We start from the raw sequence: 53,156 nt of genomic DNA on the forward strand, positions 1-53,156 counted from the left end.
CGGTGCATAGTATTAGGCCGCAAAGCTATAATCCTTTTCCACCCCCCACTTACCTTGAGAGATTCATTTATAATCACTAGGACTTACTTCGAAATAAAAAATATTATTAATCAGTCCATTAAATTCATTGACCTGAAAGGAAAGATTCTGAGCAGGCTTCAAACCAAACTGGAATTACTCCATTCAAATCATACTGCTAGCTTCATAATAGAATTAATGTTATTTATAAAGACAAAGATAAACTGCAAAATACAAAAATAGGTTATTGGTCTCAATCTCGTCTCTGTTCATTTACTTGCTGGGAGAGGGTTTTTGGCAGAAATTATGTAATATGAATTAGCTATTAATTTCTTTTCCAGTAAAAAAAAATATTCTAAATGGTTATTGTGTCACTATTTTATTCAAAGGCGTAAGATTGGTTGCTGCTGCCAGTCAGAGGCTTAATTATTTCATCGCATTTCAATTTTCAGGAACAGTTTAGTTCATGACTGCTTCTTATCTATGAATAGAAATATAAAACCAGGGTTGTTAAAGCAGTCAGGTTCTTCTTGACATCAGTATATTGGCTGATACAGAGTGCCTTTGAAAGCAAGTTGACCCAGAAGATTAAGCACAAAAAGAAGTATATACTGTTATTCTGGCTGTCAGTTTGCAAAGTCATAGCATGCATTTCCATATTTGGTCAAATAAATTGTCTTGTGGATCAATTCAAGTAAAGCTACACATTTACGGCTTCTCTAGCTGCTGAAACTTGTGTTGGTTGAGGTTCAGGCCCAATTAGCTAAACGGATAAAACCTCTTTTCAAGCAGGCCCACAATTCCCTACAAATCGACCTTTTGTCATGCTGTATTGTGTTAGTGCTCAAACACAAGTTAAGAGAATAACCATGTCCGAATCCAGGTGGTTATGAAAAAAAACACAGGGCCTACTATTATATGTGACCCAACAGCAATATTTTGGGAATAGGTTCCACCTCGATTCATGTACACATAATTGTCGCACTATGGAAGTGGGATCCATATATTTTAATTTAAAAACATATTATTTTTTTGATAATGTTCTTATTTAAATAATTACCTTTTATCTAAGGTTATTGATAGCCTTTATCAATTTGTTGTTTTATTCTATTGTTGTACACCAGGGGTGTCCAACCTTGGCAACTTTAAGACTTGTGGACTTCAACTTTGCTGGCTGAGGAATTCTGGGAGTTGAAGTCCACAAGTCTTAAAGTTGCCAAGGTTGGACACCCCTGTTGTACACCATCACCCACAGTTGCTTTGTGTGAGATGGGTGGCTATATAAATCTGAATAATAAATAAATAGAATGTTCCCGTGATGGCATGTCCAAGGATACCAAGAGCAACATATAGAATACCACAATGACAGCTTTTTCTGTATCCTGTGTCAGGGGTATCAAACTAATGGCCACAGGCTGGATGCATCACGTGCAGGCCATGCCCACCCCAGCTCCATGAAGGGGGGGAAAGTTGCAAAACATCACATGATGGCAACGTGAAGCCGTGAGTTTGGCACCTGTGCTATAGATATTGACTACATGTCCTTTAAAAACATCTGAAGATCTTCACTATAATAAAAATGAGTTAAAAGAACAAATTGAGTTTATTATTAGTGAGTTTACTGTAGTTAATGATGGAAATATTTCAAAAGTTAAAAGGAGGTTAAAGTTTTAAAAAGATAATTTCTACACATCTTACATCTGTGCATATAAAGCTTAATTTTTTCAAAACTATCTATAATATCCTTCAAGGGTTTACATTCAACAGCATCCATAGAATTCACCACTTTCTTCACAATGACAAAAGTAACATTATGAACCTACATTGAAAATCGTACCCTCTAGAGCAGTGATGGGGAACCTTTTGAGCTTGGCATGTCAAAAAATTGGAAAATTGACTCTGCTGGTGGGTCACTTCTTCCTCCCTCCTCCAACAAAATAAAAACAATTCTCTACCTTCCCTCATCTAGATCTTGCTGGCTGGGGAATTCTGGGAGTTGAAGTGCACAGATCTTAAAGGTGCCAAGATAGGACACCCCTTATCTAGAGACATAGAGAGACAGCTATTTCCATGTCCATCTGGTTATTCCTTATTTCACCTGTCACCTGAGATCGGGCAGGTGCCAATGGAAGAAAAAGCTCCCCCCTTTTTATGGCAAAGGCTTCAAAACTGAGCTTAATCCAGGTCATTTTATTAACAGTATTATGGGAAATGGTTGCCCTTCCTTTTTTTACTGGGATGTTTTTCCAACTGCCCTAAACTGGGATTTCATGCGGGAACAGTATTCCAACCTGGCCTATCCTTCTCTAAGAACCCTACTTAATTTGGAGGAATCACTCAAAGCTAAGAGCTGCTTGTTTTCATCAAGGGCACTACAAAGATTCTTGTGGCAGCTGCTCCCCTCTTCATTTTGCTCAGGTAAGAACCTTTTAAAAAACCCTTTCAGCTTTCAAAGTTTAATTGTTTTAAACGGCTGCTTTTCACTGCTGTTTTATGGCCTGTTTTTTATGTTACTAGTCTGTTTTTATGGTAGCTGATGTTGTTCATTGCCCCAGGAACTAATTACTTGAATGGCAGTATTTAAATATGCCACATAAAGGCATATCTTCTTAAGAAAGGAAATGCAGCCTTGGAGAGGGAAGCTTAAGCTCAGCTCTATAATTGTGGTTTATTTCTCTCTTCCCCCAGCTCTGATTTTTTCAATTCTTTGGGATGGCTAAATATATATATTTTTATAGTGCAACTTTCACTCCTTTGCAAACGTATAGAATAGAAGAATAACGAATTGTTTTCTGCTTTGAAAATACCTCAGATTTTCAGAAAGCAATAAGCTCAGATCGGGGAACCACAACAATCTGCAGCATAGCGGTATTAAACACCGATCTGTTCTCAAAAAGGGAATGCTTGGCAGTCATTGTCACTGTTATTCATATGTGAAATTGATGTTTTGTTTTTTGTTTTGTTTTCCTAAACAGATAAGAAACAGATGACTTTTTGCCACAAGATGAGGAACTCAAAATGCTTACAAGGCTCCAGGGCCATTATCTAACCCTAATTACCCCAACTGGATCCTGCTGTGAAAAGAGTATCAAAATCACGCTCCTGGAAAATGGTAGGCCTTGAAAAAAAATTGAGCAATCAACTATAAAAGCCTGATTTCCCAAGTGGGTGTTATAATAAATTTAAAAGCTAACTCATTAATTGGTCTCAGACTGACATGGGAAACTGATTTCCGCAAAGCCATAAATGGAAACAGAACGGACTAAAACAAGAGGTTAGAAAGTAAGTTTTTCCTTCCTCAGCTAAAATTAAGAACAGTTTGTCCCTTGAACCCTCCAAGTTAGTACATATGAAGACAATCAATCCCTTAGATTGAAATTGGTTAAAGTAAATTTATTTCAACTTTTAGTTGATTTGTCTCCAAATTTCTTCCATATGACTGGAAATATATTTTTAGAAATGAGTAAGTAACAGGAAAAACAAGTCTGAGCTCACCATTACAAAGGTTAACATGTTCTTTCAGAGTCACATTGGGATGTAATATCTAACAATTTGTTGTTATCTAACTGCTGCTGGAATGTCTCTACATACATTGTAAAAAATAAAATTACAACCTTTGGTTTTTGATATTGACATGTGTGGGTATGGTGCAGGGGTGGGATTCAAATTTTTAACAACCGGTTCTATGGGCATGGCTTAGTTGGTGGGCGTGGCTTGGTGGTCATGTGACTGGGTGGACATGGCTTGGTGGTCATGTTATTGGCTGGGTGTGGCCAACTCAATATCACTCACATTGAGGCATGCATCTCCTCGCCTGGCATTTCATGACTATGGGGATGCTGCAACAGTCGTAAGTGTGAAAAATGGTCATAAGTCACTTTTTTCAGTGCCATTGTAACTTTGAATGGTCACTCCACACAAGCAAAGTACCAGCAAAGGAGGGAAAAAAAACTCCAGAGAAGTTCCTGAGACAGGAAGTCTAGTCGTGCCAAGAATGTAATAAGGGTTAATTTTAGAAGCAATTTCTGAAAGCAACACCAGAATGTTTCCTTCCTGCCTTCCTTACAGGATTAGTCCAGTAATTTCTTCTAACAACAGGTTCTCTGAACTGCTTAGAATGTTAACAACCGGTTCTAGCGAATAAGTGCGAACTGGTAGAATCCCACCCTTGGTATAGTGCCATTGCAGAAAAAAAAATAGTACTTAGCCATGACAAGGAAGAACTAAAATATTTACTTTTTTAAAGTCAGGACACATAGCTTTATGTTGGGAAATCTTTAAAAAATCAAATGAGATTTCTTTTTAATAGCATGGTAAGAGAGCCAATATTTTAATGGTGTCTTTTCTGTGACATTTTTATACTTCAGGTTTGGATATAGTGTGTAAAATGTTAAAGGTTAATAAAAAAATGTATTTAAAAAGAAAAGAGCAAGCAAGAACAGTCCTTTCTAATTTGAAGCAGAATATTCCTAGGGAGGGAAGGAGAAAGGGAGGGAGGAAAGAAATAATAATCGTGCAAATATTATATACATCGTTAATTTGTTTGATAATCTAAGTTTACTGATTACACAGAGAAAAATATTTTTTAGTTAGAGATCTTATTAACATCTTATTCCAAGTTTACTTTTAAGGTAATTCTACAGTTGACTATAATTCATTCAGTTTGCCACTGTCTATATTGATTGATTGACAAGGGTTCTGTAGTGCAGTGGTGTCAATACTACCCAATTCACACTGTTAGTAATCTTGACATGTCAGAAATAATCCACCTGATATTGGCCCATAGCTATCAATCTAATTCAGCCCTTAGTTTGAAAAGGTTGTTTGGTTAAAAAAAAACACGATGGTGATGGTGGCCAGATTTCCCTGTAGAGAGATATTTTATTTAATTTCTTCAAGTGTGTGTGTGTGTGTGTGTGTGTGTGTGTGTGTGTGTGTGTCTTCAATTCTTCCCTTTATTCTTTAAATGGGAAAGTGGCCAGGGTTAGAAACTCCCATGCCATTTTTGATATCCTTCCTTCCTTCTAGATAGTTAACTCTCCAGTTTTTCTCCAGAGGAGTGCTCTACAAAAAGGTTCAAAACCAAGACTACACAAATGCTTCCACATACAATTTTGCAGACTTCCCGGCTCCATGTCTTCAGAGAGAGGGGAAGCAGGCTAGCTACTTGTTTAAGAACAAGAGAAGCGTGAATCTCTCAAACTGGATTGTTGCTGTTGTTTTTTTACTGTATGCTGTCTCAAATCAGGGTTCTTCAGGGTTCTGACAAAACTTTTCAAGCACAGTCCCTTTTATAGAAAACTCATCACTGCTATTTTTTTTAAAAAAAAGTCTGAAAATTTGGACAATATCCTTTTACCTGAATGTTGTACATAAGATTTCTCTATCTGATTTTGGAGAAGGAAACACATACTGTTCTTCCAAAATCATATTCTGTTATTTGCAAATAGGGCATAAAATTACCCAGAACAAAGTTTCTAATAAAAAAGTTTTGCCAAAATGAAAAGGATGCTGAAATGTCAATATACAATGAATTCCGCTTATATTTTGACAACTTGGAAGCTTGTCACACAGAATCAATAGACTTTTTTGTCTCCTGTGTTGTCATTGATGCTCAGCAAAATTGGCTGAAGACACATTCCCTGCTCTTTTCATTGGAATAACTGAACTGTCTGCCTGTACCTGCCAAAGTAGGAAAATGCCAAAGAAGACTCAAGAGCTGTTCTGCTACTGGAGCCAAAGGTAAATAAAGCCAAAGGAAATTATGATGAGGTTTATTATAATTGATCAGATTACAAATTCAAAAGATATGCTGAAAATGAGACTTAATGAATGATTTAAGAGCGAGTATTAAGCAAAAATATCATAAAATATTCTGCTTACACATTGCCAAAATTCTTAACCACATGGGGGAAGATAGTTAAATGTCATATTTAATCTATATATTTTCTGTGATTGCTATATTTGTCTGGTTGTGCCTTGCCCTTATTTTACTATTTAATTCAGCTACACTCTATACCACAATGTTTTTTTCAATAAATATGATGAATGCTGTGTTTATGAAGATGATCCCCTTACAAAAAACTAGGTCACCAGAGCCTCTTCTTCTTTCCACATTCTCCTCTCTGTCATTCCCCACAGGGCTGTGCTGCTGATAAGAAAAAATAATAAATACAATAGGTGTTGAACATGAGGAACACATCTTTTTTCTTTTAAAACTTTTAAACCACGCAGAATTCTATTCATGAAAGTTGCATCTGAAAAAGTATAACATTGGGAAAGTAGAGTACCTCCCTACCTCCCTATATATAGTCTTCAATGGTTGCATGGATATTATAGAGAATATTGCATTAAAAATTGTGAGAAATCTCTCTCTCTCTCTCTCTCTCTCTCTCTCTCTCTCTCTCTTCTGTCACACACACACACACACACACACACACACACACACACTAACAAACAAAAGCTTTTAGCATTTCAGGGTGTGAACTATACAAGTTCAAAAGAAGTATTTTTTCCTTCTTTACCTGCATTCATATAAGGAAGACATTTATTTAAAACTGCCAGATGGTAGTCCTTGACTGATATTCTTTGAGCTTGGAAGTTTGGTAACCAGTTGAGGATAGTCACTACTTGGATGAAAGTTCACTTCAAATCTTCAGGGTTAAATGCTGGGGTGGGGGAGGGGAGGTGAATTCCAAAAAAGAAGGCAATGATAAAACACACCGATTATTATGAAAAATTCTGCATTGATTTGTATGTCCATGAAATCACCAGGAGTTGTTTTTAGGTAGGATTTTTTTTTTCTGATTTGGAATTATATTGATTTCATGTAGCTTTCTGTGTATTTTTGAAATGGGTGATGGTCATGCTTTTTCCATCTTGATTTCTTAAGCTCTTGATCTGCTTATTTACATAGGTCACATTACCAATATCATAGTTTTCACATGACACCTTTTCATCATGAAAGAGATGACACATTGTCTTTTGCAGATATAATACATTAGGAGAGAGCCAATTTATATAGTGGTTGAGGCATCAGGCTAGAAACCAGGAGACTCTGAGTTGTAGTGCCCCCTAAGCCACAAAGACAGCTGGGTGACCTTGGTCTAATCACTTTCTTCAGCCCTAGGAAGGAGACAGTGACAAACACTTCTGAAAAACACTTTTCTAAGAAAACAGCAAGGATTTGTCCAGGCAGTTTCTGAGAGTCAACACGATTGAACAGAAGGGGAAAAAACAAATATTAGGAGATGGCAAGCATATCACCATTTTTGTGTGTCGCCACAAGCAGTTTTGTCTTCTTGAATCCTGATTGGTGCATTGCAACCATATAATTGGCATAAGCATTTTGGATTTTTACATGTGCATGGAAGCCATTTGGTTTGTAGGTGCAAGAAACATGAAATGTGAGAAAGTACTTTTAGAATGTTACCTTTAAGCTCACATGTCCCATCTAGTGTTTTATAAAGAAGATATCTCTGTTTGTGTGTCCATGTGTGTGTGAAACTGAACAACAGAAACATTGTATAGCACCTTTTCAGACTTGTATACAAAATAAATCTTGTTTTCCATTCTTGGCTTTTTCAAGAAGCTTAAGAATTAAAATTCTGGGAAGTTGCTTTGTTTCTTGGAACAAGAAACTGAAAGAATTTATAGTACACTCAAAACTTTCCAGGATGGGTGGTGGAATAGTGCTGCTCTGTCACTATCTAAAATCCAAATATTTTTCCATGTTTTCACAGCAGTGAATTTTTCCACCTTTCAACATCTCGCTGCAAAAATTCAGCAAATATATAGTGTGCTGTTTGGAGATACATTCTAGAGAAGACAATATGAATTGCATTTTTTAAATAATAATCATTTTCATTAAATTAACAGCTAAAATGATTCTTTTATTGAGAGATTATGAGCACTGATTTAAAGAGGAGGGTGTCTCAAGACCATTCTTTGGCTTGTGAGCTGATTTTCTGCATGCTAATGACTAAGGACATGCTCAAGAGAAGAGGATTTACACAGCCTTGGTTAGGAAGTTCATAATAGTTACTATGAGATAATGCAATTGGGACTTGCAACAAGACACTACAATGCAAAATGGTCCAGTTAAAGGTACCAGCTAGTCAGCCAGCCATGCCTTCCTCAGGATGTCCAGTGTATCGGTTTTCACCATCCTATCAGCCACCATCCCACTTCCCTTGAGAACACTCACTCTTCCTTGGACTACCTAGGGAAGGTGTGGGGGGGCAGGTTTGTGCTTGACAGTCTCCTGAATATATTTCATTTTTTCCTATAAATGTTGTTGTACTCCTCTCCTCCCTCCTACTATACTTTTTCTGGGATGGAGCTTAAATGGCATGTAGATGGTGTCATTTATCTCCCAAAGATTCAGGCTTGCAGAACTTTGAATTTCTGCAATAAACCTGTAAAGTTTCTTTTGTTGTTGTTGATAGCATGGATGGGCAAGCTTTGGATGGTGTACTGTCCCACTCACTCACACATACACATAACAATAGTTTAGCAGGTTTATTAATATTCCCCAGCATTCCCTTCACTGAAAACTCAGAGCAGTCCCAATTAAGTCCAGCCAAAAGCAGACCAACATTAATCCACTGAGCAATGGCCAATGAGTTCACAAGGCACTTGAAAGTTTCCCAAACAAGACAAATCCACCAGGCAAAATTAAATCCACAATATAAGAGGATTCACAAGGCATGATCAAGTCAGGCATGGTATTAATCCAAAGCAAGGCAGAAATCACAACAATCAGGAAACACACTGATAGGAAATGAACACATTGTTCCCAGCATCATCTCAATTTGTCTGTTGAGCTAAATCGCCAGCTACTCAAGAGGGATGAGGCTGCCTCCTCAGGAGTAATTTGGCTGACCTTCACTGTTCCTGCCATTTCTCTGCCTTATGTGTTCTCGGATCAGGTGCAGAAAGCAGTTCTTCCTCCTCCTCACTGACTGGCTGCAGCTGCATACTTTCCCCACCTGAAGCCTCAGGGCTGTCCTGCTGCAACTGTGCTTCTATCAATCCTTCTCAAACAACTGCTTGGAGCCATTGACCAAATCCCTCCAGACATGCCTAGAACTGGTTTATCCTCCTTTGAACTGACATCTGCAACCATATCTGGGGACACATCTGGGGGAATCATCACAGATGGCCAAAAATAACATTTAGCATTTTAATGGACAGGGCAATAGCACAGCATGGACTCAAGATGTGTTGTACATAAGGATTTTTGCAGATGTGGGAATTTGAGGAGCAATGGCTATTCTTAAGAGGGCTCAGCTAACTTAGCCCTCAAAAGCTAGAAACATTATAATGGATTCAGAGTACAGATTGTATGTCTCTGGTCTATAGGATGGAAGATCTTAACCTTCACTTTGAGGACATTTTCATGAATATGCATAGAAATGTTTGTTTTTAGCATTGAAAAGACACCAAATCCCTGGCATACGAGAACTGTAAAAATTTTCAGTGACATACACACACACACATCCTGAACATTTTACTGAGACATTCCATGATTAGTACCTTTTTTTCTCTAAGCAAGATGCAATATATATTCATATGAATGAACATAAACATGAAAAAGTGGATAAAATTAGGCACCTTTTAAAAATGTATAAACTAGGATCTCTCAAACACAGAGAGAATTTAAAGGCAAAGACTGCTGGAATGCATTAGAACAGGGGTCCCCATTCCCTGGTCCACAGCCCAATACTGGTTGGCGGTCCACTGGGAACCAGGCCACAAAAGCTGCAGGTGAGCTCCATTTGCACAACACCATCTCCTCCCCCCAGCCCAGCTGCTGCAGGCTGTGAAATATATCTTCCATTTATTCATCCAATTAGGAGAACCATAGTAACATAATAGATATCAGCAGAGCTTGGGCCAGTCCACCTAATGAGATTCTCTTAAGTGCATAGTGAGAAAAATAAAAGTATTTTGGATGATGGACTAGAAATGAAATGTCCAGCAGGATTAGTGGCCCTAGTTCAGATATTAGTTCAGATATCCCTGATTACCAAATGTTTAAGGTGGTTATTTCATCATTCCCTTTTTGGTGTTTTCTGAGGTTTCCTTTCTCAATCAATGGTTGAAAGGTAAGATGCATAACTGCTGATGGAACAGCTCAGGAGTTTTAGGTTCTGTCATCATTTGAGGGGGGGGATGGGGGACAAAAGGATGTTTTTTTTCTTTGCAGACCATAGGAATGAGCCCTGCCTTGCCAAGGCAGGTGATGTCTGTTACGAACTAAGCAAACGCACTAGTTTAAATCCTAATAGTTTTACTTCCACAGCAGGCTCGTAATCCTGCACTTCTCATTGGCCTGCAGTTAGCAGATCGTGATTGGTCGTTTCCGACTAGTCTGATTGGCTGATAGCGGGTCGCTGCTGATTGGACGCTTCCAGCGCGGCAAACTTAAATCATTGGACACTGTGACAGCAGCCAGCTCTATAAAAGGAGCTGCTGTTGCCCTAGCGAATTGTTCTCTTTCTGAAGTCACTAATAAAGAGTTGAGTCACTATTCAATGCCTCGTCTCCGTTCTTTGCGCCCACTCCTCCAGATCTAACAATGTCTAATGCATAGAGGCATCTTTTCAGCAATGAAATTTCTTGTACAAGTATTCTTGTAAAATCTTCATAAATTTCATTAATAATATAGGGATCAGGCTCAGACAGAAGCCAACATGCACACAGCACTGCATTAGAACTCTCCTTCAGATCACTTCCACCCTTTGTGGAACCCTCCAGATTCTCAGAAAAACTTAAGAGATGATCCAACAATCTTTTTTTTTACCTCTGTTACTTGAAATATCAACAATGAAAGGTGGAAATCATGGGCCTCCCTGCTTCTTAGGTTGTCATGGGTTCTGCTACAACAAAAACCCTCTCTCATCCAGGAAGGATGGCAAACTGAAGGACAAGAAATAAAAGAAAACTGAGTAGCTTGATATTTGAATGGCTCTTTCCAGTCTGAAGAAAAGGTGAAAACTGACAAAATTATTGTGATTGCAATTTTATTTGAGCAATGGAGGAGAAGTTGCAATCAAGGTAGTATTTTCTGATCCTTCGGAGTTGGAAGGAAGCTGGAAAGACAAACAAAGTAAGAATTGCACCCAATGGGGTGGGGGAGGAGGAGAAGGCAGCTTCATAGCATTTCATCAGAAAATAAATCAATTTAATTCTCCAGTACTAATGATATTATGGGAACACAGCACCCAAAGCTGCTTTCAGAGTAGCATGGCATCCTTAGGTGAAAGTACTCTCAGTGTAGATATTCTCACAGAATGTGTGAATGTAGGTATAGATAAGATATCAACAATATGACTTCAAAGGGATGGGGCTCATCTTCACTTCTTGGGTAGTTAAAAAAGTATTTTTTGTAATGCTTACACAGAGCTTATCTTTGGTTTGTTTACATAGTCTTCAGCCATTCTACCATCTCTTAGTTCAGGGTTAGAACTCTGGATTCCTTAAATTGAATTCCATTCAGATTTGTCCAAGGCACTAATATTGTTCCAAAGTTATGTTTTTCTTTGTATTCACTCATTCAAAATATATGTTTTTCCTCACTTATAATTTATTTCAGTTGGAATTACTCCATACTAGCTTATAAAACACTTATCTGAAAATAATTCCAAAAATAATAATAATAAAAAACCCTGAACAGAACGCTCAAGAAGATTTTAACACATCTCCAGAAGATGTGTAGGCTTGATCTTGGCAAACCAACAAGGAAAGAATGTTCCAAAGTTCTAATTTATTTAATCTGAACTAGCTCCATTTTTTAGCCACCTTTCATTGCCAAAGTGTTCCCGAGGTGGCTTCCAAGCCTAACAAAAATGATGCAATAAAAATTTCCATAGTTATTTCACTGAAAACTAACGTGACAAAATAATTAGGAAAAGGATCTAAATGAGAGACATTCAAGTTATACAGTCATGAAATCTCCACCCACCTCCTGGAAAATAGAAATAATACCAGACTTAGCTCACAATGTTGTTAGATACAATTCCAAGAAATTCCCAAGAAATTCCAGAGAACAGATTTATTAAGGGAAAGAATCTTTGGTCCAGGTGCTTTATGATTGCATCCCAGATATAAATTACCATTTTGCTTAAAAACTCAGCAGAACAAAGGCAATTTATTTATCCAAAGTTTAGGTGAGATTACAGTAGGAATACCTACCTCTTAAATCAAGAGTTATTCATTCCTTTTGCCAGGAAAATTTTAGAACCTAGTTAAATAGAAAGTTTACTGAGGGACTTGAGAAAAATGGTTAGCAACACTAAAATTTACATGACATTTTGTAGGGAAGGAAGTCTTATCGAAATGTGAAGAATAAATATAGGCTAATCTGTTTGCAGCTTTATCAGCTTGGTGCATACATAGGCAAGCATCAGGTAAATGTTGTTCTCTTTTAAAACTGCCTACAGTTCCAGCTCATAGTCAGCTGGCCACAACGAGAGGTTTTGGTGGGGGAAGGTGAAGTTGGGCTATTTTTAAACTCAAGGATAGGGCACACTGGCATGTGTTGGATTTACCCTGCTGGGTTTTTTTTTCAGTTAAACTCAGTGAGCTTAGCTTCTTGTGCCAACTGTCTGTTGCAGAACACAAATGCTTGGATTTCATCTGCTGTGCTGCCTGACAAGTCTCATTGCTTGTGTGAGTGAGGCTGCTGTCTGCCAAGAAAAGTTTGGACATCGTGCTCCTAAAACACTATGTCTCTCTTTATTTAGCTCCATATGAAAGCATTCAAATGGTTTGATAGTCACATGATGGAAGCTTTATGAAGTGTATGCAGGGACATATTGAATTGGTGTGGCAGAGGGCATTGTTCAGGCGATTCACGTTTCATTGACTGTGGGTAAAAGCTAACTTTGATTGGCAACTTGAGTAGGAAAGGAACATTCCTGCCTTGTAATAGTCAAGCCACCATAACCGTTGTTAAAATTTTATGTTAAAAATCACAGTACAGACAAGGCACAACAGGGAAAGATTCATTTTCTACATTGCAGATACAGATAATCAGATAATCAGAGTTGGAAGGGACCTTGTAGGTCATCTAGTCCAAGTGGGAGACCCTACACCATTTCTGACAAATGGCAGTCCAATCTCTTCTTGAAAGTCTCAAGTGATGGCGCTCCCACAACTTCCGAGGGCAAGCTGTTCCATTGGTTGATTGTTCTCACTGTCAGAAAGTTTCTCCTTATTTCCAGGTTAAATCTCTCCTTGTTCAGTTTGCATCCATTATTCCTTGTCTGGCCTACAGGCGCTTTAGAAAATAGCTTGACCCCTTCCTCAAATATTGGAAGACCGCTATCATGTCTCCCCTGGTCTTTCTCTTTACTAGACTAGCCAAGCCCAGTTACATTTCAGTTCTCAAAAATATAAATACTGCATATTAGAAGAACTGCATATTAATTTGAGAATGCAAATTTGCAAAGCTAGGGTCAATGTGTGAACGTAATAAAATTCACAAGCTTGGAGTATTGAGTAGTAAATGTGAATGGCATTTCTACTCCCTGGAACACTTTTTACCCTCTCAAATATGTTGATACCCTCTCAGTCCAGTGTATATTAGTTTCCAAAGTTCAGCTGAGGAACAGAATGCCTCAAAGAAAACTCTTTGTGCAAGTAAACTATGAGTGAGTGAACAACTTAAAATTGCTTCTTTGTACCTTCTTTTGGCGCATACTGATTCCCCTCCCTTCTTCTTCTTCTTTTCTTCAGCGTTTGTCTCGCGCTCTGGCGAGGTCCGCTAATGTCCTTGAGTACTGCTTCCACGCCTCTCTGTCTGCCACGTATGTCGGGTCTGCCTTCGCGATCTCTAGATCGGCCTTGATCGTGTCCATCCAGCGTTGCTTAGGTCTACCACGCGGTCTCGTTCCTCCGACAATCACCTTCATCGCAGATTTGATGATGGATTCTTCCTTGGCGCGACTCACATGGCCGAACCATCGAGCCGGGACTGCCTTATGACCGTGGGGATGGGCACGACGTTGAACCGTCTGCGCACTTCTTCATTCCTGACGCGATCGATCACTGATTCCCCTCCCATCTGTTTGAATTTGATTGGTAGATGGCTGAGTGTAAATAAACAATCCTGTACAGTTTTAAATGGAAGTAAGTTTTGAAGTAGCATTTCTGAGTGAGATTGGATTAATGCTTTTATAAAAATTGTCTCCAGCATTTAATTCCTGTTGCTGAATTATTTTAGTTTTTTCCCCACAAACATTTTACTAACCCACCCATAATTTAATAGCTAAGAGCAGAATAATTAACAATGACCTAACCTTAAAGGAAACAATGAAAAGCTTTCATGGTATGATACATTTTTTAACCCATACTTCTTTATGTCCTGTTATGCCTTCTCTGATTTGGTGTTTCCTGCTTTGAAAGTAAAACTGTTTTTTGTTGGAATTTTCAGTCAACTAGCCCAGTGGATTGGTAATTCTGGGAATTGTCTCAATGCAACTAGGAGGCATTGTGGTGGGAAACTTTCTTAAAATGCAGATTTGGTTCTTCAGCAAATATTTAGCTGCACCAGCTATGTTGCCAAACCTCCAGATTACACAACACACACACACACACACACACACACACACACACACACACACATATATATATATATATATATATATATATATATATATATAGAGAGAGAGAGAGAGAGAGAGAGAGAGAGAGAGAGAGAGAGAGAGAGAGAGAGAGAGATGGTTTTCATGCTAAGACAGGACTAGAACTCACACCCTGCTGGTTTCTAGGACAGCACCTTCAACACTACACCAACGTGGCTAAAAATGACAAAAATCACTAAAAGAGAACACATCATACTCCAGTGTTGATCAACTTTCATTAACCTCTCCTTCAAACAAGTTGGCCGTGGTGGGTGGGGTTTATGACAGTTAATTACAGCTGGAGGATACATGCTTCAGGAAGTGTTGTAAAAGGAGTCAGGAAAAACAAATGCTGATTATATATCAAAAACTCATCAATCATGATGCAGTTGTTGTTCCTGTCATCAAATATTGCTGTTGAACTCATGTCTTCTTTGTGATTCTATAATATTCCAAAATTTATGCCTCCAAATCATAGATTGAGGTAGAAGAACCAAATACTTCAGAGGTTTTTTTTGTGTGTGTGTGATTTCCTTAGTTAATTTTTATTCATGTAATATAAAACCATTGCATCTTTCCATCTGTAATTTAGTAGGCTCCTTATCACAAGTCGGTACCTGCAGTCCTCAAAGAAATTGCCCAATAAACAGTAAAGACATTTGTAAAACTACTTTTTACCACCAGAGCTGTAAATCACTCCTTTTTATAACTATTCAGTCATTGTCTTAGGAAAATAAATACATTAAAGATATGGGATCTTCAGGAGCTATCAGGATCGGCATCTATTCCCACTGTTTGCTTTTTGGTAAATAGGAGATGTATGACTGCCACCCATGATAGCAGCCAGTCTGTGATTAGCCAAGCTCTTTTTGTGGCCATTGGCTCAAATTGCTTGCTTTCTTTTTTTCTGAAAGAAAAGTTAGGATGTCAGCACTGTAATGCAAATACAAATAAAAAAAACGATGCACCATTTTCTTCTCTGATATCAAATTTTGCTTTTCTTATCAATCTCTGACTTCTGTGGATGATAAAAAGTCAGATCTATTCTCATTTCAGGAAACATTCTGATCTTACTGCATATACCACCACCATTTTGAACCATATGCATTGTCTCCAGATTTTAAGAGAAATAAACATCAACAAACATGGGTTGAATATAATGATCATTTTCCTTCCTAAAACCTGGTCAAAGATCAATCTGACAAGTTTCCTTACTAAGTCTGTGTTTATTCCTCAATTGGATGAAGCTTTCAATGACTACTTATTCCTTTGTTTTTTTAGCCTGCCCTTCTTATTTTTTGTGAATCACTCAAGGCAACTAACATACTTAATACCCCTTCCTCCTCTTATTCCCCCCACCCCAACTTCAACAGAAACCCTGTGAAGTGCTTGGGCTAAGAGATAGTGACTTGTCCAAAGTTACCCAGCTGGCTTTAATGGCTAAAGTGGGACTAGAACTCACAATCTCCTGGTTCCTAGGTTAGCACCTTAACCACTGGACCAAAATGGCTTTCTAGATATTATTTTGTATCTATGTACTTATTTCAGCTGATAGCATGAATGTAACTAGAGACTGTAAAAAGCTAGAAGGTAAATGTGGGGTTTTCATTATTATTATTCCCAGGAAGAGTGATGGAAAATTCAAACACTTTTAGAAGAGAGTACCATAGAGGAATAGAACAGAATAGGATGGGATGGGATGGGATGGGATGGGATGGGATGGAATGGAATGGAATAGAATAGAATAGAATAGAATAGAATAGAATAGAATAGAATAGAATAGAATAGAATAGAATAGAATAGAATAGAATAGAACAGAAGAGTTGGAAGGGATCTTGGAGGTCTTCTAATCCAATCCCATTCTCAGGCAGAAAACACTACACCATTTCAGACAAATGGCTATCCAATCTCCTCTCAAAAATCTCCAGTATTGGAGCATTCACAACTTCTGGAGGCAAGTTGTTCCATTGATTGATTGTTTACTTGTTGGGCAATAAAAACAAGTCAAACTTCCTCAGCAAATCTCCTTGTCCTCAAAATGTACCCTTAGTTACTTGCAATGTTTAGATACAAGTGTTTACGGAAAGCAAAAAAAGACTTAAGCATGCTTCTAGTAATCCAATTGCCCCCAATTAATATAATGTTTCCACTTAACTTGCAGCTGATCTCTTTGTTTGGCACATCCAGTTCTGGCTCATACAAGGTGAAGGAAAAGGAGATGGAAGGGTCAACAGGGAGTTGTGGGCCTTGCAAAAGACTCATAATTAATCCTATCTCAATCGTGGAATTTTTCAGGAGTCCAAACAATGATGTCTTCCACTTGTAATGCTCGATAATATTTCCTCTGGCAATTTGTCAATGGATTTTTGTTGGATAAGTCCAAGATGCTGCTTGGATTGACCTATAATTTTCAGTTCAAAACCTGAGATTGATATCTGAATGATAGTATTTTGACTTCTGTAGCTATTTTGCTATTGGTGTGGAAACAGATGTACTGCTGCCTTCTTTGGATATTTTTCCCCAGACTTCCCATTGCAGCCTGTAACCCTGGGATATTTTGGGGTGATCTCCCATCCAAATGTTAACACATTCTGACTCTGCTTTGCTTTTTCAAGACAGAGATTGGCTGGTTACCAACTGAGTGGGGAGGCAACATTTTTGGACTGATAGGCAGACTGGGAGTTTTGAATGCCAGGCATTGGTGTTCACACAAAATGCGGAGATGCTTATTTACAAAATGACTTGCCACCTTGGCATGGCCAAGTTAGAGATCTCCTTTTGCTAAAACATTAAACTGGGGAAGAGCCATGGTGGCTCAGTGGTTAGAATACAGTATTGCAAGCTAATTCTGCTCACTGCCAGAAGTTCGATCCTGACCGACTCAATGTTGACTCATCCTTCCATCATCCAAGGTCGGTAGAATAAGGACCCAGATTATTGGAGGCAATATGCTGACTCTGTAAATTGCTTAGAGAGGGCTGTAAAGCACTATGAAGTAGTATATAAGTCTAAGTGCTATTGCTCTCCAACTCCATTTCTAGAGCATGCACACACTTACTTTCCCTTGAACCATAGAGCTAGAAAGAGAAATTTAGGCCAGCTTCAGTAGAGAAATCCAAATTAAAACATCCCTGGGAAATGACTGTTCAGATTGCACATGATAACATTTAGCAAAATTGACCCCTGCTTCTGTGGGTGAGTGGGTTCTATGTCAAATTGCCATTATATTACCCACACATGCAGTCTTTATTTTCCTGAGTATAATGGAGCCATTGAGAGGAATTATGGTTATATTCTACAATCAAGAGTGAAAATTGTCTGCCAACTAAGGCTATCTGCCAACTAAGTAGTATTGTCCATAACAAACCACAGTGATGCCAGGATGACATATGTAACTATCACATAAATGTTGTTACATACATGTATCACAATGTCTAAGCTAGTGCATAAGTAATTGCATTTGTGTGATGGCATCAACCTTTGCCCACCTACTGCATGAATATTCACACAATTGAGTGGCTTTTAAATGAAACTAAGAAGAGGAAGACAAAAAAGGATGGCTTTATATTAAGAGATTAAATGGGGGATTAGATAGTAAATTAAATTTTGCTTGCTGTACTAAAGGGCCAAATAACTGAGAGATTTCAGAAAACCCAGCAAGACAAAACAAGAAAGATTATTAGAAATATATATCTGTATATCTATATATCTATATATCTATATATCTATATCTATATCTATATCTATATCTATATCTATATCTATATCTATATCTATATCTATATCTATATCTATATCTATATCTATCTATCTATCTATCTATCTATCTATCTATCTATCTATCTATCTATCTATCTATCTGGTATTCAGCTTTGTTCGGGTATATATATATATATACACACACCACTTAGAGTTTTTCCACCCATATTGACATTTGGGCTGTAATTAAGTACTTCTCTCAAAGAAACAAAATCAGCTCAAGATAATCTTTTATCACAATACTGCACCCCAATGCGAGAACCCTCATAAAATGCAACACCAAGGAAAAAATTTACACATCTAAGATCAACACATCCTGCAGGGTAAAAAAACAACCTTCCTCTCTGGACATTTTATACATCCCTAGGGCAGGAACACCTCAATTTATACAGACAACATGCTTCATGATCAACGTCCATTGTTACTATAAATATTACTACTCTTAGTATTCTGACTTTGTAGCCTACCTTTCAATTCAATAATTTATTTTATATAGCTACCAATTTCATTGAGATTACCCTAGATGGTGTACAAAAATTAAAACCAGAACTCTCTTAATACAAATAATAAAATCAAGTCTTTTTATCAAATCAGGACTTTTTTTTAGTATCCAGTGGGGTATGCCAAGGCTCTATCTTAGTACCAGTACTCTTCAATATCTTCATCAAAGATTTAGACGAGAGGGTACAAGGGAAACTCATTAAATTTGCAGATGACACCAAGCTGGTAGGAATAGTTAACACTTCAGAAGTTAGGCTCAAGAAACAGAAGGGTCTTGGCAAACCTGAACAGTGGTCCTATCTAACAACATGAAATTCAATGGTGAGAAAAGTAAAGTTCTATATTTAGGCAAGAAAAAACAAATGCACAGGTACAGAATAGGTGGTTCCTAGCTCAATAATAGAAACTGTGAAAGGGATCTTGGAGTCCTAGTGAACAACACTTAAATAGGAGCCAGCCGTGTGTTGCAGCTGTCAAAAAAGCCAACACAGTCCTAGGCTGCATTAACAGAGGTATAGAATCAAGATCATATGAAGTGTCAATACCACTTTATAATGGCTTGGTAAGACCACTCTTGGAATATTACATCCAGTTTTGGTTGCCATGGTATAAAAAAGATGTTGAGACTCTAGAAAGAATGCAGAGAAGAGCAACAAAGATGACTAGGGGGCTGGAGGCTAAAATACAGTATATGAAGAACAATTGCAGGAATTGGGCATGTCTAGTTTAATGGAGGGGAGGGGAAGGCCTAGGAGTGACATGATAGTGTTCCAATATTTGAGGGGCTGGCACAAAATGGGGGGGGGGGTCAACCTATTTTCCAAAGTACCTGAAGGGAGGACAAGACACAATGGATGGAAACTAATTAATGAAAACACCAACCAACCTAGAACTAAGGAGAAATTTCTTGACAGGACAATTAATCATTGGAACAACTTGCCTCCAGAAGCTGTGAATGCTCCAACACTGGAGATTTTAAAGAAGAGATTGAACAACCATTTGTCTGAAATGGTGTAATTTTCTACGTGAGCAGAGGACTGGGCTACAAGACCTTCAAAATCCCTTCCAGCTTTGTTATTCTGTTGTTGTTGTTGTTGTTGTTGTTGTTGTTGTTATTATTATTATTATTATTATTGTTGTTGTTGTTGTTGTTGTTGTTGTTGTTGTTGTTGTTGTTATTAAAAAGCATTTTATATGACATTCCATGATTGAACCATCATCCCACCTCAATATCTATGGCAGGGCTTGCTTAACCTCTCAGCTAAAAATGCTTGTGGAATATGATTATATGCTCTGAGACATCCAACATCAGTTGAGACTATTTTGTTTATTATGTAGAAGAGCTTCTGGTGATTAATTGCTTATTTTGAAAATCAGATACATCCAACTAATTTCCAAAATAAGCACAGTTTCCACTCCATTCTTAAGATAGCCCAATGTTATGATTGGGTATTAGCAGTAATTGCATGTTACATTCGTTATCTTTACTAGCTAAAATTATGGTGCCCTGGGATGCTTGAATGAAGGCTTTCTCCTGTCTGTCCTTCTTGATCTTTTCTGCAGGGTTTTGAAGGAAAATCTAGGAAGTGAGGCAGGCAGATATGAATCATGAAAGGCACAATGGAAAATGCCAGCAACATCAGAGGAAATAATTGAAGTGGAACACTTGTGAACAAATGAGCTGCAGTTTATAACTTTATATTACGTTGTTGCTTAGAAACGCTGGAGGAGGGACCACACTTACTGGACATAAGTCAGTTCAGTGTTGACTGCTGAAATCTGGTATGCAACTCCCTAGATCTTTTCAAATGAATGAGAAGTAGAATGGTGCCAAAAAAAAAACCTCTGCTTAAAGAATATATTTGCTTCTATTTTCCCTTTCATGTGAGAACAGTATTCCTATACAATGTATTTTTATAGCTCTGGGTGCAAGTGATTCCAAAAGGTTAAATGTATTTAATCCTATATATGATGGTTTATATAGAGCTTGTTTTTATGTCCTTTTATAGGCTTCATGCAGTGGCTCAGTGGCTTAGATGCTGAGCTTGTCGTTCAGAAAGGTTGGCAGTTTGGTGGTTCGAATCCCTAGTGCCACATAATGGGGTGAGCTCCCATTACTTGTCCCAGCTTCTGCCAACCTAGCAGTTTGAAAGCAGGTAAAAATTTAAGTAGAAAAATAGGGACCACTTTGGTGGGAAGATAACAGTGTTCTGTGAGCCTTCAGTGTTTAGTCATGCCGGCCACATGACCATGGAGATGTCTTCAGGCAGTGCTGACTCTTCAGCTTTGTAACGGGGATGAGCATTGCCCACTAGAGCCGGAAATGACTAGCACGGATATGCAAGGGGAACTTTTACCTTTACCTATAGGCTTCATGAATGTCCATGCTCTGCATTTACCTCCTACCTGCTGCGATGCGGACAATAGTATATTGGCCTGCAAGGTAATGAGAGCCTAGTTTGCATAAATAATGTGAGTTTGCTGACAGCAAAATTGTACTTTGGCATAATGGCCATAATGTACTCAACCTGTTCAGTTCTTATCAGTAGTAGAGAATTATGTAAGAATTACGTAAGTATGACTAGCCACACCTTTTGTATAATACTAAAAAGGATGATGTAAATGATTTGATTGATTCAAGCCATGATAAGCAGCGGAAATCAATGTATTTGGGTGTGTTTGGTAATGAACATACCATACGAAAGATTGAGATTTATAATGCAAACATAGTGATCTGACTTTGGGGTTTCTTAGTTAATACCTCATTGGAAGAAAAGGTGTTGTGAGTGAAATTCCTAAAGGTGCTTTTTCAAAAAGCAGCTGGACTTTTCCCCCCCTTGAAGATGTTTTGCTTTTCATCCAAGAAGCTTCTTCGGTTCTGACTGAATGGTGGATCTTCTTGGATGAGAAGTGAAACATCTTCAAGGAAAAATGAAGTCCAGTTGCCTTTTTGAAAAAAAGCACCTTTGGAACAACCATGACTAAAAATCTCCATAGACATATGAGTGAAAGTATTAAATTTATTATTTTTATTTATTTGTCAATTGCTTACAAGATAATAGGTATAAGTAAAAACATAGTTATGAATACATGGATGCATAAGTGTTATTAGACTGTTGTCAGTACATAGAAATCTATTAGTTGATGATAGATACATGTTATGTTCTTATATGATGATAATGGAAAGACCAGAAATAAGTCTGAGGAAACATTGTGTAATATTAAGAATCAATCCAATCTAGGAGGAAAAATATTTGTTAGATGAGATTACGAACAGATGGGAAGAATGCAGGTGGTTATTTTATAAATACTTCAGCCATAAGGATGATTGATTCTGTTAGAAGGACTGTCTTCTTGAATTTTTTTTTAGCAGAAAACTTGGGAACTGTTGCCCTTGTTTGCTGAGATTAGTGGGTACTCTCATTAAATAAGAGTGTTGTAAGTACTAGGCCTGGTAACCCAAGAGGGAGACTTTCTGATCCATAGAAGTACTAACTGATGCCAGCCATTCTGTGTCAGAACCATTGTTAAACTAATAAAACCTGGGCTTGTTTTATAGTCATCTTCTGCCCTTTGAAACCTCTTTCTTGAAAGTGAAGAAAATATGTCAAAATTCCTCAGAAATGAACATCTTATTTATTTTGCTAGGCATATGAATTGTGCTTACATTTTCAGAGTTGTGGAACTACATAATTGATTTGCCTCTGTATCTCTATGTCCACTAAATCAAGAAGACATGAAGATTCCATAAATCCTTAACACCTGCCCAACCCAATAGAACAAGTCAAAAGTCTTATGGACTTTACTGATACATGAGACCGAAATCAACTGAACCAGTCTTCATAAATTTAGTAAACTAACACCAGAAAGAATATTTATACTAAGAGCTTCAAACAGACATGTCTTTTGATGACTCTTTTGTGCTTTTTCATGGAAACAAGGATAAACTAGAAAACCAAATCTTAATTGCATTCACTGGAGCCGTGGTGGCGCAGTGGTCAGAATATAGTACTGCAGGCCAATTCTGCTGAGTACCAGTTGCCAGCAATTTGGCAGTTTGACTCTCACTGGCTCAAGGTTGACTCAGCTTTCCATCTTTCCGAGGTTGATAAAATGAGGGCCCACATTGTTGGGGGCAATATGCTGACTCTGTAAACTGCTTAAGAGGGCTGTAAAGCACTGTAAAGTGGTATATAAGCCTATATAAGTGCTATTGCTATTCTAGAAAGAGAGAGAGAGAGAGGCAGAGAGAAATCAAACAGTGACCAATTTCTGGATGAATAGGAATGGATTTAAATAGCTCTCAAAATATATCCAGCATTGCCCTCTCAGAAGGGGACAGAGACTTGGATTTCCTCTTGTTTCTAACCCACATAGTGTGTCCATTAATGATGGGTGTTTGCTTGTTTTTGTCTTCCACATTCCTGCTTGTTTGCTCAGAAAAGTCTCCCAAGTTAGGCTGAAATTGTCAAGCCATAAATTGAGTTTGACATCCTTGGCTTGTTATCCAGTGCTCTAAGTCTTCCTTTCTGCCCTGAGGTGAGGGTTTTGTTTTGTTTTTTCCTGGGAAGCAAATTCCATAAAATAAAATAAAAAACTCATGACAACCACACAATTAAATTTGTTAAGACTGGAATTTTAAAGGAATTCCTTTCTAGTGAGGTTTTTTTTTAAATTTTTGTGGGGATCATTGAACCCTGACCTTTTTAAAAAAGGATGTGGGATTTTGAATCTAATTTGTTTACATCCCTGCAATGCAGTTAAGTCAACACAAAATAAAATGATAATAAAACTACAAGTACAAAGGCTGCTATATACAGCAGTGCATAAAAGTTTATGAATTCTTTTGACTTTTCAATATTTCTGCATAAATATGACTTAAAACATAATCTGTTCTCTATTAAAGTCCTAAAACTAGATAAACAACACCCCAATTAAACAGCAGGTCCAAACCGCGATGGTGACAATTGTGGTAGCAATATCACATGATCAGGAGGAAAAGCTACAAATATCTTCTAAGTGGCTTCATTGGACTTAGGATTTAGCAAGTTACATAAATCACAGAAGGAAGGAGGTGCCTTTTATTCAGCCATATAAACATCTTAGTTTATAGCTAAGCTTTCTCAGAAGAAATCTGGACACTGTAATAATCTAAAATCTTTGGGGTTTATTTGGGAAAAAGACCAGAAAACTCCCTAATACATCAGTGTGGGAGTATTTGCAAGTTGATATCCACCTCATATACTTGTTGATCTCCATGTTGGTGAAGAATGAATATTTTTTTATGTCTCCTATTCCTTACAGACCTACACAGCATTTCCCACAAGTGCTATGTTGCCAAATCCTTCCACGATTTATGCTCAAAAGGAAAAGGAGTGTTTTTATCTTAAATTTGGATGGAGAAGGGAAAACATTCCTCAGTAGCCAAGGAAGTACAATAAATAAAGCTGATATCCCCAAACAAAGAAAACAAAAGGCTGTTCTTTGAAGCCCTAATTAAAAATTAGTTTTTAGGCATAAGCAACCAGTGTGCTCCAGCAGTGCTGGGTTGGCTGAGTCTTCCAGCCAACATGACTGCTGGTGTAAAAAAAAATTATTAACCCTAAAAATGTTTTCCAATCATGTTGAAGTTTAATTCCCAAAAATTCTAGCCATAAGGTGTTGTTGATAAGATTATAAGAGTAGAAATCCAACATATCTGAAGAATGCTAGGTTGGGGATACAGCACCTCTTCAGTCATAAGCCAGCCTCGGGTATGGGGGGGTGGGTGGGCGCCTGCCTCGGAGGGGCAAAAAGGAGGCCGCGTGCCTTCCCGAGGGGGGGGGGGGGGGGGGGGGGGGGGGGGGGGGCAACGGATGGAGCGGGGGGGGGGGGGTGGAAAGAACCCGCATCCTTTGTAAACTAGGGATTTCAAACAGCTTATGTTATCTACATAGATTTCAGCACCTGCCACGTCTGAGTTTATCTCAGAGATGAATGGTTGAACAAGCCCCAGATTCCACACCCCGAATGCAGAAGGATTCTCTTTGTCCGAAATGCAAGTTAGAATCTGCCATAAAATCTCACAGACCTGTTTTTGGGAAAGCAGTATAGACAAGACAGATGATATATTAGCAACTGAATTCTCAAAGTTTTCATTTATGTCCCAGTATGCCTGTGAAATGTCAGCCAGTAACAATATCCTTATATGTTGGCTGGAATTAGATCCCAATGACATCTGAAGAACCACAGATTTCTCCATTTTGCTATAAGGGAGAAGAACTAAGCAACCTTGATATGCCAACAAAAGAAGGTTTTCTCTAGGATCTGTCTCTCTCTGTTTTATTTTTCCCTTCCTGGAGTCAGGTGGGGAGGGAGTTGAATAAGGAAGGAGGGATGAGCAAGACTTCGCTGATTCTGTGGTGGCTTCAGATACCCCCTTTCCCCCCCAAAAAAAACCCAATGGCTTCAATAATATTTAATCTGGGTTCTCCAGCATAATGGAGTGAATGTTTCCCGATGGTGCCATCATCCAATCAACTTCATAACCAGTGAGATTTGAATTTAGGCTTCACCTAGGCTTCTGCCTCAAGAAATAACAGCAGTCACCTAATTTCAACTGATCTCAGAAGTTAAGCAAAGTTGGCCTGGTCAATTCCTGGATGGTAGACCACCAGAAAATCCATACATTTCATGTGAGAACAGTATTCCCATAAAATGTAATTCTACAGCTTTTCCTGCAGGCGATTTCAAAAGATTAAGTGTCTTTAATTCTAATTAATTAATTAATTCTATAGAGAGGAATGGTGGCCTAGAGGTAAAGATGTTTGCTTCCCATTCAGAAGATTGAGAATCCTAGACAGTGACAGATGTTTCTCTATAGAGTGCAAAGAGAAATATCTGCTGCAAACTCTGCATAGGCATTGGGAAGGATATCTGGATAGTAAACACTCAGCTCCATTCAGTCAGCTTGACTCCACCCCAATAAAAGGGATTACACGGTCATAAAAAGAAAAAAAAAGTATGCTTAAAAATGTACACATGCTTATAGATGCCAATCATCTTAAATAACAGGGACAGTTACTGATCTTTGGAAATACTAAATGAAGCTAGTCATTCTGAGTCAGAATCAACCTTCGATAAAACCTGGGTTTGTTTTGTAATCATTTCCTGCCTTTTGAAACCTCTTTCTTGAGAGTGAAGAAATCCTGTCAAAGTTATAATAAATAGTAACAGCCCTATTTTTATTATAAGGTTATACTAAATAGAATCTTATGAGTCTGGAAATATTTCTCCCCTCCTATCTTTTTTGGTATCCAGAAAACTAGGAGTGTCTCATTTGAAACACTTGCCTTGCTTCCCGCCCCCCACCCCCCACTTATACTTAACCTGGGTCATATGAGACAATTACTTAGATTGTGGAGCTTCCTCCTGTCTTCCAAAGTCATTCCAATGTACTATCACAGAGAGCCTTGAAATATCAACAGCAACTCCATCTTACTTAGGTTGAAGTTTCTTCTGATGTCTCCCATCCAGACCCTGATAGACACTAAACACTTGGAAAGGACATCAGTGGCATCTCCTTCATGGCCCAGGGTAGTGATGCTCATTTGGTATCTCTCCCAGTGTCTTCACATATGTTTTAAGAAATAGGAGAGATAAGCATCCCATACAGGTATGGTGGTGCAATGGTTAAAATGCAGTACTGCAGGCTACTTCTGTTGACTGCCGACTGTCAGCAGTTTGGCAGTTCAGATTTCACCAGCTCAAGGTTGACTCAGCCTTCCATCCTTCCGAGGTTGGTAAAATGACACCCCAAGTGTCAGGGTTCCAAGTAATACAACAAAATTCTGAGACAGGTAGATTCCTCAAAGAATAGTCTTATTGGATATATCATATTGGCACAGTTCTGGTGAAAACCAACTCAGAAGGTTCCCGCAGTTTTCAACTAATTAAATGTTTTTCCCCTTACATGGTCCAATGAAGGTGCCGTCTGGTTGCCTGGTAATGGTCAAGTCAGCTGCAAGTTGACACCAGGTTGTTGGGAGCAATATGCTGACTCTGTAAAACATTTAGAGCAGGATGTAAACCACTGTGAAGCTGTATATAAGTCTAAGTGCTATTGCTACATCAAAGGCTGAGCTTTCCTTCCCCCATGACAGATTGAAACTGCCCACCGAGGAAGGAGTAGAACCACTGTAAAACAATTCCTCCTGTTCCTATCTTCCTCAGACAACCCAATAAGGTACCATGGTTGATAGTATCAAAAGAAACTGAGAAGTAAGGCTATAGGGGGATCCACCACTGCTATCTAAGTCTTGAGTTAGGGCATCCAAGACAATAATCAATGCTGTCATTATTCTATATCTAACTCTGAATTTAGACCTCAAAGGATCTCAATGAAAACCCAATACCCAGCTGGATAGATCTTTGTCACATTCACTAAGCCACTAAGGTTACTGAAATGTAATACACAGAAGATCTCCTTCTCATCTAGTACCAAATCAGGGTGGTCTTATTGCAAAGAGATCTGGCTCTTGTGGCAATGGCATCAGCAGTCTAACTACCTGGTCTCCAGGATGAAGAAGAATAGCCTACTAGATGCCCTGCATGCACAACTAACCAATTTCTCAGCTCAAGTGGCATTCAAAATGGCAAAATGTTGTCAGTTATTGTATTATTATGAGTCATGGTGATGCAGTGGTTAGAATGCAGTATTGCAGGCTAACTCACAGCTCATTGCCAGGAGTTTGATCCTGACTAACTCGAGGTTGACTCAGCTTTCCATCTTTCCAAGGTCGGTAAAATGAAGACCCAGATTGTTGGGGGCAATATGTTGACCCTGTAAACTGCTTAAAGAGGGCTGTAAAGCACTATGAAGTGGTATATAAGTCTAGTGCTATTAATATTATGATTATCTTTGTACCGTTACCTATAATTCAGAATATAAGGAACATCAAATGGCTCAGTAGGTAATTGTACTTCATCTATCATCAGATTAGGGAAGGCTACTCTAATGGACTGTACTTTTACAGATCTCAGCAGATATATCCATTTTTAACATCTCAGAAGTTTCTATTTTTTACTTATTCTAGTCTTCACTCCTCCTATGTTCAACTTTCAATAGGTTGCTGCAAAAAATAAACTTAGTATACCTATCCTTTTTATGGCTCATCAGATTGTTAATAAAACCATTAGGGGGTGCATAAAAAGCTATTGTAGGAAATGATCTTGCTGCCCATGGTTTGATTGTATCCTATTTAGATCCATTTTAAATATGAAAATGGCACTTCAAGTCCAGAAGGATCTGATAAGCATTAATGGATTCAGGAGATCTGCTGCTGTTTATGCCAGAAAAGCTACTCTTATGCTTGTAGAATCCAACCACTTCAGTCACTAGGAGTTAAAGCTATGGTATAAGAGAACTTTATTATGCACTCAAAGATTGTGCCTAAACATTAATGTATCATTGGATGAACAGAAATGCAATAAAGTTTTGCCCCTGAGAGGTACAGTATTGGGGTAGATTTTTAACCTTGTTACTCCACAAAAATATAGCTAAATCTAATACCATCCAGCAACTAAACTAATATGGGGAAATTCCTTTCATTTCTGGGCAAGATCAGGCAGTTGTGGACAAATTCACTGCTGGAATCATTTTCTTTTTGCCTTCTCCATAATCTTTTATATGCAAGCATTAACTGTTATCTGAATACACTATTGATATGTGAGATGTTAAGTTGGGGCTGAGTGAAGAGGCAGGACTCTCAGCTTGTGACAAGCAGCTCTTTATTTGGTAAACTGGTACAAAGAAGTGAGTTGACTGTTCTGGCAGCTCCCTCTTTTAAAGGGAGCTATCAGGTAGCCCAACCAATGAGGTTCCTCTAATTTCCCACTGGCAGGGTGGACAAATCATTTTAAATTATTATTTTTCCCACCAGAAAGATGGACTGGAGGGAAACCTTTGTTCCTTGGTTTCCCTCTTCATTAGCACGTTCAACATGAGGGGTGGGAACCACTGCTTTCTGGCAGCTTCCAAAATCGTTTGCTTCCCTCTCTCTTGTTTTGGAAGGCAAAGGTTTTAGGGGGTGGGTGGGGAAGGAACCTTAAGGGAGACCACTGAAGGCTGAGTAAACAAACCTGGTAAACACTTTGGAAGGCTGTCTGAAGATTGACATCTAGGAATTTAATCACATAACAACACTAATTATACAACTGTTCAGGCATAACTTGCCAATTGCATACTGTCATTGGATAGACTTATTTGTGACTGCTGATAACCACTGACAGAGCAATTATGATTTTGAGATATACCTTTCAAGGACTAATGTCCTTCAACTTAAGCACAGGTTGAATGACTACAGAGTAAATAACAAATGTCAAAAGGGAAATTTAGAGCATTCCAACCATATCTTGGTGATATGAATCCTACTCATTTCATTGGAACTTTCTTCCAAGCTGTGAGTAGGAGATTTAAAAGTGTGGCTCTATTTTTGTGAAGAACAGAAAGTTAAAATAGAAGGCATGTGTAACAGAAATTGGTGGAAATTTGAGCAGCTATCTTTCAGTTCCAGTTCTATGGACTGAAATGGGAGAGGTACATAGATGAAAAGTCTACACTTTGCAAGGAGTCCAAGCAGTCAGAGGAAATTGTCCTTGTTTGAATATAAAGCTAAATCATAATAAAATGCAGGGAAAGCACCATGTAGAAATAGGGAAATAGAAATGAATATCGATATAAATGAGCCCCAAAATACATAGCCATTCTCCCTGTTGTTTTTCTTATCTCACCTGTCCCATCAAGATGCATCCACCCCCCATTTCAGTGCATCTAACTTCTCAGTGGATTAAGATCCCTCCTACTTCTCTTTATCTCAACTCAGCTTGACAGGATACAAGAGATTTACTTCTAAGTGAGAACCAGTGTGGGTGATGGTGAAGGTATTGAACTAGATTTGGGAGACCCTAGTCCACCCTTAATCAAGTTGACTTGATCGTCACTCTCACCTCCGCCCACTTTATCTTGTTAGGTTGTTGATGGGCAGGTGGGCAGACAAAGTTGGTGGAAGTTTACATACAATAAATTCCTGAAATAGAGGGGTGGGTATAAGTCTAATACAGTATATGTAGGATGTACAATATAAATTTAGTAAGCAAGCAAACAACTGGTGATGAGTCTTCCCATGTACTTCTCCATTTCAATGGTGCTCTTGAGAACCCACTTAACAGCTGGTTGGCAAGCTGCCTGGTTCAAATCTGTACTCAGGAAGATGGAAAAAGCACAGGCAATGGCATTATTATCTCCTGACTGAAACTGTATACCAAACAGCTCACCAAAGAGCTATTTGACAGGCTTGCCAGGAAATACATTGTGCTTTGAGGCTCTTCTTGTATATATGGCCTTCTGCTGCAACATTTTTGTTTTGTGGAAAGCAGAGATGGGGTAAGGGGCTTGCAAGGAGCACTGGGATATTAGCAGCTAAGGAGGCTGCACAAGTGCTCTAAAGATGATTCTATTTTTAATTTTAATTTATAATGAATGCTTAAATCAGACACCTGTCAAAGCTTTGGTTTTAATCTTGCTGGGTCTTTTTGCTTACGCGCATCTAGTTTGCTTGGTAAGCTTATGGTTTGGTGTATTTTAGTGTAAAGAGCCAGGGTGGTGCAGTGGTTAGAATGCAGTATTGCAGACTGACTCTGCTCACTGACAGGAGTTCAATTCTGAGTGACTCAAGATTAACTCAGCCTTCCATCCTTCCAAGATCGGTAAAATGAGGAGCCAGATTGTTGGGAGCAATATGCTGACTCTGTAAACCACTTAGAGAGGGCTGTAAAGTACTATGAAGTGGTATATAAATTTAAGTGCTGCTGCTGTTGTTATTTTGAATGCCTAGAATTCAATAGCCAAGTTAAGGATATTATATGAATGTAGCTTTCTTGAAGACTTGGCAGAGAAAATTCTGGGAAGGAATTCAAGAAGAAAAGCCCATAAAAAACATTAATGAGGGATCTGTTGTTGGAGTTGTTTTTTCGCTGTTACCCTATAGAACAGGGGTATCAAATATGTGTCGCCACGGTGGCGTCATGTGACATATCTGGATTTCCCCCCCCCCCTTTGCTAAACTAGTTGAGGGCTTAGCCAGCGTGTGGCGCATCCGGCCTGCAGGCCATGACTTTGACAGCACTGCTATAGAGTAATGCACTATTTTCACACACACACTCATACACACAAATAAGTAAATATACACACAGTGTACATCCTATATATATTTGGGCCAATCTCTCTCTCTCTCTCTCTCAGCCCTAAATACCTTGAGTTATTTATAAAATTAATAAAGGTAGAATAATAAATAAATAAGATTATCTCCCCTCCCCAGCTGTGCTAAACGATATGAAATCTTTAGTCCAACATGCATAAAACACTGGGAAAGGTTGTTTTAATAGTAATTCATTCAGAGATTATCTTCATGCTAGAGCTCCGTTCGCTAGGACTATAAGCTTTTGCACACAAACCCCGCCCTGCCTCCTACAGTAGTTGTTTTTCCAAGAGTCATTTGTGTGAGAGACAAGTATGAGGAGTCTGGTATGCTGAGGTCAGTGCTGGATTTCTTGGTATGAAACAGTGATGCTGATAGAGCCTGAAGTTCCAACTTGTTTACATAGAAAAAGCAAATCTCCTGAGCTTTCCTTTATGTCAGCACTTGAGTTTTCCACTGGGGACTATGCAACACATAAGGTGTCAGCACAGTATACTTGATAAAAGAGGTGTTAGCACGTGCTGCTCAAGCTGACCATATCTCATAAGCCCTCATCCAGAAACATTAGAGATGCCAATTTTTCACTGACCTGCCACCTGTCAGCTCATATTGTTGGATGGCAGCTTTTATCATCCCCAGCAGTGGTGGGATTCAAATTTTTTTACTACCAGTTCTGTGGGTGTGGCTTGGTGGGCGTGGCAGGGGAAGGAGACTGTAAAATCTCCAGTCAGAGGTGGCATTTGCTGGTTCTCTGAACTACTCAAAGTGTCCACTACCGGTTCTCCAGAACTGGTCAGAACCTGCTGAATACCACCTCTGATCCCCGGCTATTAAGTCCAGTCAGAATTGTTGGCCTGGATGAGTCGTAATTCAGCTACATCTAAAAGGTCCAGAGACAAACACCCTCTACTTCCAAATTATCCAGAAAGCGTGGTAAACTCTACCCATGCAAGGAGGTAGGGGAGGTGGAACTAATGTCCTTACTTCTGTATATCTCTCCCCCACCCCCAATATATATAATAATTATGCTGAAGAGTATCATATTAATGTGAACTCTTGTATGGTTTTCCCATGTTGCATACAGTCTTTAGGTATGATCTAAGAATTTCTTAAAAGAAGTATTAGAATGAAAGACCAAGCGGAAAATGTCTGAGGAATGTAAATTATTGTGATTGATCAAATGGTTGATATGATGTTCCATTTAGTACAGATTAGAAATTGATACCTGGTTTTGTTTAATGGGGGCCAAACTTCAGATAATGCAAGGCTATCACGTGCATATCGTCTGTGCGGCTGTGCTTGTGGTTTTAGGTGCTGCTAATCTTCATGTGTGCAAAATGGAAGACAGGAAGATTCCATCAAAGGTCAAAATAACAGTGACAACACCTAATGCTACCACTAATAGCATTAGGCATATGTTTTCCATTGAACATGCCAGGCATTATATCCAGACAAGTGGGTTGGTTTACACAGAAAATTTCTTAAAATTAGGATCTGTAGAAAAAAAAAGTTCTGGCTGAATCATGGATTTTTTTTTCTTAATTGTTTGCTCTGTTAATTGCAGTAAATTGCGGTATCCTCAATTTAAGAATCCAGGTTCTATATTATTGCAATACTTTTTTAAGTCCGATGCAAAATTCACAAGATAACATTCAAGCTTCCAAGTTCTGAGTCAATAAAAGAAAAGGAAGGACAGACAAGAGAATCAGCTGATGAAACCATGAAATCCTCATTTAGTTTTCGAACCAGAAAGCTAAGCAAAGTGTATTGCGAACTTAGAAAGAAGATGGTTGCCTTGTCAAGACTGAAGGCAAAGTTTTCAAGTTCAGCATAATTCTTGATGACTTAGTGGTCACCTGCCTTGGCAGAGTTACAGTTTGAGAGTTTGCCTTCTGGGTGGTAGTCCTAGGATATTCTGGCAATTTCCTATCCAAATACTGATCAGGCCTGGCCTCACTTAACTTTCAGACCTACATAAGATTGGCCAGATGCTGTGAAAAGGGGGAAGGGCAGCAAATGGAAGAAGTTGGGTCCCGTTGCAAGAGGACTATATCACACACAAGCCATCTGTTCAACCATCAGTCTATTTAAACAAGTTAGACTTTACACGCACACTTTTTTTTTCTCCCTCCTACACCCACTAAGTGGGAGCAATTTGCAGAAATAGGAAGTACTCCAGCTCAATCTATATATTGAAATGTTTAAGATTCCCTAAAGAAAGAAATGGATAGCTTGAAAAAAGTGTTAATAAGAAATATAAATATTACGTAATTAATAGGAATACAAATATGTATATATTTAGTTAACATATTGCTACTCTGCTGCAATTAATTGAAAAAAAAAAACCCTTTCTGCAGCTTACATAGAGTAAATGTTGCAGTTAAAACTTCTGTGGTACAATCTATCAACCTGACAATCATAAGTTAAAACAGGGGTGTCAAACTCTCATCATCATGGCAGGGTCATGTGACATATCAGGACTTCCTCTCCCTTTGCCAAACCGAGCATGGGCGTGGCCAGCAAGTGACATATCCGGCCCATGGGCTGGAAGTTTGACAGCTCTGTTCTAGTGCCATGGGAAGCAGTTCTAAGGGATGAAATAAAGAACAGAACAAGCAAGACAAAGATTGAAGATGCTTTCTTCTAGCTCTGTCATGTTCTTTCTTTCCACACTTTGCCTTTACAGAGCTGAAGAAGCTTCTTGGATGAGAAGAGAAATGTCTTCAGAGGAAAACCAGAAGCTCCAATTGCCTCTTGAAAAAGCACCTTTGGGACAACCATGACCTGGATGACTGAGAATCTCCATAGAAACTTTGCCCAATCACTTCTCACTCCTTCCTTTGAACTATAAAAGAAAATGAGATGCTGCTGCTGGCACTGCCCTCCCAGTTCCAAACAATGGAGCTCAGGGGTCATAGTCTGATGCACAGTTCTCTGTCATTATCCACTACTGGAAAACTTATGGGAGTAATGCGTGGACTTTGGCACAATACAGCTGATGTCAGTCACACTGAAGTCCTGGTGAAATTCCACAGGAAGCAAGTGAAGACGGCTAGTTATAGATGATTTCCGCAGAATAATAATGTCTGAGCTCAATGGGCCTTTCTTTCTAGCAAACAGGCAAAGGATGTTAATGACCACATCCTTATATAGCCTTTGTTTCAATGAGAAGCTAGCATTTTTACTGGCAAATAAACTGCATGAAGTTGAAATAGGCATGCTCATTATAAGTAATGGAGTTTGCCTAGAATCTCTTACTATGCCAGAGTTTTGTTATTGGCTGAGAATTTAGAAAAGCTGCACTTGAAACTTTTCAGGTAAAGAGATTGCAGCAGACAGGAAAGTGGTTGCAGGAGGGAGAAAGAATAGCTTGAAACTAACGAGAATTGTATCCATCTAGGCAGGATAGTATCAAAGGTTCCTGAATGTTGTTTATAGATTGCAATGTGCTTCATATTTCATTATGCTTTTTTAAATTTATTTTTATCTATATATTTATTAAATTTGTTTCCTGCCCATCTCACTTCCCTTACATAGGCAGGAATGGTTCTTGATCCCAAAGGAATGGTGAAAGGAAAAGAAAAACATGATGCGATATATTGTTTCTTCTAAACTCAGACACAAACTCTCTTCATGCCTTATCATTGCAGAAAATGAGGCACGTTCTTAGGGGTTGTTGTGGTAGCCTCTCTGCTGTTCCTCTCGAGTTCCATAGCTGTTCACTACTAGAGTTCCCTCATCAAAACCAGGCATGTGTCTCACTCAAGTTGCTTGGAGGACCTGATCTCATCTCTCTTTTCTTCTTTAATTTCTTCTTTGCCTCTGTCAATATTTAAGGATAATTTCTGTAAAGCAAATCATGAGGAGAAGGTGCATCTAGAAGTTTTTCTCTGGATTTTATAATCTCTGAGGTGGGAAGGCAAAGTTTAGAAAAGTCCTCCACTAAAACTAGTTGCAAATTCTATTGAACTCTCAAGTGAAAGTTTTGCACTTGCTTTTTCAGGCAATATAAGAATACGCCAAAGGTTGGCTTGCAAGCATTATTCTTCAGGTTCATGGTATTTTCAAAGAGATCTGCCTAGTTATTACTGATTTACAGAAAAGGGATGCATGGGAAAGAGAAAACAAGTAAGTCCTTTAAGGGCAGAATATGTGCAATCAATGTGATAACAGATTTGTCTGGTGCTTTCTGTTGTACAATATTCTTCAGCTTGGATTCCTGCAATAAAGATTAGTTTAGCTTAGTTTAGTTTACTTTATTGTCCTTGCACCTCGTACAACGAAATCAAACACCATCTTCAGTGCACATCATGACCATGACCATGAAAATAAACACAAACACACATCCTTTACCCTTCACACATTGAACCGGAAACCCCCACACCAACACTGCACTATACAGCAGAATTCAAAAGAGCTGCTGCCCTGGAATAGAAGCTGTTTTCAGCCTATTTGTCCTTATTTTTATTATTCTGTACAGTCTGCCAGATGGTAATAGTTCAAAAAAAGAGTTCCCAGGATGAGATGGATCTTTGAGAATGTTTTGAACTTTCTTGAGGCAGCAGGAGCTATAAAGCTCTTCCAAAGAGGGGAGAGGGCAACCAAGGAGCTTCTGGGCAATGACATTAACCCTCTGGAGTGCTTTCCTATCTGCCACTGTGCAATAGGCAAACCATATAGAGGTGCAGTATGTTAAAATGCTCTCTATGGTGCAGCGGTAGAAGGTCACCAGCAGTTTTTCATTCAGTGGTGTTTTCTGAGAAGTCTCAGGTAGTATAATCTCTGCTGGGCCCTTTTGACCAGGGCTGCAATGTGGGCACCCCAGGTCAGGTCCTCTTTTAGGATAACACCCAGAAACTTAAAACTGGCCACTTGCTCCATTGATAAGCAAGGGCTGGATGTCTGATCTGTTCCTTCTATAATCCACTATAAGCTCCTTGGTCTTATTGGTGTTGAGAACCAAGTTAATATGCTGTTTGACACCACCGTAGGGCCAGTTCCAGGGACCAATCCATTTCGTTGTGGAGAAGTATAAATATGTTCCTTGAACCCTCCAGACAGAAAGTTGTTGGATTGGTCATAGGGTAGTTAGTCTTTGTAAAAAAAAATTAAAAGAGCCTATGGCTGTATTGTGACAGCAAAGCATCCAGTATAAAGATGACTACAGAAATACAAAGTAACCATACCTGAATTTGTTCCTGAACAAGGAAGAAGCAGTGACAGTAATTCTTAGTCACAAAGTCTAAAACACTGCTTTTCAACCTTGGCCATTTTAAGATATATGGACTTTACCTCCCAGACTCCCTCAACCAGACATGTCTGAATTAATTAATCGGTTCAGAAAGCTGGCTTGGCCTCTGAGATTATTTTGTGCTGTATGAAAATGATATATTTGGGAGAGAGACAACTGAGATGAAGCACCAGACCTCTGGAAATACTAGTCATGAAATCTAGCATAATGTGATGTGCAACAGCATAGACAGCATTGGTAATATCTGTCTCAACTCAGCCACAAAACCTGATTGGGGTGAGGATAGGGCTTAAGCAACCCCCCTCTCTCTCTTTCTCTCTCTCTCTCTCTCTCTCTCTCTCTGTGTGTGTGTGTGTCTTCTGCAGTACATTGTTAATAATATTGGCCTACTTTGAACGCTGTCATATTATCTCAGACAGTTTCGGATCCAATTCTCGTTAAAAAGCAGGAGGGGCAGGATAACCTCCTATTGAAAATCCAGGCTCAGAAAATTTTATCGATGGTAACTGTGAACACATGAGACCAGCATACACCCTTACCTACAGATGCACAACATACAGTATATTCAGCCATAAATTAAATGCTGAGGACTGAAAGATTGATAGTTCAAAATCTGTGAAGAGCTGGAGAAAAACAAATGATAAAGCCAGACCAGGAGTCTGTAACAAACTGGCTTGAACCCATGTTCATTTCGGCAGACCTCAGTGCTGCTACTGGACTAGGAAGAATGTCCCATTTCCACTGCAAAAAAGGAGGACATGAAATGATGAGCTAACTGCCCACTGCTCTCCAACATTCACATATATTTCCCAGGATCCATGTTTATTCACAGCAGTGAGTGGTGTGTGAAAAAGAAAGAGGGGTGAGGGAAGTGATGCTTTGAGGGAAATAATGGGGAGGTGGTTTTGAAAATATAACACACACACACACACACACACACATGAATTGTGAAGGTGAAATGATCACATATCAGCAACTTTACAAAATAGCACTTTTTCTAATAGCTCTGAACATGGATATATGTTGCCACCACTATTGGGTTGGGAAGAGACCCGGGAACAGGATCTGAACTTCTCTGGGGTAAAGAGGGAAGCAGCAGCAGCATTCACAGGATGTGTGTGATGTCAAGCTCTGCAAGACGCGTATTGCTATGGTATTGCTATCAAAGGTTCACCTTTTGATACACGTGTTGATATTTTATGCCTGACAAAAGGAATGGGGCCTCAGACGTTATGCTGTGCCTGCTATTTTGCAGATTTAGACACTTTGCCTGCAGATGCCACTGAAGGGAAGGGAATGCTGAACCAATCAATGCCAATAAAGTGTTATGGAAATATAGTCCCTTGCTGGATGGATTAAAGTTGCCAATAATCTGGTAATGCGGATACTGTTAGGTACAAAGAATCGGGACAATAATTTGATTTGCAGCACAGAGGATTATTATTCAAGCCTATACATAGGAATTATTCAACTAAAGTTCAAATCTGATTCAGTGCTAGATAAGGGGCAACAGATTTCAAGGGGAACTGGATTTGGATTGTTTATGGCAATGTAAGGACTCTAAGCTGATGACACATTTAACTCCACCACCACCACCACCCAGTTCTATTTGCTTTTCTTCTACAGATATCAACATATCCTTAAGTCCAAAGTGCATAGGATAGCATTTACAGTATGTCATTGCCTCCTATAGGAATTAAGCAAACAAGTAACACATAAAAGCTGTCTTTTAAAAGATGTGCTTGTTTCATATTGTTATCTATCTATCTATCTATCTATCTATCTATCTATCTATCTATCTATCTATCTATCTATCTATATCTATCTATCTATCTATCTATCTATCTATCTATCTATCTATCTATCTATCTCATAAAAATTCCATTGAATTCCAGCTCTATAAATTGTACAAAAACAAGACAATAAAATAATCAGTGCTTGCTGATTCTGCTTGCTGAACTGTGAAAAAACTGCAGTTGTATCTTTGTTATCTTTTTTCCCTAAAATGCACAATTTTGGAGGCAATTGGATTCCCTGGATATTTTATGGTATATTAATAGAACATTTAAAAAAAAGAACATTCAAATTAGCTTCTCATAAGCTTTTAACCTCTTTAAATGTTTAGCCTAAAGGAAGTGTTTGGCTTATTTTACAATACACCATCAGATTTTATGCTAACAAAAAAAATTAGTTCAACAATACTCTAAGTGAAAATTAAGAATTCTCTACAAAGCCTTTTGGTAGCCAAATCTACTTAGGAAGTTAAGTGAACAGATCACAAAACAGTTCCAGCCTTCAGCAGGAATTCAGAAATCATTAGATTACAAGTCCATTGATCAATAGTTAATAATTGTCCAAGAGGCTGGATGCTCTGGAAATTGTTAGGGCCTTAGATACTATTGGACAACATTGGGAAAAATTCTATGCAAATAAAAGAATTGCTCCACTTTCAGTCCATCACACCAATATATTCAGGTGGCAATAGAAAAGAATGTCTGTAGCTCAGGATTGAATTATGGAATCCTTAGTGCCTCTTTAATGTTATCTGAGCTTAACTGTTTCCTTGCAGACATTTCATTACCCAACTAGATAATATCATCAGTGTGATGATAATTTTACCTTCAGTAATTTCATAATGAAATATCTGCAAGCAAACAAACTCAAAGACTAGCAAGACTTCCACCTATTCAAGTGAATTATGTGTGTTTGTTTTGTAAAAAATTAAAGTTTTACCTTATCTTTCTAGACATTTTAGGCCAGTGGTCCCCAACCTTTTTGTACCAGGGACCAGTTTCAAGCAGAAACACTTTTTCAAGGACCGGGGATTCTATTTTCCATTCCCAAAACTTTATGTTTACCCTACAACTAGCATTAAAGACACCTGACTGCAGTCTCTACCGCGTTCAATCCAGTGCTCCGTTCTGCCTGCCTGCCTGCCTGCCTGCGTTTCTGGTTTCAGCTGAGAATAATAACTATTTGCCTCTTTACTCAGCCGAAGCTGCTCCGAATCAACCATTAACGAAGGCAGGCAGGCAGGCAGAACGGAGCACTGGATTGAACCACGCTGGGCGGCGGGGTGGGGGTGAACGGGCGCTTCGGAGGAGCTGCGGCAACAGGAAAAGCCACACACACACACACACACGGCTTCTTTGAAGCAGTTTCTTCCTGGGCTGGTGGAGCAGTGAGAGAGCGACTGAGAGAGGAACGAGGCGGGAGGAAACCGAAGCAGCTGAGCCAGAGAGCAGGACAGGCTTTGGTTGCTTCCTCCCTCCCCTTCTTTCATTTGTGTCCTTGATCCCTGATCCCAGCAGCATTCACCGAAGGCGAAGAAAGCCGCCATTTTTTATTTTTATTTTCTTTGCGGCCCGGTACAGAGTGCTCCACGGACCGGGACCGGTCCACGGACCGGTGGTTGAGGACCCCTGTTTTCGGCAATCGGAGGGAAGCAGAATTTTTCTGCATGCATAATTCACAGCAAGTAACAGAAAGGAGTTAAATAACTACCATATACAAGAACTACCACTACAAGTTAAAGCATCTCCTCATATACTTTGAGTGCACTTAGAACAGGGGTCCCCAAACTTGGCAACTTTAAGACTTGTGGACTTTAACTCCTAGCAAAGCAAAGCTGGTTGAGGAATTTTGGAAGTTGAAGTCCACAAGTCTTAAAGTTGCCAAGTTTGGAGACCTCTGGCTTAGAATAACTAGCAAAAGAAAAAAAGGAGGAAATATGCTCTCTATTTTGAAACATTGTGGTTTATGATTGGTATATTTGACAGATTCTTTTTAGCCACAATATAAACAGTTCTACCTTTAATATGAGGCCTAGCAGTTATTGACCTCACTTGTTTTTTACAGTTGTGACACAGAATACAGCCATTGTGTTTTCTGACCTTTGCACACACTGGGAGTAAGAACATTGCTTAGTGACAGAACATTTATAACATCCCAATTTAGCAGATGTTGTCTTCCCAAAAGGAAGCAGGGAGCAAGATAGAAAGGATCACTGACCTCGAAATGAACCTGATTATATACTCTAGAATATTGGGCTGGTCCTCTGACATATTAAGAATTTGCTGTTATTCAACTTTTGTTTCAATAAATTAATTACTGCTGTTACTATGGAAAACATAAGAGACATAGAAATAAGTTCAGATATGAATATAGTGTCAACAAAATTCAATGTCCATTACAGAAAAAAAAAAAGAATAGTTAGGCAATTAACTTTAGTTTTTTTTCTATTGACCATGATTTATAGTCCAATAGTGTAAGAAGACTTTAGATAGAATTCTAACTCAAACTGCTTCTGAAACAAAACATAGTACATAAGTGGAATTCCTCCAAATGAATCTAATCAGAGGGTCCTTGGATTCAAACCTATCCCAACTCTTAAAATCTAGTTGGAACAACAACAGGTGTCTTCCATCAGGATCCATCAGGATCTCTTTGTTATTTTAGAAGTATGTCTAGAAAGTTCAGGTCAATTATGAATTGATCACATAGTTCAGAACTACAGGATTACAGAATTACAGAATAACAGAATTGGAAGGAAACTTGGAGGTCTTCTAGTCCAACCCAAGCTTAAGGAAGGGAGCATGTATGTTTCCAGACAAATGGCTGTCCAATCTCTTCTTAAAAGCCTCCAGGGATGGAGCTCAAGCCACTTCTGGAGGCAAGCCTTTCCACTGATTGTTCTCATTGACAGAAAATTCATAGATTCAATAAAACTACATGGCGTTTAAAGAAAAGTTTGTGTAAACAATATGTCCCCCAAATTGGTACAAATCTATATATCCTATCTACATGCTCCTAAAAAAAAACATGGAAGAAACAAGAAGTGAAACGTGGGCTTGTATATTAAATAGATGGGACCATCGCATCAAAGTCTGTATAAATACAAAACTTTCATAAGATCAAGTTTATGCTCCTTGGCAAGAGCAGAAGATGCCTTCGTAAAGTAATCTTATCAAAGTCCATGCTAACTTGTTTTAGAAAGTATTTTGCATGCCAGGAAGAGGCAACCATTAAGCTGGTTCAGGGAAAGGTCCCAGAATGCTTCTCAGGCATAATGCTCAGCCTGGGTATCTCTAGTTTTGAAAAAGGGATTAAGCAGCAGGTAATCAGAGCAGAGGTGGTGTTCAGCAGGTTCTGAACTGTTCTGGAGAACAGGTAGCGGAAATTTTGAGTAATTCAGAGAACCGGCAAATCCCACCTCTGACTGGAGATTTTACAGTATCCTTCCCCTGCCACGCCCACCAAGCCACGCCCACAGAACCGGTAGTAAAAAAAATCCCACCACTGAATCAGAGGCTCTTGGCCAGGCAGAGAAAGGGAAATTTATGGGATTTCAGCTTAGTCAATTGCCGTGCAGCCTGATCTGATTTTGCACTTCCAGAATTAATGTGAAGATCACACTTAGCTAGCTATTGGCTTTTGTGTCTCTCAAATGTTTTGCCACAGTTCTCTATGCAAAAAAGCAACTAACACACAATTGAGGAAGTATTTTTGGAGCATATATGTCCAAAATACATATTTTTTAAATGTGGATTTTTACAAATTTGGCAATTTAATGTGAAAAGAGGCCAGAAAAGACTATGAGTAAAGGCACTAGAAAGTTAAAGGAACAAGAAATAGACTTAAGCACGGCATCCATATGGGAGGGTGTAGTGTCAAAAAAGTTGGCCCTAACAAATGTAGGAAGTTAGCACCCACCCCTCTCCTAGATAACTGAAATATCATAGGAAATATTAAAAAGGCAGAATATTTCCCCTAAAAAGAGTAGAAACTCAAGAGCAGAAACTCACCTCAGAAGCAGAAGCTCACCCCCACCTTTGTTAATGGGTGGGCCATTAAGGCCTGGGCCAGAATACTTTATATAACAAAGATCTCCAGGTAAAGCTATAGCAATTGCCAAAAGCCCTTTTCAGTGCATCATCATCCAGCAAGGCTCAACCAAGCCTGGAACCCAGGACGGTCTACAGAGTTGCCCCTGCATGGCCTCATGGGAGTCTGACAACCAATCAGAATACAAGCTCCAATTCAGATCCCAACAAAGGTTATAAAACCCAGGCACTCTCAGCACCTCAGCCCTTTTTTGATCTCTTCCTTCAGCTTGAAGCATGTGATCATCCTTCCTTTTCACTCTGGAGCTCCAGGCCATGTGGTCCTGTCTACCACCAAACCTTCCAAACAGCCTCCATGTTTCCAGTGTCTTTTTCCCCACTTAGAACTGAACCCAGAAGGATATTTCTTCCAACACAAAAGGGCATGGCTTTGATTGATCACAGCTGTCAGCTTGTTTTTCCCACACACACACATAGAGCCATGGACACCTGTGAATTTAAGACAGCATAGGGACCTAGGCGTGGGTGCTTTACAATTGCACCAATCCTTGAAAGAAGTCTTATATTTATAGTACTGAATCTTGAAGAAATATAATTTGGAGGTTACAAAAGATTTTGCTACCAGTTATTGTATATTATTTTCTGAGGATGTCCTTGTGCTCCTTCTTTTTTATAATTCATTTCAAGGCTTAAAGTTCTCTGGAGATTTATACAGTAGCAAACTCATGAGACATGGAGAATAGTCAGGAATTTCTCCCAAAAGGAGAAGAAAAGAGCCACAGGCATAAGTGAGTGTCTGTTGTAAAATATGAACAAATCTAAAGCTACAAAGCAAATGGATAATTTCATGCAAAAAGTGTTGTTTATATTCAGCCTTTCCGAGCTGAATATATTAAATTTCATCCCTTTGCTACTTTCTGTGAAATTGGATCAGCCTTTTCATATTACTGCCTGTGGCTGAGAATATATTTATAGAAACTGCCCAAATGTAAACATTTCCTAGTTTGAAAAAGGGAGAAGGCTTTCCTTTGGAGAGTCTTGTCAGCTTAACCTAATCATTTGCTCTGAAGGATGGCTTCTCAATAGCTTGTCTTTATTCGTGCATTGGTCCCCACTTCAACCACAACATAATCACACCCTGACAACTCCTACTTGTCATCCTAAGTCCTCCCTATTGCCCTTGTTTCATTCCCCAGATCATGAATGAGATAGGCTTCAGTCATCACTATCAGGTACCTGTATAAATACAGCTTCTTATTACAACATTGTCCAACAACACTTTAAGGTGTTCAAAATATATTAGAACTTGGCCATCAATTACTGTGAATTCAAAGTCAGATAAAAAGCAGTGGATGTACATTTTGGGAGGATTAAGAGTTGCAGGCATGCCCCCTCCCTTCTGATCAAGGCCTGGATTTATTTCTCTCCCAGCATTTGCCCTGTCCATTGTACACACACACATACACAAACACTCCCATGCCTTCAGGTGCCATCTCCCATCTTCAGGTGTTTTTGACATCAACTTCTCTTTACTTTACCAACAAGGTAGAGGAGAGAAAACCTCATTCTTCCATTTGGGGAAGAATTAAGATAGGAGTTGAGGGGGGCTTATGCTTATTTGCTTATTTAGCTATATTAGAAGTAAGAGAACGCTTCCTCATAAGGTTCCACAGGAGTTTACTAATTGCATAAGCCCTGTCTTCCTCTAGTCTCTGTGGGGTTATTTTGGCTCAGGCACATTCCCCTGTCTTTGTCTGTTTTACTTTATTTTAACTCGATAGACCCTCCAAAGGGCCACAGACAAGCTAACTATACAATTTGAATAAAATCCCAAAGTGAGATCCATCACCATTCTGGCTTCAATGCCCTGACTGTGGGATTGTATTCCTGTCTTTCTGGTACCATATGTGATTCATGGGCAGCAAAAAGGGAGGAGCAAATCAGCCCCCCTGCTTTTCACAAGGTATAAGTCAGAGCAACATTCAGCAATGACGTACACAAAGATACGCAAAGGATAGGCATGCGCAATGGGGGTGGCACATGATAAGCCAGTATTGTTTTGTGCCAGCCCAAGGAATGGCTAATACTTGATACTATATCTGAGCCAATCCAAAAGCTTTTCCCTTCAGATTATACAAATCTTATTTTAGTAGTGTGAGGGCTGAGGGAGTTCAATGAACTTTTTGACCAGAATAATTGGCCTTGAGCTTGAGTGGTTGATGGATCCCTTTGGTATGTTTGTTTTAGGGTTAATCTTAGGACTCGTGTTCTTTTTCCAGATATTTATTTTGTAGTATCTTTATATTATGCTATTTCTAATTGTATCATGTCCTACGCGGTCCTTCGAATGGAGATAACTATTTGTTTGATTTGGTTTTCTGTAGCTGTATAAAACTGTTTGTATAAAATTGTAGGGCAAGATACAAGTATTAAAAGATCTGTTTCCTAATGGAACTGACTTAGAAAGGAGTACATTTGCCAGAGACTCCTACTAGGGGGAAAAGGGGGAATCTGATTTTACCAGTTCAGTCTCCCAGTATAACCCATTCCAATTTCATCTTCCATTGTGCTCTGAAGAGTCTATCAGTCCTTCAAAGCAGCTTCTCAGAAGGTATAAGGGAAAAAGGAGAAATGATCAAATCACCTTCTTTCCAATGGAATTATCCTGTGAATGGAATTCTGTATGCAATCCATTGGGATGTACATAGGTTCAAACAATAGGATATATATGCAAGGAAAATCAAAAGAAGGGTGAGCTGGAAGCCAAACTTCATGAGCTTGAGTAGTTTCCTTGGCCTGGAATAGATTCAACTGATTTATACAACATTCAGCATCATTTATTTTGTGAAGTGTTTGGCTTCTCGGAGCTTAGCTGCTTGCTTGCAGATGTTTCATTATTCAACTAGGTAATGTCTATTTTTCCTGACAACTCCCCCACCTTGTCTCATGGCCAAACAAAATGGAGTGACAAAACAATCTTTTCCCCATCTATCAGTCTGCCCAATTCATCCAAAGTAACTTTTTCTCAAATTCAGCACTAGAGATTCTCAGGGTTACCAGTGAGAGATTTTAGACAGATAATAGCCAATTAGGAGAAAGACTGTAATATAAAAATCAGTCTTCCCCCTTTTAATTAATGTTTCTATCAAGGAGATGTGGCCTCTTTTTCAAAAGGCCTTATATGCAACTCACAAACTGAAATTCAAATAGAAACTTCAGTATCTGGTGATTGGTCTATATTTTTTTAGGGATCTCTTTGCTGCTTATGGAAAAGTGAGATAATAAGATAAGTAAGAAGGAATAGCAGCAAATAGCAATTATTTGAATGAGTTGAAGGTTATGATTGTTAAAAGTATATGGAAGGAATACAAGTTTGGCTTATTCAATCGAGGTTAGGTTAGATAATCAGTTATCCGTCTTTACTGGGCTTTTGCTGATAATAAATAAATGACAAGTGTCTATGGAAATTCTCAATTAATTGAGATTCTCAATCATTCAGGTCATAATTGCTAACCTTTTATAGAAACCATCTACCAATTTCTTCTCCATTTTCTCCTTTGCTCTTTTACAGCAGTGACACATGGATAATAACAATTTATTTATTTATTTTTGAAAAATAGCCTCCAAGAACTAGAGTAAAACATGTTGTTAACTTTAGGAAAGATTTCCCACTTCCTTATAATATTGGGTTCTTTCAGGGTTCTATGGTTTTAAGGTAACATTTCAGCAGTGGAATATTTGAGGGGTCTGTAGAACAGAAAAATAGGGCTAGCGATCATATGATCTCATAAGTCATTTTTCCTATCTTTCTTCTTAGTATTAAGATGCCCTTATGCTCCATTTTCCAAAGATCAATCCTGTCAGGAGGTTAATGGAGGATAATCCTTTTTGTCTAAAGGGTTGCCCAGTTTGTAAGTTTTTGGTACCTGAACTGGATGTCCAGATGCTGAAACTGGCTTCAGGAGTGTTCTTGCATTACTGCCCCTGGTATAGAAGGAAAATATCTGCTTGATGCTGTGAGCATTGGAGGTAATATCTGTCTCACTTCCTACCTTCCCATCCATAATTACAAAAATAACCTAAATGAAGAAACCATAACATTAGCATTCAAAATGATCATTTATTAAAATTATTAAAATATTTTCCTTAGAGCAGGGGTCTCCAACCTTGGCAACTTTAAGTCTGGCAGATGTCAACTCCCAGAATTCCCCAGCCAGTTAGCTGGGGAATTCTGGAAGTTGAAGTCCACCAGGCTTAAAGTTGCCAAGGTTGGAGATCTCTTCCTTAGAGCAGTGGTCACCAATCTGTGGGCTGTGGCCCACTGGTGGGCTATGAGAAAATTTTGGTGGGCCTCAGAGAAATGTCCCCCCAAAGCACACACCCCCAAAGCCCGCCCATCCGCTGGCTCCCACCCTTCGGCTGAGCGCAAACCTGCAAAAAGCAGCGCAGCCCTCACTGGGCAGGACAAGATAATGGTGCTATTGCAGCAAGAGGGGGCTGGCAGCACAGGTGGGCTGAAACGGCAATGGAGATGGCAGAAAGGTACAGGAATGCTGCGCTACTTGCATTTGTGTGGCACTCCCACACCTTCCAGTTTGCCTCTCCTGGCCTGGGCTCTTCCTCAATGGCCACAGGCTGTAGGGACGGCCCAGGGCAAAAAAAAAAAAAAAAAAAAGTACTGGCTGGTGGTGGTGGGAGGGGGCGGAATGGGCAAGTCTGCGCTTACTATCCAGTTCAGAGGTCCAGAATGGGGCATTGGCGTCAGTTTCCTCGTCCCTCTCAGTGTTCTGCTCAGCTGCCCCTCCCCATGGCCCAAGCCATCGCTGCCTGGGGAAAGCCCAGGAAAAATCGAGCAGCTCTTTGCTGGGGCAAAAGAGCCGAGATCGAGGAAGGCACAGGCAAGAGAAGACGGAAACTGCTGCCTTTGAGAAGCGCTGCTTTGTGTTGCCTGTGCCTTCCGATCGCTGCTCTTTCGCCCCAGAGGGACCTGTTTCTGCTTGCTTTCTGTTCCTGGGGGGAAAGGCAGCAGAGATGTCAGGGCTGCTCTTCCCCCTTACCAAGCCAGGCCTGGAGGAACGTGAAGAATTGCGAGCGAGCACCGGAGAAAGGTGTTCACCAATATAAGCAAGTTCAGCTATTTTATGTATTCCCCATGGAACCACATACTGTTGTCACCCATATATATATGTTGGCCTAAGCTGTCTTACAAAAGAACCAAGGTGTGAATGCATGCTTTCTAAAGCAACAGCGGCCAATCTAGCAAAGATTTTGTAGCTCAAAATTCAAGAGGTGTGGACTGAAGTCATTAAAAAACTAAACTGAATTAAATTCCATTGTTTCAAAGATCAGCAGATTGGCTTACTGCACTTTTCATTGCAGCCGAAATCAGTAAAACCCATATTAGTTATGAAAAACCTTTCATGACATGATTACCACATCTAGGTTGAAAAGTCTGGATTTACATTAGATGGCAGCAAAGAGAAAGAGAAATGTTTATCTTTTGGTTTCTTCTAATAGTCATCTGGATGTTTACTGTGCAGATATGATAACCCTATTCCAGATCGACTTCAAGAGGACTGAAGAGTGACAGGCTTTTTCTAAAGTCTAGCCCATTTTTACACTGACCCTTCAGCCTCATAAAACAGTGAGAAGTGTCATATAAAGCTTTATTCTGCATTATTGGTCCATTCTCCCCAAGGGGTTTTGATGGCCACAGAACATGAATGGAATTCTTGATGTCCCTAAAGGTGGAACCAGAATCTTTTCAAAGTGCAACACTCCACCTGTTTTCTCTCCTCAGAGACTCTTGTCATACTGAGCTGCCATAGGAATGATGAGCTACTTAAAGGATCGGTTACCCATGGTAACCCTCTTCCTGATATCATAAAGCAGATGCTCTGTGGATCCTACTTAACAGTTCATGTTACAAATGAATCAAGCATGCAAGTAGGACAAAACCAGCTCCCAGAGAGAGCAAGATCTCTCCTTATGTGCCCTCAGCCAAGAGTTCCTCTGATTCCAGGAAAAGATTCTTTATCAGGAGCAGTGGACTAGATCTACTCAAGATCCCAAGTGCACAATAACTATTTCCTCACTCTCCTACTCATTTTATTTTCAACAGAGTTAGACTTTTGGTTTGCAATCACAGTTGTTGACTAAAGGAAAGACACCTATAAGAGAATGCTTTGACAGCCTGTACAGTGGATGCCATCAGCCTATTCCCTTGACTGACTAATATGGCCACTTACAACAACTTTACTCCCAGAAGGAAAACAAAATGACAATATTCTTGCCTGAAGGAGCAAGTGTAGACAGACATCCTATCCATGAAGGCTGATGTCTTTGGAAGGAGATTAAAATAACCCATTAAAATAATCTTGTGGGAGTCAGGACCAGGACCATGGAAAAATATCATCTGATGTAGAGGTTTAACTGAGATAATGAAGCTTTCTGTTTAAGCCCTGAGACTCCAGAATGTTATGGCAAAGTACTGTTCTCTTTCTTATAGCATTTGATTTTATGGAAAAGTTACTGTCTCACAAGCTGCTGTCAGTCACCCATGCATACCTTACATAGATTCCTGTCCCTGGCTGGACCAACAGATAAACAACTCCTCAAAGAACCAAATATGGAGTAATAGATAACAGATAACAGATAATCAGAGTTGGAAGGGACCTTGTAGGTCATCTAGTCCAACCCCCACTGCCAAGCGGGAGACCCTACACCATTTCTGACAAATGGCAGTTCAGTAGGAATCCTTACTAATATCTTTACGCTCCAAGGTATGCTAGGACACATATTTATTCATAGTTCCATTGAATCTTTACTGACTCTCTCCTGGGGCCTATGAAAAACTTTCTAGATATTCTATTCTTCAAGAGAAAGAGTTCTTCTTTTTCTTTTTAAGTAAAAACGCATCAGTAAAATTGATCCAAACTCACCCAATCTTTATGGAATATCATAATCTTTATGGAATGCCAATTATAAGTAACCATTGTTAATATACCTAATTTGTGGGTCACCTTTTAATACCAGCAACACTCTCAAATGCAAATAATGTGTTAAGACATCGTGCATGGAAGAGAAGGAAGAATTTTAATACGTGTTGCATTCAAGAGTTGTTTGCATTAGATACATCCATTGCTCAATAAAAATGGTTGTAAGCATAGGAAATAGGCACTGCTCCATCATTTTCCAAATCTATTAGACTATAACTTCCAGAAACCTGAGTTAATTAGACTGAAAAACCTCTTGCTAATCCACTGGACTACAAAACCCAATAACTTTCAATTATGGATCATTTTGCCTGGAGCTGGTAGAAATTCTACTTCAGCAACATTACAAGGCTCACAGATTCCTTCCTGTTGATCAACATCACCAGCAGTGGCTTTTGGGTTTTAGGCAGGAATCTTTGAGGGTGCTAGCCAAAATTTAATTGGAAGTATCAGCATTATTTATTAAGAAAGAACCTGGAAAGGAACCCATTATTAAACTTCTGCTCTTCTGATTGGTTCAAAGCAATTCGGCTCTGAAAAATTGCATTTATTAACAATATTGCAACAATAATTTAATTCTGGCAACCAAGGCCCAGCATGGGTGTGATTTTCTTTTCCTTTATCTCATCAACACATGAGTCAGCTTGTGATATTGCTGATGCTGACAGGCTGTTTGATATTTTCTGCCAAAGGATTATATTCTTGAGGTGCTTACAAAACATTTTCTAATTATTTTTCCTTCTACCACACTGAACACTATTAATCAAGTGTTATTATTTCCCCAAACACATTGGATTGTAGCAATTGTACACTCTGCAGGAAACATGCTAAAAGGACTGGGCATCTTCCAAGTTGAACCTGCAGGTAACCAAAACCAAAAGAGTTTTTTGTTTAAAGTATTCTCTTGTTCCTAGTAACAGTTTAAGCATTCATAGACAAAGAAAATTGGTTTTCCCAGCTGATTTATTCATGAGACTTCCATGCTCCTAAAAGTTAAACATCATAGCAACGTGTAGGGAAAAACTGGTTGACATTTACTGAAGAATCAGTGTAACCTAGAGTTTATTCAATTATAATGTATAGCTTTATTTATCATTCTGCTGTTTAACACGTGACACAGCATAAAGAAAAATGTAAGTAAATGCACTTGTTGGATGGTGCACTTCAGAATCTTTAAAATTTATTTTAACTTAAACATGTATATAACAATACATCTTTATACCAAAGTCTGGGTGTTTTCCAGTCAAGAGTCCAATTTCCTTGGGCTTGAACATAAGTGCTTTCATTGATGCAACTGCTTTTCCCCTGATTAACCCACAATCCAGTTAACCTGGTAACACAGATTGAAGCAGTTTCATTTTCTCTGTAATCAAAAGGATTTTAATTATTAAAGAGTGTCAGAAGTGGATATAGGCTTGCGATATCCATATCTGAACCTTTATCCTTTGTTTGGTTGTATGTTTATTATTAAAGTAGAAAATAATTCTACTCAGATTAAAGTTGGTTGGCTGTGTTTCACGATTGCCAGGTGTTTGGTTTTTCTTAATGTCTCAGTCATATTCAAAGATTTAGTTCCTCACATTTTTAAGGGCTATTTTTCAATAGAAACTGTCAATACTGTTGAAAAATCAAAGCTGGGACAACCTTAAAAGAGTGGTAATTATTAACATATCAAATAGTATCTTAGCTCAGGGTTTTACTTTCACTGGTGATTAAGGTTTAGGTGCTGGTTTTTTAAGTGGCAAACTGGTCAGCACTGCCTCCAAGCAGTCAAGAAAAGGGTGGGCATTGGAACAAGGCACCAGTGGCTCACCACAAGATGACAGGTGCTATCATCACTGAGTATCAGAGACCTATCCTTAGACCTTGGGGAAAAGATGGGGAGAGACCTTTCTTCCTGACATGTTTATAACCATGAAAATTGTATCTGTACAGTTTTTTTAAAAAAACTATGTTTAAGAAGAAGAAACTAGGGTGCCAAATTCAAAACATATCTCAGAGAGGAATAAATGAATCAGGAGATGGTTTTCTTTAACTGTACAAATAACTCACATATTTTTCAGCACCTAAGCAGCATTAGAATTAAAACAAAAGTCCATGCAATAAATAATACACTGTATTATCAGCAAAGCCCTGCACTAAGGCCCAAGTTTTCCTATAATGTTTTCTTACAAGTAAATGCTTTCAAGCAAAACATTGACATACCGGACGTTTATCTCCGTAGGTGCAAGATGTTTTTGTATATTTTTTCTAAGTCACATCTAGAGGACTAGTGATGAAAGGACCTTTTATCTTATGTCTCCATTAGCACCTAATCATGACACAAACACGCTCTGGAAATCTTCTCATGCCAATATAACTTTCTGCCCTGAATAACCCTATCATTTATCAATGAAGAGAAACTTTTATGGTGCAATGCTATCTACCAAGAAAGCTGGATCTAATCTAAACTTAATCAGACTACTGACTAATCTGCTCCAGAAGCAGCATTCTCCTCTGGAAGATCCCAAGAAAAAATGGAATGCCACGTTCCTAAGTCCCATTGATTTCACATCTGAATCCAACCCACTGAATACCATGAAACTTCCTCCCACATACTGTAAGTGAGGAAAGGAATTCAGACTTAATCAACTCAAGGTCCCTTTTTTTCATTCTAACTGTATGAAAGGGGAAAGTAACCACAAACAAATCCTATTTTAGATGACAGTAAAGACAAATAGGAGGAAACTTGTAATTAAAGTCCCCCTCCCACTATGGGAACTAAAACTGACATGCGGGAAATTAAGAAATGCTATTCAAGGGGTAACTAAATAAGTATTCATCACTAATCCCTCAACTGTGCAAAAGGGAGTAATAAAAGAAGCAGGAGTTGAAAACAGGATTAGCAGCTCAGAAATACTAAAAAGATTGGAGAGCATTTGTCAGGTGCTTGGCATGAAACTGCAATTTAATGCAAACATGTCCCACAATATAGAAGTGGAAAAATTACAACAGGAGAATATAAAAAACATTGGTTAGCAAAATTAAGCAGAAGGAAGGGAGGGAGGAAGAAAGGAAGGAAGGAAGGAAGGAAGGAAGGAAGGAAGGAAGGAAGGAAGAAAGAAAGAAAGAAAGAAAGAAAGAAAGAAAGAAAGAAAGAAAGAAAGAAAGAAAGAAAGAAAGAAAGAAAGAAAGAAAGAAAGAAAAAGAAAGAAAGAAAGAAAGAAAAGAAATATTCATCTGGTTCAGTTCCAATCTGGGAGAAAGACACTGGAAACATGGAGGCTGATTGGAAAGATGGTTTAATGATGAAGCAGAACTACATTTGGTTCTGGTGCAGCTGAATTGAGAGTGAATGGCTTTTATACCTTCTTTTGGGCTTTGCACTTGAGTTTCCTGTTCCTGTACAAGAACATGTATTCTATTGGCTATAGATTCCTATGGGGTCATGTAAGAGTTATGTAGGGGTCATAGCTGGGTCTACAGGCAAAAGAGGAAATCAATCCTGAAAAATTCTATTTTGATAATCCAATGAGTCAGCCTGCCAATGAAGGCTAGGAGGATAACACCATCCTTCAAAGTTTTGAATAAAGAAAATGTTCTTCCTCAACTTAACATTTCACATTTCAATCAACAGCCTGAGTGCAGTGAGAGTGAGGAAAGGGAACTGGTAAACATAGAATTGCCATAATGTTCAGAAGGATAAGCAATAACTAGTGACAGCTTTTCTCCTTTCTCATATTTGCACGGGCAGATGCTGTGGGCATTGATGAGAGAATCCATGCCCAGCTTGACTCTCTGGCTATTGCAAGCCATACTATTGTGTGCTACGTGACACACACATTTTGTAAGCGTCCGTGGTCTTTTTGAATGGACTCTGTTCAAAGCAGATTTTAAATACACTCATATTTCCAAAGATGAATCTTGTCCTGTTTTAAAGCTTG

The 53,156-nt window shown here is 38.9% G+C and overlaps 1 long non-coding RNA gene across 1 annotated transcript; it reads left to right on the forward strand.

The window, feature by feature from the left end:
* The first annotated feature begins 1,257 nt into the window (after positions 1 to 1,257).
* Positions 1,258 to 35,388, forward strand: LOC148132013 (uncharacterized). The gene is made up of 5 exons (XR_015747499.1): positions 1,258 to 2,436; positions 2,994 to 3,130; positions 5,637 to 5,760; positions 20,472 to 20,690; positions 33,831 to 35,388. It is a non-coding gene; the product is annotated as an uncharacterized LOC148132013 (long non-coding RNA).
* The last annotated feature ends 17,768 nt before the right edge of the window (positions 35,389 to 53,156 follow it).

This window comes from Notechis scutatus, chromosome 2 (genome assembly GCF_049901735.1).
Source record: "Notechis scutatus isolate UNSWTSFEM ecotype Mainland chromosome 2, rNotScu1.2, whole genome shotgun sequence".
NCBI classification, from domain to species: domain Eukaryota; kingdom Metazoa; phylum Chordata; class Lepidosauria; order Squamata; family Elapidae; genus Notechis; species Notechis scutatus.